Genomic DNA, 70984 nt, shown 5'->3' with positions numbered 1-70984 from the left:
CATTAAGTGGCTCACAATACCTCTACCTCTAGCTTTAGAGAATTTGACAGTTTTCCGATCTCTTCAGGCACTGAACTCACATGCACACACCGACACAGACACACACCAACTTAAAAAAAAAAATCTTTCTTAAAATAAAAGAAAACCCAGCATAGTGTCTCATGCCTTTAATCCCAGCACTTGGGAGGCAGAGGCAGGGGGGTCTCCCTGAGTTCGAAGCCAGCCTACTAGACACCCAAAACTACACAGAGAGACTCTATCTAAAAAAAGAGAGTGAGAGAAAGAAAGAGGAAATATCTGAGGCTTAAAGAGGCTAGTCTCTGACTCATCTCAGTAACAGTTTTTTTTTTGGGGGGGGTTGTGAGGGAGGGTGCAGGACAATTTACAGGAGTTGGTTCTGAATTTCACCATGTGGCTCCCGGGTCTTCAGGCTTGGCAGAAAGTGCCTTTCCCTACTGAGCCATCCTGCTGGCCCCTGTCTCAGGTACTTCAATCATCAACACCAAGTTGTTCATATGCCATAGTTTATGAAATCTCAAGAGAGACTTTTTATTAACCTTGTACCCAGTGAAGAGTCTACGCATTGCCGGCCAGGTGGTACACACCTTTAATCCCAGCACTGGGGAGGTAGAGGTAGGTGGGTCTTGTGAGTCCCAGAGTCTGAGCTCTGTCCAGTTACATGGTAAGACCCTGTCTCAAAAAACAAGCCGAGCGGTGGTGGCGCACACCTTTAATCCCAGCACTCGGGAGGCAGAGACAGGCTGTTCTTTGAGTTCGAGGCCAGCCTGGTCTATAAAGCAAGTTCTAGGACAGCCAGGGCTACACAGAGAAACCTTGTCTTGAAAAAAAAAAAAGAAAGAAAGACAAAACCAAAAGCCTCTTATGAGTTCATTTAATCACAACACTTCGAGAATATATAGGAATGTATGTAGAGTATGGAAGCAGAAACTCCGGCTGTACTATCTGGATCCAAGGCACTGTTTCCTTCATCTTATTTAAATTTGAAATCAGAATGCAGCTTAAGGTTGGCATGGACGCCCACATGCTTCTCATCTCCCTTGGGCACAGTCAGCACTCCTTGAATCGCAGAATAAACTCTGTCAAACAGAGCCTGTGTCTTTTCGCTTCTCCTTGGTCACAGAATATGATGACTCCAGTGATACATATGCTTCCTAACGCGAGGCTCGCATCCTGTTGCCTTCCAGGAACTTGCTGGCATTCTGCCCTGTGCATACATTTACAGAAGCCATCTGCAGAGTTAAGCGTTTTTTTATTTTGAATTCTTAAAGTGCTTAGAAACACTATCTTATATTCCACAGTGAACAGCAATATCTCTTATGTGTCAAATAAAAGGCCATGTATTTTCTGGGAAAAAGTCACGTTTTCTTCATATAAAAGCATATTCACTTAAGAGCTGTTGTTTTAAGAGCTCTTTATTAACGCCATCTTCAGGGTGTACATGAAGCAGGGCGAGACAATTCCAACAACTGTAGACATTGAGGAGCATATTTTACAATTGATAATAAAGATGAAGTCCTCTGAAAATAGGCCTAATGGCCTGGGATCCAGTAAAGAAATAGTTAAACTGCTCCAAAAAAATGAACAGGGGCTGGGTGGTGGTGGCACACGCCTTTAATCCCAGCACTCGGGAGGCAGAGGCAGGCGGATCTCTGTGAGTTCGAGGCCAGCCTGGTCTACAGAGTGAGTTGCAGGAAAGGCGCAAAGCTACACAGAGAAACCCTGTCCAAAAAAAAAAAAAAAAAAAAAAAAAAAAAAAAATGAACAAGGGCCGACAAGCTGGCTCAGCAGACTCACATGCCACTAACACTGATGACCACAGTTCAATCCCTGGGACCCACTCGGTGGAAGGAGAGAACTGACTCCTACAGCGGTCCTCTAACCTCCACATGTATGCTGTGGCACACACATGCATCAGTCAATCAATCAATAATGTAAGCAAACTTTTTTTTTTAAGCTGGGTGGCGGCAGCTTTAATCCCAGCACTCGGGAGACAGAGGCAGGTGGATCTCTGAGGCCAGCCTGGTCTACATAGCTAGGACATGCCCAGGACAGCCAGGGCAACACAGAGCAACTCTGTCTTGAAAAACAAAACAGAAAAGAAACAACAACAACAATTTAATATTTTAATTAAAAAAAAAGAACAAGCATTTGAGGATCTAAAGGTAAGAGGAGGTGGGAACTTGCCTGCTTTCTGCCTTCAAGCCTCCAAGTATGCAGCCCCCTGACACTGTGGTGCCTTTTTCAAAGTATGCCCAGCAGGGACCCTGAGAAGGACCCAGCCCGATGTCTAGAGGATGCAACATGAAAGGAGGAGGCAATACAGCATGAGGAAGAGTGTAGGTAGTTTTCCTGTCCCACAGCGCTCCCAAATAACTACTCATTGAGGCGGCTGGAGAGATGGCTCAGAGGTTAAGAGCACTGGCTGCTCTTCCAGAGGTCCTGAGTTCAATTCCCAGCACCCACATGGTGGCTCACAACCATCTGTAGTGAGATCTGGCGCCCTCTTCTGGCCTGCAGGCATACATGCAGGCAGAACACTGGGTAGATGAGGTTGGCCTCGAACTCACAGAGCTCCGCCTGGCTCTGCCTCCCGAGTGCTGGGTGGGATTAAAGGCGTGCGCCACTGCCGCCCGGCTTCAGCTATCTTTCTTAACCTCTCAGGACCACCTGTCCAGAGGTGACACCACCACCCATGATGGGCTGGCCCTCCCACAGCAATCATTAATCATGAAAATACCCCCCACAGACTTGCTCACAGGCCAAGCTGGTGGAGGCATTTTCTCAACTGAGGTTCCCTCTCCAGGGTGACCCTAGGTGTTAAGCTGACAGAGAACTAACCAGGACAAGAGACGAGTTAGGGAAAAGAAAGGAGAGTCACTGCAGGGTGGGATTCTGGTAAGACTTCAGGGTCAGAGGACGCCCCTTGTCCCCCGGCAAACTGGGAGCCGTTTATCTGTTTAAAGATGTGCTGGGGTTCAGTGGTTAAAAGTACTTGTTCTTTTTTTTTTTTTTTTTTTAAGATTTATTTATTTATACAGTGTTCTGTTTGCATGTATCCCTGCAGGCCAGAAGAAGGAGCCAGATCTCACTACAGATGGTTGTGAGCCACCAAGTGGTTGCTGGGAATTGAACTCAGGACCTCTGGAAGAACAGTCAGTGTTCTTAACCTCTGAGCCATCTCTCCAGCCCATACTTGTTCTTATGGAGGACCTGGGTTCAGTTCCTAGTACTCCCATGATGGCTCACAACCATCATTACCCCAGTTCCAGGGGATCCAACAGGCACACATGTGGTGTACATCTACACATGTAGGCAAACATTCATACACATAAAGTAAAATAAATAAATAGTATTTATATGTATGTAAGTATTTGCCTGCTTGTGTGTATGTGTACCACGTGTCTACCTGGTTCCTTCAAAGGCCAGAAAGGGTGACAACAGATCTGGAAGTGGGGTCATACATGGTATCCATGAGGACACTGAGAACCAAACCCAGATCCTCTGCAAGGCCAGCACATCCTCTCAACTGCTGAGCAGACTGTCCTGGCTAGCTTTACGTCAACTTGACACAAGCTAGAGTCATCAGAGAGGAGGGAGCCTCAGCTGAGAAAATGCCTTCTTAAGATCCAGTTGTAAAACATTTTCTTAATTCATGATTTGTCGGGGAGGGCCCAGCCCATGTGGGTAGTATCATCCCTGGGCTGGTGTGGTCTTAGGTTCTATAAGAAAGCAGGCTGAGCAAGCCATGGGAGCAAGCCAGTAAACTCACCCCTCCATGGCCTCTGCATCATCTCCTGCCTCCAGGTTCCTGCCCTGTTTGAGTTCCTGTCCTGGCTTCCTTCAGTGATGGGCTACAGTGTGGAAGTGTAAGCCAAATAAGCCCTTTCCTCCCCAAGTTGCTTTGGTCATGGTGTTTCATCACAGCAATAATCACCCTAACTAAGTAAGGTAGGGCCATTGATGGCATATGACTTCAATCAGGAGGCAGAGGTAGTCAGATCTCTGAGTTAGAAGCTAGCCTGGTCTACAGAGTGAGTTCCAGGATGGCCAGGGAGGGCCACACAGAGAAACCCTGCCTCAAAGAAACAAAACAAAGCAAAAGAAACCCTAACCAAGACACCATCCCGCCAGGTGGTGGTGGTGCCTGCCTTTAGTCTCAACACTGGGGAGGCAGAACCAGGCGGATCTCTGTGAGTTCGAGGCCAGCCTGGTCTACAGAGTGAGATCCAGGACAGGCACCAAAACAACACAGAGAAACCCTGGCTCGAAAACAAACAAAAAGACACCATCCCACTAGCCCCCAAAACTGAGAAAGATTTTAAACTACTGTTTGAACTTCAAAGGATTTGGGAAGATCTATGAAGTGATCTGTGCACTATACATTTGTAGATACCCTCTAAGATCACTGAGGAAGCCGTATCTATGAGGGTAGCTAACTTGTTCAGGGAAAGAGTCCTACACTTGAAATTGGAATGCTGCTCCGACTTCCCTTTTCTGAAGGTTAAGTGGCAGGAAGTAAATTTGTTAGAGCTTTCAATCTTTTTTTAAAGGAAAAAAAAAGCTTTGAAAGAACAGTATAGATGTTGTCTGCCAGTTGTCTTTGAAAGGTGGTAAAGGCTGGGCCTCAGCCTCCAGAGGGCTGGAATTACAGATGTGTGGCCACCACACCCAGCTGTCTTCAGGCTGAGAGGTAAAAGCCACTGAAAAGAAGTAGGTAGAGTTCAACAGATTTATTTTATTTCTGAAGATCTGAACTTCATCTCTAATGAGGAGTACTCTTTAATGACACAGGAATCTTTGCAAATTGAACTAAAGATAGCTTCCGTGAAAAAAGGGCATCGGAGAGAATTTGAGCTCCACACAGTTTAGAGTGCCACGTATATCACAACCGCTGTGGTTGTGCCAAATCTCTCTAAGCTTGGAACCGGGAGTGTTGCTCAGTCTGCCTGCCTGGCAGGGCCCGGGGGTGCTCTCTGGCACAGTGTGGTGTGGAACAGCCTGGAACCTCAGCACTGGAGGTCTGGAAGCAGAGGATCAAAAAGTGGAGATCCAGCTCACCTCTGTAGTGAGTCCCAGGCCAGCCTGGACTAACGGTGTGTGTGAAGGCAATGCAGACTCCATCTTAGGGAAGGGCCACCATCTTAGACTACTAGAAACAGTGGAGAGGCTGCCTGAACTGAACTGGCTCACCCCAGTGATCAGATCGGTGAATACTCTGTCATCACAGAGCTTTTCTCCAGTGACTGATGGAAGCAGATGCAGAGATCCACAGCCAAACACCAGGCTGAGCTCCAGGAGTCCAGTTAAAAAGAGAGAAGAGGGATTCCATGAGCAAGTGCATCAGGATCATGATGGGGAAACCTGCAGAGATGACCAAACCAAACTAGTGGGAACTCATGAAAGTGGATCAACGGCTGTGGAGCCTACACGGGACTGGACTAGGCCCTCTGCATGGCGAGACAGTTGTGTAGCTGGATCTGCTTGGGAGGACCCCTGGCAGTAGGATCAGACTCCGTCCCTGGTGCACTCCCTGTGATGGGACACCTTGTGCAGCCTTGAGGCAGGGGGAAGGGCTGCACTTGCCTCTACTGGATGTGCCTCCCCATGGGAGGCCTTGCCTTCCTGTAGGGGGGAGTTGGGTGGTTGGTTGGGAGGGGGAGGCTGGGGGGCAGGAGGAGGGAAGAGGGGGATCTTTGATTGGTGTGTAAAATGAATGAAAAAATTTTCTTAATTAAAAAAGTAGTAATATATACATACATACATACATACATACATACATACATACATACACACATAAATGTTAGTCAGAAATAAGTTAACGTGGCCATCTCTCAAGCCTTGGTAGCTGCAGCAGTAGAGGAAAGACTGCTGAAGGGAGGAGAGGCTTGGCTCTGAGCAGTGATGGAGCAGCCGGTGGGTGGGGCTCAGGGCTGCACACCAAAGTCCCGAGGGTGGAACCGGAGGTCCTGGCAACAGAGTCAAGTGACAGAGGGCAAAGGTTCAAAAGGTAGAATTAGAAGCAAGGACAGGAATTAGAGGCAAGGAGAGCAAGCTTTGCCTGGCAGGCAATTTTACATGTCACCTGGCGACAGGTGATGATGTAATTGCTTAGCGGAGGCTGGAGGAACATGGGGAGTTGGTGATGGGGAAGGAGCTGGGATTGAGTAGTGTGCATTTTCCCACAATGAGGTATAATGGCGCAAGATAGCCAATGGACCGTCATCACAGAGGCTATGGGGCCGTGGAGGGCATAGGTCCGAGGGGCTTAGAGCCAGAAAGACATGTGGTACCAGTGAGCGAAAGGAAAGGAGACTGACCTCCAGGGTCCCAGAGAGTCAGCGAGGACTAATGAACGGCTCAAGATAGCCAATGGACCGTCCTCACGAAGGCCATGGGCCGTGGAGGGCACAGGCTGCCTCCATATGCAATCACACAGGCGCTTAGAGCCTGAAAGACATGTGGTGCCAGCCCCACGATCGAGAGAGACAAATGAGCGAATCCTCATTTGTCTGTGGAAAAAATGGCCAAAAGAGAGGCTTACCAAAAGCGGGGGAGCGGGGAGGACTTACCGATTATGCTGGTATTGGATGTGTGAGTGTGGACGGTTCCAGGGCGCCGAGTGTCTCAGGCTGATGGCAGGCAAGAGATACGTGCCAGGAGGATCCCTGCGGAGTCACTGGCACCAATGTTACGATATATTACACGGGGATCCCGAGGGTGCAGGGACACATGCTGGCGTGCTGGGCAGATGCACCGGCGGGCTGGTGGGCAACCCACACCATGCAGGCAATGGCCGCAGGGTGTCGGGCGGACCGTCACAACCCAGATGGATGCTCCATCCGTGAGGAAATGGTTTATTATAATAGAGAGACAGAGAGAAGGTAGGAAAGAGGGAGAGGAGAGAGAAAGAGAGGGAAAGAGAGAGAGAGGGAGAGAGAAAGGGGAGGAGTTTTTCCTTAAAAAGAAGTTTTTATGTCAGGACTCAGGGCTGCACCTTCAAGGGGTGGGTCAGAAAATTAACATCTACAATCTGCAGACTTAATTGTCCTTTGCCATGAAAGGTAATATAGTCACCGTTGTTGGCAGTTAGAACATGGGGTAATAGACACATTATCTTGCCCACCGAGCCACATAAACTACGGGCATAGAACGTGTGCCACCACTATGGGCTAGCAAGCTGGTTCCGTGGGTAAAAGGTGACTGCCACCAAGCCTGAAAACCTGTGTGTGATCCCTGAAACCCACATGGTGGAAAAGAAACCAAGTCCCAGAAGTTGTCCTGTGCCCCCCCCCAATAAACAAGTAATAAACAAACAAATGTGAGAAGTGTGTCATTGCAACCACAGGAAGGACCACAGGAAATGGTTGGTTTCGGGGAAGGCAGGCGGTAGGCGGTTCTGCTGTAAAAAGCCCATCAGGATGTCCTGAGATCGGAAGGAAGACAGAAAGACAAGGCTTCATGAGAACTTTCAGGCTTTTTCTTGGCAGCACTCAAAGTTTAGCTTTTTTGTTTGTTTTTGCTTTTTCCTCTATTTTTCTTTTCATTAAAAATAGATTTTTTTTCCAGCTGGGTGTGGTGGCGCACACCTTTGATCCTAGCACTTTGGGAGGCAGAGGCAGAGGTGGATCTCTGTGAGTTCGAGGCCAGCTTGGTCTATAGAGTGAGATCCAGGACAGTCACCAAAACTACACATAGAAACCCTGTCTTGAAAAACAAAAAAAGCAAAAAACAAAACAAAAAAAATAAAAGGAGTTGCAGTGGTCATGGTGTCTCTTCACAGCAATGGAAACCCTAACTAAGACAAACACAGAGATACATGTTCAAAGATACAGGAACCCCATGAAAACACAAAACCAGAAGCCATAATATATACACAAAGAACCTCCTAGGTTCAAGGCCAGCCTGGTCTACAGAGTGAGTTCCAGGAAAGGCACAAAGCTACACAGAGAAACCCTGTCTCTAAAAACAAACAAACAAAAACAAAACAAAAACTGAGTGTTGCAAGGTCACCCACTGTCTGCCCGTTGTCCAGCACTGGGTCTCTGTAGTGTTCTCATCTACTGTGGCTTCTCCGATGATGACCGAGAAAGACACTGATTGACCTAGGTAGGTGTAGCAGAATTTGTGAGTCTTTTCATGGCTTGAGCAGAATATTAGTACTATTTCCCCTGGATCCCCGGCCTATCTGGTCTCAGGCACTTGGTCACTCTGTTTTTATTTGAGAAGGGGTCAAACATAGATAAGGCTCTCTATAGCCTTAGCCGTTCTAGAACTCACTCTGTAGACCAGGCTGGCCTTGAACTCACAGAGATCCACCTGCCTCTGCCTCCCAAGGGCTGGGACTAAAGTCATGGGCCACCACACTTAGCAGCAGCACTCAAATTTTAGGCCTGCTAGGACTGTATTGTTATTTTTTTGAGCCAGCTCTGGCTGGCCTAGAACTCACAGAGATACCGACCTTGGTCTCTTGAGTACTAGGATTAAAGGCGCGCACCACCACCCCTAGTTGGATTGCATTCTTTTTTTGAGACAAGGTCTCCAGCCCAAGCTGTTCTCAAAGTCCCCATGTAGCTAAGTACGGCCTTGAACTCCTGGTCCTCCGGCCTCTACTGCCCAAGTGCTGGGATGACGAGCATGTTCCACCCTGCCCTGGTTCAGTTACATGACCTTTTCATAGTAACAGAACAAAAGAAACTCTTAAATAAATGTATTTACCAAATGCACCAGTGAGGGCGGCAGGTGTATGTATGGGTTACAGCAAAGAGGACAGAATTCTGGAGGTTCCAGGCATCATCAGATGACGTTTTTAGCTTTAAGATTTGTGGGAACTATGGGTCGGCTAGATGAATATAATCCGAAGATTTCACTTGAGAGTCTATAGCAGCATTTCTCAACCTGTGGGTCTCCACCCCTCTGCGGTCCAATGACTCTTTCACAGAGGTCACATATTAGATATCCTGCATATCAGATATTTACATTACAATTCATAACAGTGGCAAAATTACAGCTGTGAAGTAGCAGCGAAATAATTTTATGGTTGGGGGTGACCATAACAGGAGGACCGAGTAAAGGGTCGCAGTGTTAGGAAGGTTGAGAACCATTGGTCTGAAGGACGTTCAGTCAGCTGCAGGAATGATAGTAAATGACCACTAAAGAGATGAAGGATAGCCCGAGACAATCTAGGCTCTGGGTCTGTTGCGTTCTGACCTATGCAACCCTTGAATACCAATCAGTTTGCAGTCTCCACACAGGTGTAGCTTTTACAGCCAATCTCAGTTGGCAGGACGTTCTTACAACTGGAAACTTTTTCTTTTTATCTGGTGTTCAGCTTTCTAGTCTCAAGACCAGTCTACCCAGTCAGCGGTGGCTCAGGTCAGTCATGTGACAGGTCTGGTGGCTCAGGTGTTTGTCATGTGGCAGGTCTGGCATTCCACCTCCAGTTCTGTCTTTACCTTTGGTCTGCTTACATCTGGTGCCCTTGGCCTCCCCTTCCTTCCAAACCCGTACCTTCAATCTGTCAGATGAGGACCAGCCGCTCCGCTGCAGTGAGACGCCCAGTCTCCGCTCGGGCTACAGTGTCCATTTTCCCAGCATCCTCCTCACTCACTGCCCTAACTCCTGTTTTATGGAAATCATATTTGTCAGGATTGATCCCACTGGGCGAGAATAAGACCACTACCACAATTTTAAGCCAAATCTGAAGCAAGCTTTAATTAAATGCTGGCCAGGATAATGGACTCTTTAATTAAATGCTGGCCAGGATAATGGACTCTGGCCAGGTCCACCTCAGGGTTCCCAGGAAATGACCACAAGTCACATTTTGCCGAGGCTTATAAAGGTACACCCATAAAGCTATGTATTTCTGATTAAGCTCAATCAGGGACATATCTCTTGTCCACATACCTCCCACGTGCATGTGATCAAGCACGTTGGTGCAGATGGATCAAACAACAGGACAAACGGAAACTTATTCTTAACTGTCTTCACTGCAAACAGAACCTTTGACCTGCAAGGTCTATTTTTCCTCTTTTGGTCTCCCATTAACTTACAAGGTGTATCATTCATGTTCCTGATTTGGTCTCTTATCAGGTCCCAAAGGCACTCAGGACAAATGGCTAACTGTGGTGCCTATCTGATCTACCTGTAGTGCTTGGCTCTCAGTATCGCAAGTACCTGTAATGGAGTCCTGGCTCCTCTCAGCACTTCTCATCTCTGCCCTCTACCCTGTGAAGGAACCTGCCTGATTCCACTTTAAAGGCAGGAGCCACCCGGCAGCCTTTAATCCCAGCACTGGGGAGGCAGAGCCAGGCGGATCTCTGTGAGTTCGAGGCCAGACTGGTCTACAGAGCGAGTTCCAGGACAGGCTCCAAAGCTACACAGAGAAACCCTGTCTGGAAAAAAAATCAAATCAGAGCAAGATCCAGGACAGGCACCAAAACTACAAGGTGAAACCCTATCTCGGAGGGAAAAAGATAAATAAATAAAAGCAAGAGCCATTATTCTGTATTTTTAAAAATAAGTTTCTACTATCTGTGAGAGTTGAATAGCAATCAGAGCTCTGTAAGTTTGAGGCCAGACTGGTCTACAGAGTGAGTTTCAGGATAGTCAGGGCTACACAGAGAAATCCTGTCTAAAAAGAGGAAAGAAAGAAAGAAAGAGAGAAAGAAAGAAAGAAAGAAAGAAAGAAAGGAAGGAAGGAAGGAAGGAAGGAAGGAAGGAAGAAAGAAAGAAAGAAAGAAAGAAAGAAAGAAAGAAAGAAAGAAAGAAAGAAAGAAAGAAAGAAAGAAAGAAAGAAAACCTCAGTCTTGCTGGACAGTGGTGGCGCATGCCTTTAATCCCAGCACTCATGAGGCAGAGCCAGGCGGATCTCTGTGAGTTTGAGGCCAGCCTGGTCTACAGAGCGAGTTCCAGGACAGGCTCCAAAGCTAGACAGAGAAACCCTGTCTGGAAAAACAAAAAACAAACAAAAAAAAGCAAACCTCAGTCTTAGGAAGGTATACTAATACATGCATGGAATCCCTGTGTTATGAATTATTGTGGGGGGGATGGGGGGCGGGGGCAGGGGAGAACACCCCCAAGGGTATCCTGGGCATGGGGGAAACATGCTGGGCAGGTGCGGTAAAGGGCTGGGCATACGCGTGCCATGTGGGCATGGCAGCGGTGGTGGCCAGTAATTCATAACCCAGGCGTTGCTTCCACTTGGAGAGTTTATTATAATAGAGAGATGAAGAGAAAGATAGGAAAGAGTGAGACAGAGAGAAAGGAGAGAAGGGAGAGAGAGACAGAGATTGAGGGTGCGCACCTTGGGGGAGGAAAAGCGGAAGAGAGAGAGGAAGGGGAGAATTTTTTTTCTTAGAATGAGGCTTTTATGTCAGGAGTGGGGCAGAGCCAAGGGGTGGGATTTCAAGGTGCAGATCAGAATATTAACATCTTGCACTTGGAAGACTGATGCAGGAAGAGCACCTTGAGTTCAAGGCCATCCTGGGCTGCATGGTGAGACATTGTCTCAATAAACAAAAACAAATCTCAGTGGTTACATCAGCCACTGCTTTCAGGTAAGCTACTATAAACTTTATTGGTTTCAAACCATTATCATTCAACCAGGCATGGTGGCTCATACCTGTAACCCTCGTGTCCAAGACACGAAGGCAGGATCATTGTCCCAAGTTGGAGGCCACATCACAAGTTCCAGGCCAGTCTGGGATACAGAGTGAGCTCAGGTCTCAGACAAACGGACACACCAGCTGGGTGGGTGTGGTAATGCCCAGCTGTGGAGGGGTGCAGCACTGGACCAGCACTGGAGGGGTAAAGGCAGGAGGGTGGGGAGTTCAAGGTCATCCTTGGGCACATAGTAAGTTTGAGGCCAGCCTGGGATAACTAGACCTTCCCCCTGGCCCCGCAAAGAGAACAGATGTGTGGGGTTCTGGGGCAGCGGAGTCTGGCTGACCTTGACTGGGCTGAAGACCAAGGTGGAGACAATGGAGGCACAGACAGTCTTAGGGCCCAGGAACCCAATCATTTCCACTGTGCTGTAAGCCTCCCGAAGGGTTAAACAAATAAGTTCTCTCCCAGCTTTTGGCTTCTTGCCTGAGGGGGCTGCGGATCAAGTCTCACTAGTAATATGCTGCTCTCTCCTTCCCTCCAGCCAATACTGTCCAGCCCCAGGCCACCACACTGGGGGGGCAGGCCAAAGAGCAGGTCACAAAAGCGTCAGAAGGAGTGGTAGACGTGGGGTTAACAGGTTTATTATGATTTAAAATGTTTGTGTGTGTGACTGTGTATTGTGGAGGTCAGAGGACAGCTGTGTGGACTCAGCTGTCTCCCTCACCTTTACAGAGGATTCAGAAGGGTTGGATTCTCCGACACCGGTTTATGCAGTGAGGTCTTTACCAAAGAGCCAAATCACTGGATTCTTTTTTTTTCCTTTTGAGATAGGGTCTCACTATGTGGCTTTGGCTGTCCTAAACTCACTATATAGACCAGGCTGGCCTCAAACTCAGAGAGATCCACCTGCCTCAGCCTCCAGAGTGCTGGGGTTAAAGGAATGGGCCACCACATCTGGCAGTCGCATTGGTTCTTAAGTTTTTGTTTTGTCGTAACATTTATTCATTTAGGGGAAGGGATGTTCGTGGGAGTCAAGTCATCAGAGTTGATTCTCTCCTTCTACCTCGTGGGTTCCAGAGATCACACTCAGGTTGTTAGGCTTGGTGACAAGTGACGAGCGCGTTTAACTGCTGAGCCATCTCACTGGTCCCCTTTTAAAATGTATTTTGTCTGTTTGTTTGTGGGTTTTTGTTTTGTTTTGTTTTGTTTTGTTTTTGAGACAAGGTCTCAGTGTATAGTTCTGGTTGGCCTTACTGAAATGAATGATAAGCGGAGCTGGTGGCGGCGATGGTTACCGCGTGGAAAGGTCGCGGTCACGACAGAACCCAGTATTAGTTTCAGAGCTTTATTAGGAGGGGGTGGGGAGAGAAGAGAACCAGGCCTGGGGGAGGGGATCATGTGCAGAGAGAGGGAAGATGCGGGGGAGAGAGCAGAGAGAGGGTGGGGCTTTTTAAGGGCTCGTGGTGAAGCGGGCTTACGGAGCTACACCACGCATGCGCTGATTGTGTGACCACGCTGTGCGCATTTAGTTACCAGCACACACTGACGACCCCTTGCTTAACTCCTGAACTGCGCATGTGCAGTCATGTAGCTGGAGTGAGGGCCGAATTCTAACACTTATCATTCACAAAGATCCTCCTGCCTCTGCCTCTGCGGCGCTGAGATTAAGGACATGTGCCACTGCCCCTCGCTAAAATGTTTTTGAGGTACAGTTTTACTTTCAGATTAGCCTGGCCAGGCACTCACTGTGCAGCCCAAGCTGCCTCAAACTCAGCAGTCCCCTGCCTCGGCCTCTTAAGTCCCGGGGTGTTAAGCGTGGACTGCCATGTCTGATTTCTGTTTTCTTTTAGGTCCACAGAGCTAGGGGTCCTACAGACCTTTGCAAAAAGCAAGATTAATGAACAACCCTGGTGTTCACTCACAGGAAACCCTCACCCTCTCCTTTTGCAGAATTTGCATAATAGGCTCATTTGAGGGCAAGGTGTGTAGCTCATCGGTCACAAAGCCCTGGATTTGCTCTCCAGTACCACAGAGAAACAACAAGAGAACACAATATGGTCAAAGGAAGCCGGGTGCGATGGTGTATATTAATTACCGCCAGGCGACAAGAGACTAGCTTGGTCCATAAATTAATCAAAACAGGGGATGATGGCCTGAGGAGGCACTTCTGCCTCAGGGACTTCCATTCGGGTAAAGCCAGACCCTTAATCATTGTCTCAGGAAACAATTCCAGGATGAGTCTGAGTGAAACACAGTGAGTGGGAATTTATTAAGATAAGGGAGACTACACACTTTAGATTTAAATGGAGGCTTTGGAAAATGGAGAGTACACAGCCTGAGTGCTTTGCAAGGAGGATAGTCACCCTTAGGGATGGATGGATGGATGGATATATATATATATATATATATATATATATATATATATATATATATTACATATGTGTGTGTGTAATTTGTGACTTTTTTCTTAGACTGGGTCTCATGTAGCATAAGCTGGCCTCAAAGCCAAGGATGAACCTGAACTTCTGACCCTCTTACCCCCACCTCCCATGTACTGGGAGGACAGCCATGCTACTAGAACTAGACTCGTGGCTATTTAAATTAGAGTGTTCATAGAATATAATTTACAACCAAGTTTAAAGATTAAGCAAAGTTTAAAAATAAAAGTTTAATAAGTAAGTAAAAACCCATTTTTTTTTCTCTGCGTAGCTTTGGAGCCTGTCCTGGATCTCCCTCTGGAGACCAGTGTGTGGGTGGTTGTCTGTGCTTTACCCTGAAGCACTGCCCCCAGTAGGTAGCAGGTAACTGCTAGGTACCTGTCCCCTCCAACGGGCAGGGCCATGGGGGACCCCTTAAGACCTGGGATGTATATGTGCTCGCTCTCTTGGCTACCTAGTGATTTTGGAGGCTGGTGCTACGGATCAAGGCAGAGTTCTCCAGAGAACCGAGTTGGACTGTGCCTCACCCCTCCTGGAACCCTGGACCAACTCCCTTATCCTTGTTGTGAGTTAACCCAAAATAAACCCCTTTGATTATCAGATAAACTCCGAGGAATTGCCGCTTTAGACCAGGCTGGCCTCGAACTCAGAGATCTGCTTACCTCTGTCTCTTGAGTGCTGGGATTAAAGGTGTGCTGTACCACCACCACCACCACAGCTCGGCTACTTATTTCTTTTATCTTAAAGAATTTCCTTTTGTAAATGAAACTGTAGTGTGGTATTATGAGGTTTAGATTTAAGTATTGCAGAGGCAAGCTAAAAAAGTAAAACTCAAGGTCACAAACATCCTGGCCCAGACTAAGCAAAGTTTGTTGTTGTTTTAAACAACCCCTGTGTGAGAAGTCTTTTGGAAAACACAGATTATCTCTGCAGGCCATCTAGGCATTATCAGTTGTGACAAGTTTCTTGACCTTTGGTCAGCAGGAAAGGTAAACTGGGTTCCAGGGTGAGTGTCTTTCTCTTCCTCTGCCTCTTACTTAGCTGCCCTAGTCTAGGGCTGCATGGCTATATCTTGTCTCCAAAAACCAAGCAACCCATTACCCAACAACAAAACAGAATAAACAACAAAGGAAGGCATGAGGGTCAAAAGGGAGCCAGCCACGGTGGTGCACGACTGTAAGCCCACATACAAAGGAAGCTGAGGCAGGAGGATTGTGAGTTTGAGGCCCAGCCTTGGAAACATACTGAAGCCCTATCTGGAAAACAAACAGGGCCCAGAAAGATGGATGAGCAGATAAAGGGTGTCTGCCTCTAACCCCGAGGACCTGAGTTCCATCCCCAGGACCCGAGTGAAGGGAAGAAAAATGTCTTCTGGAAGTTGTCCTCTGAGCTCCACATGCTCACTTCCCACCCCCCAAGTAATTCAGAAATGAATATGTAAACATTTTTTTTTTTTTGAAAAAAAAATGAAAAGTCAGAGCAGTAAGAACTAAGCAAGAGACAGAAGACTGGATACTTGGACTGACGCAAGGAAGGGTCATAAAGCCAAGGAATGTAGAAGGCAGAGAAGACGAGGACAGACGTGCATCTTCTGCAAGTCTCTAGAAGGCTCCAGCTCGGCCAGCCCCCGACTTTAGCCATGTGAGGACGTTTACTGGGGGTAGATGTGGGCACATCCTTTCCAGTCATGGTCTGTTGAAATCTCTTACACAGCTGCTCCTGTCTGTAAGAGTGAGGCCATGAGCAAAGAGATCTGGAGAACATCTAAGCTGCCTCCTCTATGGACTTGCTTTATTTTGTTTTGTTTGTTTTCCAGACAGGGTTTCTCTGTGTAGCTCTGGCTGTCCTGGATCTCCCTCTGTAGCCCAGGCTGGCCTTGAACTCACAGAGATCTGCTTGTCTCTGCCTCCTGAGTGCTGAGACTAAAGGCGTGTGCCACCACTGCCTGGCTCTCTACAGACTTTTATGGAAGCTTCTAGACATTGGGTACTGTAAGGATTCAGTCCTTAATTACATCATCAGCCTGCGATGGCGTCCGAGCCTAAAAAGCGGGTGGGCCTTCTGTGTGTCCTCCCCCTTCTTCTCTTTCTGCTCTCTCCTTCCGTCTGTCCCCCCTCTCTCTCCCAATAAAGCTCTAAAAACGTAACCATGGCTGTGATTCTTCCGATCAGCACTCTCCCCCACTGGCAGCGCGCCGTTTAACCAACAGGTACCACATATTAGATAAATGCCATTAGGCTCCACAAGAATGCCAAAATACCAAAAAAAAAAAAAAAAAAACACAAAGAAAGAAAAGAATGCACACCTTGGCATACCTTGACCACAGCATATGTTCATTCGTGACCTCTATAGTCTCATTGTCTTGGTGAATTCTGCACAGACAGGTTGATTTCCTTTGGAAGTTTTGTGTGCCACAGGTTAGGGATGGTACCTGCTTTGTTATATGTAAGAGGGGGAAAGAAATAATCTGGACAAGTTAGAATTCAGCGTATGATGCCAGTGCACTTTTAAAATGAGGACATGTGCCCGGCGGCAGCAGTGGTTCACGCCTTTAATCCCAGCACTCGGGAGGCAGAGCTAGGCGGATCTCTGTGAGTTCGAGGCCAGCCTGAGCTACAGAGCAAGATCCAGGACAGGCTCCAAAGCTACACAAGAAACCCTGTCTTGAAAAACCAAAAAAGGGGTTGGGGATTTAGCTCAGTGGTAGAGTGCAAGGCCCTGGGTTTGGTCTTCAGAAAAGAAAAGAAAAAAGAAAAACCTAAATAAATAAATTTTATTCATTTATTTGGTCCTCAGAAAAGAAAAGAAAATAAATTTAAAAAAATTAATAAATAAAATGAGGACATGCATGTTCTGTGTGACTTGCCTTTAGAAACTGCAAAACTAAGGGAATTATGTAAACAGCCAAGTCAAGGAAGTGATTGGCTAATCTGGTTGTGGAATCTGAGAGTAAATAATTCATTTCTGGACTCACAGAGCAGAACCGAACCCCCAGGAAGTCATGGGTACTGACTCTAGGCTCCTCAGGAGGCCAGGACTAAATGCAGCCTAGATGTGGTGAGGGGTGGGAGCAGACAAAGGGTAGAGACAGGAAGATGGGCTGAGCCAGGCATGGAGGCCATTGTATTAGAGGGCCTAGGCTTTCTTCACTTTTCTTCCCCTCCCTCCCTCCCTCTCCCTCCCTCTTACTTTCTTCCCTGCTCCCCCTTCTCCCCCCCTCCACTAACTCCTTCCTCACTCCTTCTTCCCCCTCGCCCTCCCCCTCCTATTTGAGACAGGTCTTGCTATGTAGCCTTGGCTGGCCTGGGACTTGCTATTAATATATAGACTGGGTTGCCCCTAAACCTGTGGCAATCCTCTTGCCTCAGCCTCCCAAATGCAAGATTCCAGGCATGTGCCCCCATGCCTGGCAGTAGAGGTTTCCAGAGTTTTGTCGGGGTACTCTGAAGACTTTTGTTTTTTGTTTTTTGAGACAGCGTTTCTCTGTGTAGCTTTGGAGCCTGTCCTGGAACTCACTCTGTAGACCAGGCTGGCCTCGAACTCAGAAATTCACCTACCTCTGCCTTCTGAGTGCTGGGATTAAAGGCGTGTACCACTCACTGGTGGTGGCTGCTTCTTAATATGTTCAAAATTCTCCCAAGCTCCAGAGCCAGCTTGAATCTACCTGGACAGGTCAGATCCACTTCAGATAAGTATAATTCAAACTTTCTGGTCCTGGGACAGCCCCCCTCCCCCTGAGACCCCTCAGGGAACCCCACAAGGTAAATTTTTTTCTAAACTCCCTTTTCTGCCTCACCAGCACCTTGTTAGACCCCAACAGCCACAGAGCCCAAAGCAGCAGAGGATGATGGACAATTCCCAAAGCAGCGGAGGACAATCCACTACCTCAGGACACCCAGCTACCCCCAAAGCCCCCTTCTGTACCCCCAAAAGTTAACTGACGCCCACCGAGTCAGCTGGAAGCAGTTCCGGGAGACAGGGCACCATTCACCCACCATTTTTATAATAAACAAAGAGTCTGGAATGTTAGAATTCCTAGCCCCTCCCCAGCTACATGCCCAGGATGGGGCAGAGGGGACACCTATAAAAAGCGGTTCCGGGCCGGGCGGTGGTGGCACATGCCTTTAATCCCAGCACTCGGGAGGCAGAGCCAGGCGGATCTCTGTGAGTTCAAGGCCAGCCTGGGCTACAGAGTGAGTTCCAGGAAAGGTGCAAAGCTACACAGAGAAACCTTGTCTTGAAAAACAGAAAAAAAAAAAAAAAGAAAGAAAGAAAGAAAAAAGAAAAAGCGGTTTCCATCTATCCCTCCCTCTGTCTTCCTGCACAATCATTTCCATAGGCCTATGTACATCTTTCTTATTCCCTTCCATTAATAAACTCTTATAGTGGGTTTTGTTGTACCTCATGGCTTTTCTTGCACAGTAAATAATGCCACTTAATGAATAGCATTGTGCCACTTAATAAATAACAATGGGTGCCTGTGGAGGCCAGAAGAGAACATCAAATCCCCAGGTTCTGAAGTTATAAGATATGGGTGCTTTGGAAGAGCAGCAAGTGCTTTTAACCACTGAACCATCTCTCCGGGCTTTTCTTAACATTTTAAACTTTTTTTTTTTTTTTTGAGACAGGATTTCTCTGTGTAGCTTTGGAGACTATCCTGGAACTCACTCTGTAGACCAGGCTGTCCTCGAACTCACAGAGATCCACCTGCTTTGGCCTCCCTAGTAGCATGCACCACACCGCCCAGCATAACTTTTATAACTAACTTTATTTTATGTGCATTGGTTTGAAAGTGTCAGGTCCCCTGGAACTGGAGTTACAGACAGTTGAAAGCTGCCGTGTGGTTGCTGGGAATTGAACTCAGGACCTCTGGAAGAGCAGTCAGTGCTCTTAACTGCTGAGCCATCTCTCCAGCTCCCCTTTTTCTTTTGTTTTTTTGCTTTTGTTTTTTGAAATAGAGTCTCTCTATGTAGCTCTGGCTTTCCTAGAATTAACTATGTAGATTAGGATGGCTTTGAACTTGAAGAGACCCACCTGCCTCTGGCTTCCAGTGCTAAGATTATAGGTGTGTACCTTTAAGCTCTACTGATAAATCTTTATATTGCTCACAGAATACTGCTTGTGACCTTTGCTTAGACAGGAAGGTTTAGGTAGTAGTTAACAACTTTATTATTTCAAGGATACGTTCTTTATGCATTGGAGTTTTCTGCTCTGGATTACAGTTGCAGTCATTTTAATTGTACTGCTTGTATTTTCAATCCTGTCCTGTGTGTGCTTCATAGGGAGGGATTTTAACTCTGGCATTTAAGGATTACAGAGTCTCTGGGCCTCATTAGAATGTTGACATTTAAGACCCTTTGACAACGACTGAGGCAGGACCAGTGAGGTGGTGCAGCAGGTAAAGGTGCTTAGCATGCAGGCAGGTCTGCCTGCTGGAGTTCAAGACTGAATACCTGGTGGGAGGAGAGGAACGGTTCTCGGAAGCTGTTCTCTGACCTCCACATGTACACCTCGGCATGTGCACACGTCAGTCACACCACACACACAGATATTAATAAATAAGAAATTTAAAAATAACTGAGGCATCTGAAGCGTTTGCATATGGCTCTTCTCGACCTTCACCCACATGGACAGAGACATGACTCTGCCGTGAGGGGTACACAAATCCCGCTCATCAATGGCAGCTCCACTCCTTGTTACACCCAGCCCCTTGTGCGCCACAAGGAAGGAGACAACCCTTACGGGTTCCAAAGACTTCAATAAACCACAACGTAAGCAGGTCACTGATGGATCAGGGCCGCAGGACAAGGACTTGGGAGCCTTGTTTCTCCTGGCAGCACGGGTGGTATCAGCACAAAAATCCCAACCATTTGTTGCCAAGTTACAGTTTCCAAAGCCAAAATGGCAGTACCTAGGACAAGGTGCTTTTGCCTGCCCCCTTCATTCTTTCTCAACCTACTCAACCAAAAACAAAATCGCATTTTTTGTCTGTTAAGTCATTTAAGAACTTTTTTAGATGTGTGTGTGTGTGTGTGTGTGTGTGTGTGTGTGTGTGTGTGTGTGTGAAAGAGAGAGAGAGAGAGAGAGAGAGAGAGAGAGAGAGAGAGAGAGAGAGAGAAGATCCTATGTAGCTCAGGTTAGTCTCAAATTCCCTGTGTAGCTAAGGATGACCTGCCTCTACCTGTTTGGGATTACAGTGTAATTTCTGAGACAGGTTTTCGCAGGTAGCCCAGGCTGTCCTAGAAGTCACTATGTACCTTGATCTGGCCTCTGACTCATGGCAATTCTCCTGCCTCAGCCTCCTAAGTCCTGGGATTACAGGTGTGAACCACTACACATGCCTGGCTCACTGAAACATTTATCCTCACTGGTGCTGCACAATCCCTCATGGTTTGAAGTTTAAAAGACCATTTTAGGGGTTACAGCGATGGCTCTGTCAGTAAACCCCATTCCCCAGAGCCGCCGGTGAGAAAAAAACGCTAGACGTGTGTTGCCTGTTTGTGATGCCAGAGCTTGAGGCAGAAGCCTTCCTAGCCAGCCAGTCTAGCCTAATTAGTGACCTTCAGCCAAATGAAAGACCCAGGTCATAAAAGTGAATAGCCTTCTTGAGGATGCCTGAGGTTGTCTTTTGACTTCCACACATGTACAGACATGTGCACATGCATACAAACATTTTTTATTTTGTTTGTTGAGGCAGGGTTTCTCTGTGTAGTCCTGGCTGTCCTGGAACTTGCTCTGCAGACCAGGCTGGCCTCAAACTCAGAGATCCACCTGCCTCTGTTTCCCAAGTTCTGGGAGCAAAGGCGTGTGCCGCCACCGCCCAGCTACACAAACATTTTTTTACCAGACCTCTTAAGTAGCCATTACAATGCTCTGGGGAAACAGAAAAAAAAAGACAAAATGTGAAGTCTTCCTTCACACCATTATGGGGAGTAATCGTCATTGAAGCAGGAACTAAAGCTGTCTTCTTCAGCTCCCCTTGAATACCAAATAATTGCTCGGAATTCTCAACAAATTTGCCTTCTTTTTTTTTTTTTTTTGGTTTTTCGAGACAGGGTTTCTCTGTGTAGCTTTACGCCTTTCCTGGAACTCACTTGGTAGCCCAGGCTGGCCTTGAACTCACAAAGATCCACCTGGCTGAGTGCTGGGATTAAAGATGTGCGCCACCACCGCCCGGCCAAAGGAAAACATTTAATTGGGGCTGGCTTACAGTTCAGAGTTTTAGTCCCTTGTCATCACAGTGGGAAGCAAGGCCTCTGTTAGGATCCTGCTCTCACTCCAGCACATGCACAGCTCCGGGTTCAGCTCCAGGTCTGGCGCCTTACATCATCTGTGTGCATGGGCAACTATGTATGACTAAGTACCGGCTTAAAAAGCTGGACAGGGACCCCACCCTCTCTTTCTGTTTCCTCTCTGTTCTCTGCTCTGCTCCCTGCTTCCCTCCCCCACCAGGCCTCCTGGCTCCTCCTCCTATCCCCTCTTCTTCCTAATAAAGCTCTTTCTAACTCTGGTAGTCGTGGCCGTGGACCTTGACTCTTCCGCTGGTAAGCAGCGCCACCCACCAGCGCCATTTTGCCATCACCAGCATACAGGCAGTCGTGGTTTTGGAGCTGAGAGTCCTTACATCTTGATCTACAGGCAACAGGAAGTGGTCTGAGACACTGGGTGTGGCTTGAGCATGTATGAGACCTCAAAGCCTGCCTCCACAGTGATGAGTTTCTCCAACAAGACCACACCTACTTGCCGGGCGGTGGTGGCGCACGCCTTTAATCCCAGCACTCGGGAGGCAGAGCCAGGCGGATCTCTGTGAGTTCGAGGCCAGCCTGGGCTACCAAGTGAGTCTCAGGAAAGGCGCAAAGCTACACAGAGAAACCCTGTCTCGAAAAACCAAAAAAAAAAAAAAAAAAAGACCATACCTACTTCAACAAGGTCATACCTAATAGTGCCACTCCCTTTGGGGGCCGTTTTCTTTCAACCACTGCACCCAGCAGTTACATTAAAAAAAAAAAAAAAGAACATGAACCTGTAATCCCAGGACTGAGGAGGCAGAGACAGGAAGATCACTGGGGTTCAGTGGCCATCCAGGTTCAGTTAGACACCCTGTCTCTGGAGATGAGTTGGAGAGTGATAGAGAAAGATAATATCTGACTTCAACCTCTGGCCTTCGCTTATGCACATAGGGCTGCACACACCTGTACACAGACATGCATACACATGCATACACCCACTGCTCAAACATACACATGATTGAGCAGAATCGCCTTGAAATCATCCACATCTGTGTTGTGTACTAGTAACAGTATGCAGGATAAGGGAGAGATATGGAGAATAAGAAAAAAAATAGGAGATATTCAGTAGTGATGGTACATGTTAGGGTCCAAGAGAAGTCCCATTAAAAAAAAAACACCAGTCACTTATGCAAACAACAAGTGTGTTTAATAAAAAAGCCCAGCATGAAGGGTCAACCATCTGATACTGTGGCAAATGGTGATCCTGAGAAGCTTGCAGTCTCCTTTTAAGCAGGATTAGGGGAATTCCAGCTGTGGTTAACTATACTTTGAAGTGATTGGGTATAGACCCTTAGTGGTACAGGAATCATTTTATGATTGGCTTGTGACATCTGGTAGCAACTATGGTTGCAGTGTCAGGGGTCAGTTTGCTGTGTCAGGGGTCTGTCTGTCTGCTGTGTCAGGGGTCTGTCTGTCTGCTGTGTCAGGGGTCTGTCAGTCTGCTGTGTCAGGGGTCAGTTTGCTGTGTCAGGGATCTGTCTGTCTGCTGTGTCAGGGGTCTGTCTGTCTGCTGTGTCAGGGGTCTGTCTGTCTGCTGTGTCAGGGGTCTGTTTGACTGAAAATAGCAAGAAGAGTTCCTGCTTGTGGCCAGGTGGGACCCTGATTAGTTACCAGACTGGATGTATTTCCTGAGAGTCTGATTGAAGCCAGACATGAGTCAACATAGGATGATGGGGTAATACAGGGCAGAGGTCTTAGCAAACTGGTCCCTGGGGGAAAAAAACAACAACTGGCCCTGTTAGGGTCGGTCCTTTTATAAGAGGGGGCAGCCACTTCAGTACACATCTATAATTCTAGCATTTAGGAAGCTGAGGCAGGAAGATCACAAATTTGAGGACAACCTGGGCTACACAGTATCCTGAAAAATCTTGGGAAAAGAATAATCTCAGCACTTGAAAGACTGATAATTGTAAATGGCCAGAGAAGAGACATGAATGGTAACTACTGTGGAAGTGGAGAAAGCAGGACCAATTCAAAAAATACTACAGGAATAAAGAAAGGAAAAACTTCACACACACACAAAGAAACATAACAAAAATAAGCCAGGTGTGGTGGTAGAATTTATAATCCTAGCATCTGGGGAAACAGAGGCAGGAGGATCTCTGCAAGTTTGAGGCCAGTCTGGTTGACACAGGTAGGCCATCCAGAGGTATATGTCTCAAAAACTATAAAGTGAGGCCATGACCGACCCAAGGAATGGTTTTTATTGTAGATATGAGGAAGGGTAGAGCCTGAGGCATCTGGAAGAGTCCAGAGCAGGGAAGAGAAAGTAGTAAACTAAACATGGCCAGCAGACTGGGCCAGCTATGAGTGGAGAGAGAGGGAAGGGGGAGAGTAAGAGAGGAAGGGAAGAGAGAATAAAGAGGAGAGAGAGCACGTGGCCAGAATGGCGGGGTTATATGAGAAGCTGGGGGAAGGGAATTCCGTGAGCTGGAGAAGTTTAGGGTAGGGAGCCAGGATGCCAACATGGACTCTGTAACAGGTACTTGCAATCCTGAGAGCCTGGGGGCCAGCCTGCACTTTGGTATCCTAATAGGCACCACAGTTAGCCATTTGTCTGCAGTTTTTTTGGATCTGACATTCCAGACATCTGTTGATGATTAGGGGTGATGTAATCTCTTCTGTAACTTCTTAGCTGAAATGAGGGTGTCATTGTCCGGGCCCAGGGAGGGTGGGATGCTGGTAAGGCGAGGAGTGGGAAGAGGATGGATATACGCGTCTGTGTGTAGGAAGGGAGGTGGGGAAAATGAATCAATCGTAGACATGGTGGTATTTAGATTTGACGAGTGAGGAGTGAGGAAGATAAAGGATTTGAATAGGATAGGTTTCTGGCTTGAACACTTGAAGGTGCTGATGTCATTAAGTGAATGGAGACATAAGGATTTCGTGAGTGTTCCTTTTGTAGAGGTGAAGTGCAGTACATTAGAATTTTTTCTTTTAAAATTACTTTTATTTATTGATCTTGTGTGTGTGCATGTATGTATGTTAAAGAACAACGTGCAGTGCCTTTCTACCTTGTGGATCAGTCCTGGGGATCGAACTCAGATCATAAGGCTTAGCAGTAAGTACCTTTCCTCACTGCTAAGTTATCATGCTGGCCCAAGAAATGATTTTCTTGTTCTGAAGTCCCTATGGATACTGGTTTGGTGCTATCCATCTGGACAGTTAGAGCAAGTCTGGGGATTATTTCTTAGTATAAAGGTAAGGAATGCTCTTGTAACCAGAACAGCTCGTTTTTTATAGTGCTCAGTCATTAGCACCCCAAACTGAGGTAGTTATTACTTCCCCAGCAGTAAAAGCTTGATTATAGCCCCTGTCTGCTTACTGTGTAAAGGCTCTCCGGTTCCTCAAACTTCTACGGGCAATGTGGTGTTAATGGTGATTAATCATCGCGTAGCCCAATACAAAGACAAGACTATTTACTGAGGCTTCCTGCGGGTGCTTGCAGTTTTTCTGGGCCCTCGGGGCAAGGGAACTGGACGGCTCTCCCGGTGGCCCTGGGGGCCTCCCCGAGCCTGAGCTAGCCAGCAGCAAGCGGCTACCACGACCCCGGCACGGGCAGACCCTCCCTCTCACCTGGCGCAAAGGACCGGGTGTCCTTTCTCCTGCACCGACACCCCCCCACCCATCCCTCCCGGTTCCTAAGGGCAGGGGGCGGGCCCGGCGCTAGGCCCCGCCCCCAGCCCCACCCGCGCGGCCGGCTCCTGGCGTGGCCTGGCGTGTGCGCCTGCGCGAGCCCCGGACTCGAAGCAGCCATGATGGTGGGTGTTCACGGCGGCGCCGAACCCGGGGCGCGCGGTGGGGGCGGCGGGCGCGGCGGGCGCGGCGGGCGCGGGGACGGCGCGGGCCGGGCGCTAATGTCTCTCTTTGTGTCTCCCCTTCCCCTTTCCTCCCGCTCGGTGCGCCGGGCCCGCGGGCTCAGCAGGAAGGCCTGGATGACGGCCCCGACTTCCTCTCGGAGGAAGACCGCGGAGTAAGTTGTGCTTTCCGTTCGCGCAGGGGCCTCGGTCCCTTTCCCCGCCCCGGGGCCTGAGGAGGGGGTCCCGGGCTGCGCTGCCGCCCGCCCTCCCCCGCGGCGTCGCCCCGCCGGCCTCCGCGGCGCGCGCCCCGCCCTTCTGCCCCGGGGTCGGGCGCTGCTTCTCGGTGCCGCGGGACCCCCGGCGGCTGCTTCCTCGCCCGGGGCGGGCGGTGCAGCCCGGTGCTGAGCCTGCGCTTCCCAGGCCCCGCGCGCTGCAGGTGGGGTGGCCGAGGTGGAGGCCGGGCTGGAACGCCCCCATCCGCAGATGTTCCCGGTGGTGGTTACCGTCAGAATCCTTCGGTGGCTTTCTGGAATCCCCGTTCCCCTTTTGCTTTGCTGAATGGTATGGATTTAGTCTAAATTTACCCCTTTGTAATGATTTTTTTTCTTCTTCTTGCAGTCAGCAAATCTTAGCTCTGCCCTCACAGATTTTTTTGCAAAGAAACGGTAGTCCTCAGTTATCTCTACTTTTTCTAGTATATCCCTCAGCCCCGATCCTTTTCGGGGTTCTCTGGATATTGTTTCCTTTCTCTGGCTTTATGGAGCTACAGCTTACAAAATCATAATTTATATATTTAAAATGCACAGCGTGATATTTTGATGCATGTAGAGGTTGTGAAATGATTACCATTGTCAAGTAGTGCACACCTCACCCCAGTACCGGTAGTCAGTTTCTTTTTGATGAGAACACTTGGTCTGCACTCAGCAAGTTTCAAGTACACATTTATTAATCACTGTACTGTACATTAAGTATCCAGAGCTTAAAACTGAGTTTGTGTTCTTTGACTACTCCCTCACCCTTTCCCCATCTTTTTACTCTTTACATTCCCCATTGAAGCTGCCCCTAGTTTAAAGCTCTGATTTCCGCCTTTGTCTTTGAAGGATAGCAATGCATGTAGCGCCTTGTACAAGTGCTGTATTGAAAACTACTGATACAGATGTACGATTGCCCCTAACTAAAGTTTCGATGCCACCATTTTACCATTTAGCAGCTCACACTTTATTTCTTAGGCTCCACCACCTCCCCCAAACAGGATTTCTTCATTGTCCTGGCTGTCCTAGAACTCACTTTTTAAACCAAGCTGGTCTCAAACTCGGATCCACCTGCCTCTGCCTCCGATGTAGTGGTGACTTGTGCAGCCACCACCCAGGGTTTTGTTTGTTGTGTTTTTTTTTTTTTTTTTTTTTTGAGACAAATGTCCATGTAGTCTGGTTTAGCCTGGAACTTAAAGCATTTTTTCCTGCCTCTGCCTCTGAAGTGTGGATTACGGGTACATGCCACCCAACCTAGTTTTTACTTCCATTTTCCATTTTGCTTTTACTTATCCATCCTAGATGATGTGAGATATAGGTGTTGGTTAATGTTGTATATGATAAAACATTGCAGGGTATTGCTAAGATTGCAGGATATTGATAAGAGGTTAGCTGGTCAAGGTGGCTCACGCTTTTCACCCGAGCACTCTAGAAGGCAGGGGTGGATGAATCTCTGAATTAGAGTGCAGGCTGTTTTGGGTAGTCAGTTCCAGGTAAGCAAGGACTCTCCCGGGGAAGAGAGGGGTGTCAGGATTTATTGTTAATTCTGTGGCTAGGTGCATCTGTGTGCAAGTGCTGTAGAGGCCGCAGGGGGTCAGGTCCTCTGAACCTGCAGGTCCTGGGGGTTGTGAGCAGTCTGATGTGGATGCTGGGAACCGAACTCAGGTACTCTGAAAGAGCAGTGTGCTCTGAACTACTGAAGTCATCTCAGCAGCTCCTGAAGCGCAGTCTTTAACATTTGTTGTCATGGAGGGGCATACACTACGGCTGATCCCTTTTCTTTCTCCAAATAGTCCCTTTCTGCGTTAATGTCATACTTGTATTCGGATACAGAGAACAGCTTTGTAGGGCCAGCCCTCCCCTCCCACCTTGACGTGGGCTCTGGGGTTGAACTAGGGCGTAAGGCTTGCACAGTGAGCACTTACTGAGCCATCTTGCAGGCCCAAGGTGGGGTTTTATAAAGATGTTTAGTTTAATATAGACTTAAGCATGAGGGTTGAGAAAGAGCCACTCTCTCAGAAAGACAGGCACACCCAAGAGCAGGGGTGTGAGCTCTGAGGAGTCTCGAAAGGACTCCTAGTGTAGGCATGCACTCATCGTGGGAGACTGCTTGAGAGTAGCAACCAGATGCTTTTGTGAATGATAGGTCAACTCCCTCCGTTTACATAGGAACATCATATGATTTCTGCTTTCTAAAACTTAACTCCTAGTTAACTACAAAACAATGTTTACGTATAATATATGTATATGTAATTCCTGGGTAAGGCAGAATTAGGATTTACTAATTGTATTTTGGGTTGTGTTTGTTTTGAGACAGGCTCTTACTTTGTAGCCCTGGCTGGCCTCTCTCCCCAGGACAGATTAAAGGCCTGTGCCCCTGCCTGGTGTGTTTTGGATTTTAAGGTAGGAAAGGGCCTGGATTTGTAAGTCAGTGATGAGTGTTATTGCCTGGCATGGGTCAGACCTCCGTCCTCAATCCTTGGTACTGGAAAATAAAAGACAATGGGAGGAACTAGCAGTTATTGATGAAATGAGATTAGTTTTAGTTCAGTTAAACTGCTTTTCTAAAAGCTTGTAACTTTGTTTAGATTAAAAACTGTCTTTTGTGGTCTGCCATAAAAAGCAAACAGGATTTGTTCATCAAAAGTGTCAACTTTCTAAAAAATTGTTTTACATCAATGACGTGGAATGTGTTTCTGATTTGTGTGGGTGGCTTTTTGCCTTTTTAAAATCTGTTTACAGAACTGAAAGTACTTAAGTGATGTGTCCCAGAACTTGTCACATGTCACACAGTTAGAGAGGAAGCAAAGAGCACAGCTGACCGGGCGGTCACTGTGGGACGGTTTTGGTGAAAAAATGTTGTTTTCAGTATAGCAAATGTCGATTTATTAAGGAAAAGGGAGAGAGACTCCAGAGAGCGAGCGGGGTTCCACGGGGGAGTACCCTAGATGAAAACTGTAGTATGAAAGTGGAAAACAAGTGCACAGACAGAACACAGGCTGGAGGTGTAGCTCTGTGGTGGCGCTTGCCCAGCATGGTCATGTGACTGGGTTTGATCTCCCCTCCCCTAAGAGGAAAGAGCCGTCATGAGTTAGAAATTTTGGACTGCAAGGTGGTTCAGTGGGTTAAGGTACTTTCTGCCAGGGCTGAAGATCTGAGCTCAGTGCCTTGGGTCCAGATGATGGGGGAGAGAAAACCAGTTCTAACGTGTTGTCCACTCTTGACCGCCACATGCATTCTGTGGCTATCTGCCCCTGTCTCATTCCACCACCGCCACCACCGCACCAGCCAGCAAAGTAAATGTTTAAAAGAAGAAAGCCTCAGTCTCTAGAAAGAAGTGTTTGAGGATGTAGTGATGGCTGTGTCCACCTGTCTAGTGCTTGCTTGCTCTTGGTGCTGTGGAACTGGAGAATCAGCCGTTACAGCCCGACTTTGTATGAAGTGCTGTGCAGACTGTTTGGTCAGTGTCTGAAGCCTCCTTTCCTCTTTACATTTATTTATTTATTTAGAGTCTGTATGGCTGGGTGATGGTGGCACACACCTTTTGTCCCAACACTTGGGAGGCAGAGGCAATTGGATCTCCTGAGTTCGAGGCCAGCCTGGTCTTTATAGTGAGTTCCAGGACAGCCAGAGCTACATAGAGAAACCCTGTCTCAAAAAAAAATAGAGTGTGTATGTGTGTGGACACACATGCCACGGCATATATATGGGGGCCAGAGGATAATGTGGTCCCTGGGAATCAGCCTCAGGTCATTAGGCTTGGTGGCAAGTACCTTAACCTGCTGAGCCATCATCCTGGCTCCTCTGAAGCCTTGACTCCTCCATAGTTGAGAAATTAAAACTTCTGAAGAACTTTGGGGCCACACAGCAGGGAGTAAAGTACTCTTGAAATTCTTCTAGAGCAGGTTAATTGTAGTGCGTGCCGGTAACCCCAGCATTTGACAGGATTGCCTGCAGTTCTAGGGTAGATAGACTGTGTTACCTAGAAAGTGCTAGGACACCTAGACTACAAATCAGGTCCTTATCTCAACCTCTGACCAAGAGTCGCCCGGTGTCCAGATGTAGTAGTGCCTTCCTGAGGCACTCCAGAAATAGGGGCAGGAGGAGAACCAGTTCAAAGCCAGCCTGGGCTACAAAGCAAGATCCTGTTTCAAAAACAGACTTTGTCTGCCCAGACCAGTATTACTTGGGGTGTTTGAAAAGCAAAACAGAAAATCTGGGGTCCTTGCTCTCCTAACTAAATTGGGATCTCTTGGTTGGAAGGGACAACTATTTTTAAAGTTTATTTTAGGATTTATCTTACTGTTTATGTATGCATAGGGGTGTGTGTGTGTGTGTGTGTGTGTGTGAGAGAGAGAGAGAGAGAGAGAGAGAGAGAGAGAGAGAGAGAGAGAGAGAGAGAGAGAGAGTGTGAGAGTGTTCTAGAGGAGGCCAGGAGAAAGCTTAGAATCCCCTGAAGCTGGAGTTAACAGGTGGTTGTGATTCGCCCATTTTCAGTGGTAGGAACCAAACTTGGGTCTTCTGGAAGAGCACCAAGCTCTCTGAACTCCTCGGCCACCCCTCCAGCCCAGCTCTGTCCTGGCTGTGGTCCTGGGGTTGGACTCAGGTCAGGAGCCTGTGCAGCACACCTGACTCCTGAGCCATCTCTCTGGCTCCCAGCATTGAAGAAGCGGGTGCTTTGAACTCTGTTCACTGAAGTTTGATGGCTGTTGCACATTTAGTTTGCTCTTTCCTCATTTTAGGGACAGAAATTGGCCTGTTTAAATGTCTCTGTCCTGATAGAAACAAATTCTAGTAGTCAGATCTTAAGGCCCTGCATTTTTTTCAGACTTTAGCTGTTCTCAGCCCCTGGGTCACAACCCCTTTGGGGGTGGAGTGACTCTTTCATAGGGGGTCTCCTCAGACCATCAGAAAATAGATATTTACATTACGATTCATAGCAGTAGCAAAATACAGTTATGAAGTAGCTACTAAATAATTTTATGGTTGGGGTCACCACAACATGAAGAGCTGTATTGAAGGGCCGCAGCATTAGAGAGGTTGAGAACCATTTAATGGGATAAATCCACAGAGTCTTTTTAATGATCAAAGGAATTTATTTGGGGGTAAACTCACAACCATGGGAGATTTATCGTAGGGTCTGGGGAAGCTGAACTGTGTCCCATGCTGAACGGCTGGGTCCAAGATTTCAGCATCCAGAACCACCAGGTAGCCAAGAGGGTCCAGCATACGCCAGGTCTTAAGTGTCCCTGGTGGCCACTCCCAGCCAGTACCTCAAGGTCATAGGCAGGTGTAACAGCCAGCTGCCTCACTAGGGGCGGTGCTTCAGGGCATGGCTCAAACCGCTGTCCACTACAACCATTGCTTTAGATTGTTTTGCTCAGCCTTTAAAAAAGGGCATCTCTCGTTTTCTTTCACACTTGTTTTTTGTTTGTTTGAGGGGCGCACATGTAGGGCGAAGGACAGACAGCCAGTGGAGTTGGTTCTCCCCTTCACCATGTGGGATCCGAGGTCGTCGGCTCCTTGACCCACTGACCCATTCACCAGCACTTCTTTATTTTATTTTATTTAAATTTTTTTTTGTTTTTTGCTTTTTGTTTTTTGAGATGGGGTTTCTCTGTATAACAGTCCTAGCAGTCCAGGAACTTGCTCTGTAGACCCTGCTGGGTTCGAAGTCAGAGATCCATTTGCCTCTGCCTCCCAAGTGCTGACATTAAAGGTGTGCACCTCCACTAACCTCCACTCCCGGCTCATCATGGTATTTTTATCGAGACAGGCTCTTATGACAGGAAGAACTAAAGAATAAAGTAGTATTAGCTGGATATGGTGATACACAGCCATAATCCATGCTCTTGGGAGAACTGAGGCAGAGGGATGGCCAATTTGAGGTCAACCTGGCCTAGATGGTGTTTCCCTATCCCCAAGAAGTTAAAGCCGAAACAAAGCTGACAGTATTGGAAGCTGCTGGCTGGGCTTTGTTTTCTTCAGAAGCCACATGCAGAGAAATGAGCAGTCAGTCCCATAGTAGTAAACAAACGAGTCCTTTGAACTGGATGCGCTCGCTTTTGATGTACAGTGCGTGTGTCGGAGTGAGTGATGGTCTGATTCTGTAGCATGTAGAGAATCCTCTTTCAATGCTAAATGGTATGCTGTCTTAAAAAATGACTTTAGGTGGGGTGGCTGCCTCTTCTGGACTCTTGGTCCAGCTGCTCCTCTGTTCTTATCTTAGTGGAATCATTTTCCAGTTGTGCAAAGAACCTCTGAATCATACATAGATTTCATCCTCGTATCAGAACAGTCACTAGGCCAATTTAATTTCACCTTGGAATACTTGCTCTTTCTTTGTAAAAATTTTACAACTTTTTTTTGAGGGGCGGGTGTTTCGAGACAGGGTTTCTCTGTGTAGTTTTGGAGCCTGTCCTGAATCTCACTCTGTAGACCAGGCTGGCCTGGAACTCAGAACTCATAGAGATCCGCCTGCCTCTGCCTCCTGAGTGCTGGGATTAAAGGCGTGCGCGACTGCCGCTGCCCAGCTAAAATATTACAACTTTTATCTGTTGTGACTGGAAGTGTGGAGGTCAGAGGACAGCATTATGAAGTTGCTTCTTTTTTGCACCTTTACATGGGCTCCAGGGATAGGTCATCAGGCTCACATGGTCAGTCATGTTCTGGTTTGCTTTCTGTTGTGATGAAACACAGGCCAGAACAGTGCTGGGGAGGAAAGGGTTTATTTGGTTTACAGGTTATATAATCCAGTGAGGGAAGGAAGCCGGGGCAGGAGCTCAAGGCAGGAGCTGACAGACAGACAGACACATGGAGGAATGCTGCTCCCTGGCTTGCTCAGCGACGACCCAGGCTCACCTGAGTCGGAATAGTGCTGAGCGGGTCTGAGTGTGTTAAGTGGCAGGTACCTCCTACCACTGAGGCAGCTCATTGGCCCTGCCCTGCTTTTTTTTTTTTTTTTCCCCAAGGCTTTGGTGTTTTTCTGGATTGTAGCAATATCCATTATTGGTCTTTTATCCTTCTGTTTGCTCTGTACCCTTTTTGTTTACTTAACACTTTATGATTAAAGTTATTAAATCATTTCTCTTCCCAGGAGTACTTCCTTGTGCTCCTTTTCTTTTCAAGTAAGGTCCGAACATCTTATGCTGTATTCATCACTGTGGACCACCCTTTGTGGCTGGCTGCTCCATGCCACTCCCACCCCACTGTGCTCGTGGGGTGCTCCTCACACACCTTGTCCTTGACTGTCGTTTTTTGTTTGTGTGCTTTTGAGACAGGGTTTCTCTGTGTAGTCCTGGCTGTCCTGGAACTTGTTCTGTAGACCAGGCTGGCCTTGAACTCAGAGATCCACCTGCCTCTGCCTCCCAGGTGCTAGTGGCCTGCACCACCATGCCTGGTGTGGAAATTGTACTTTTTAAAGATACTTGCATTATCTTTGTGCCTGTATGGTATTGACACATTTACACAGATTGAGAAGGATTAGACATCTATCTGGTTATGGTCTCGCACAGCCAGTAGGAGCTGTGGTCAGACACAGACTATTCAGCTCTGGACTCCTCTTTGTTGTCACCAAAGTGAGCTGACTCCTGAATGTTGATCTGGGACTTTGTAGGTACAGAGGAAGGGGAGGACTGCTGGCAGAAAGGATAGATAGTATGCACTCCTTTGGTTCTCCTTGGAGTGCCTGACCTGACTGAGGCAGAGGATGCAAAGGTAGCTGTGGCTGGAGACTGAATCTAAAGTCCATCATGACAAGAGCTGCAGGCGCTGGGAGTGCTGAGGCCCTAAGCTAGAAAGTGCATGTGTTCAGACACTAACAGCGTTGCATCGCACTCTTCACGTGGAGAGTGGAATGCTGCTTCCTTCCAGAAGAGCGAAGAAAGCAGTGAATAGGTAACTGGAGCACAGCAGCTGAGGTGTGAGAAGGCGGAGCTAAAGCTGTGAGAGAGTCCTGGGGTGGAGAAGCCAAGGAGTGCCAGGCAAGAGTTACTTTGGTTATCTTAGCTACATGCTTATATGTATGTCTGTGTATAGGTATGTGTGCATGAGTTCAGAGGTTATAAGAGGACACTAGATCCCCTGGAGCTAGAGGGGAGGCAGTTGTGAGCCCCTTGACCTGTGTGCTGAGAACTGGACTTGGGTCTTTTGCAAGAGCAGTTGAATGCTCTTAACTACTGAGAGTCTCTCCAGCCCTATTTTTATTTGTTTTAAAAGCACTTTATTTCTGTAAGAGTTAAACATACGTAACTGAAATTAGCATGCATTCTAGACTCTGTTCTATGCATGCATTTGGCTGAAACTCAACTTGGAATAATTATGATGCTCATTTATACCAACAAAATGCTGATAACTTGATCTGGTTAGTAAAAATTATAGATTCAGCTGTATGAACGTAATATACAGGAAAAAAATGGTCAGATTTATGCACAAAAATACATGAAAAAAATAAGATTTTTATTAGCATACATAATAGGTTTCATTATGGCATTGTTCTTTTTTATTTTATTTACTTAGTTTTTTGTTTTTTTTATGTGCATTGGGTGTCAGATTCCCTGGAACTAGAGTTACGGATAGTTGTGAGCTGCCATGTGGAGGCTGGGAATTGAACCTGGGCCCTCTGTAAGAGTAACCAGTGCTCTTAACCGCTGAGCTATCTCTCCAGACCCTTCTTTTGTTTATTTATCTATTTATTTCTTTACTTATCTTGTTTTTTGTTTTTTGTTTTTTGTTTTTTGTTTTTGAGACAGAGTTGCTCTGTGTAGCCCTGGCTGTCCTGGAACTCACTCTGTAGACCAGGCTGGCCTCAAACTCAGAAATCTGCCTCCTGAGTGCTGGGATTAAAAGTGTGTACCACCATGCCTGGCCCTTCTTTCTTTTTTAAAAAAGAGATTACATGTATTTATTTTCTGTGTAAGGGAAGAAAGCACACTCACACAATGGTGTACATGTAGAAATAGAGAACAACTTGAAGCAGCCAGTTTTCTCCATGTAGGTTCTGGGGACCAAACTCAGATCATCAGGCTTGGTGGCAAGTGCCCCACATTATAACATTTTGATACATATATGTAGTGTATTTTGAGCATATTTACCATCCATCACTCTCTCGTACCCCTACTCACTCCCATGATCCCCTTCCTCTACCCCACTAGCCCCTCCCCTCTACTTTTATGTACAAGGCGATTTCTATTTTATTTATTTATTTATTTTTAATTTTAATTTTATTTTTATATGCATTGGTCTGAAGGTGTCAGATCCTGGAGATCTGAACTTACAGACAGTTGTGAGCTGCCATGTGGGTGCTGGGAATTGAACCTGGGTTCTCTGGAAGAGCAGCCAGTGCTCTTAACCATTGAGCCATCTCTCCAGCCCCTATTTTGGGTTTTTTGAGACAGAGTCTGTCTTTGTAGCTTTGGCTGGCCTAGAACTTGCAATGTAGACCAGGCTGGCATCAGACTTACAGAGATCTACCTCCTGGTTACAGAGATCCACCTCCTGGTTGTAGAATTAAAGGCATGTACCACCACACCCCACTTAGTTTAATTTTTAAAGGATTTCACTTATTTATTTTTTTGTTTTCAAGACAGAGTTTCTTTGTATAGCCTTGGCTATCTTAGAATTAGCTCTGTAGTCCAGGCTGGCCTGGAATTCACAGAGATCCACCTGCCTCTGCCTCCCAAGTGCAGTGAGCCAGGGGGTAGTGGGTTAGAGTCAGGTGAGAGTTTAGAGGTGCTGGTGGGCCACTGTAAGGACGTGGGCTTCTCTGAGCTAGCGGGAACCCTTTTGAACACAGGAATGATGTCTAGTGTAAGGAGATTGTAGTGGTGGGTCTGTAAGGAAGAGATTGCAGGACAGCGCAGAAGCAAGAAGCGAGCAGGAGATGGCAGTAGTTGGTTATTTTCCCTTCTTTCTCATGCACCTCTATACGTTTGCTGTTCTTTTCTAGCAAAGAAAGTGGTTGAATTTTGTATGTTTATTTATCCTGTGTGTGCACACGTGTATGACAACCTGCTGAAGCCTCCTTCCACTCTGTGAGTTCCAGGGTCAGACTCAGGCCGTCGGGCTGAACAACTCTACGCACTGAGCCGTCTCAGGAGCCTGTGAATAGCTTTTTGTCTAAGCAGTTACAAGTGGAGAATTAACCAGCCAGCAACTGGTCAGCATCTTTTTCATGTTCTGGTGCTTTGAGGCAGGGTCTTACATAGCACAGGCTGGCCTCAGTTTCCTGTTTAAATAAGGATGACCTTGATCTTGTGATACTCAGGACTCTACCTTCCAAGAGCTGAGACTGCACCACCACACCTGGTTTAGGGTCTTTAAATGATTGATTAATCAGTATTGTAACGTGTGTGTGTGTGTGTGTGTGTGTGTGTGTGTGTGTGTGTGTGTGTGTGTGTGTAGCTGGAGTTATCAGTGGTTGTTAGCCAGTATGTGGGTGCTATAAATCAAATCCCTGTCCTGTCCTCTGGAAGAACAGCAGTTACTCTTAAGTGGCTGAACCACCTCTCCAGCCTAAGGTCTTTCAGTTCTTACTTATTTGTATGTACTTTCTGAGACAGAGCTGGCTCCATAGACCAGGCTGGAATTCCCAGAGACTGCCTGGTTCTGCCTCTAGTGCTCGAATTAAAGATGTGTGCCACCTCCCTGGACCTTAGATTATTTTTAACGATACTATATCTTTGTTGCTGAATACACATGTTGTGTCCTTGTCTTTCTTATGAACAACAACACAAATGTTTAACTTATTTAAGTCTCCAACTAAAAAAAGTACAAAGTTTATTGGTCCAAATAAAGATTAAACCAGTTAAAGTCTAATTAGAAAGTTCTTCAAACTGAACTCACTAGTTGTAAAAATTTAATTAAATGCTGGTGATCACAGGTTGCCTGCATTAAGTCTTTCCCTTAATAAAACCTTCTGAAGTTACTTTTTTTTTCCCAGAATGGAAAAGAGTCTACCTGGGAAATCTTTATAATTTATGCAATTGACATTAAATTTACAATATAATGTTTTACGAAATCTAAGTGAAGGTGATTGAAATTTTTTTCAGTGTAATACCAAAAAATGATAATATAGTTAAAATACAGTTTTGTCATTAATTGAAAGATTTATTTCAGTATATTAAAATATAAAAATATACACTGGGTAGTGATGGTACATGCCTTAATCCTAGCACTCAGGAGGCAGAGGGAAGTGGATCTCTGAGTTTGAGGCCAGCCTGGTCTACACAGAGAAACCCTATCTCAAAAACCAGGAAAAGAAAATCCATTGAAGCAGTTTAGCAAATTAGCTTTCAGTGAAACTTTGTGCTGATGTGGGAGTGATTTCTTTTTATAATACACTGCCACCTGAGATCAGGAAGCAGGGGGAGTTTTATTTTAGAGACTGGCTTTTCCATTATATATCTTGGTAATTATTTACAGGACTTGAAAAAAGTCTTATGTATGTGAAGTTCAACTTACTGTCAAGCGAAATAATCCTTTATATCTACTTTTCTATGTGCTCAGGTCCTGGGAAATAATTGTGGGGTGTGAAGTGGATGTAGAAACCGACTAGGGAGAATCATCAGAAGGAACTCTGGTTGATATTTTGTATTGATGATATCATAAATGAAAGAGTGTGAGGAGTGTTCCATTTGTATCATGAAGAGCTGAAAGGAGATTGGTTCGTTCTCCCCCCACCCCCTCTTTTGGTTTTTTGAGACAGGGTTTCTCTGTGTAGCCCTGGACCAGAGGCTGGCCCTGAACTCAGAGATTCACCTGCCTCTGTCTCCTAAGTGCTGGAATTAAAGGCGTACTCCACCCAATTGGTATATAGTTTCTTTTCCCTTTCTCTCTCTCTCTCTCTCTCTCTCTCTCTCTCTCTCTCTCTCTCTCTCTCTTTTTTTCTTTTTACAGTTTCTCTCTGTAGCTTTGCACCTTTCCTGGAACTCACTCTGTAACCCAGGTTGACCTCGAACTCACAAAGATCCGCCTGCCTTTGCCTCCCAAGTACTGGGATCAAAGGCGTGCGCCACCACTGCCTGGCGGTATGTACTTTCTACGATCAACTCTAGAACTAGGTTTTGTTTTTGGAACGGGTAGTGAACTCTGATTTTAAGATGAAAAAGACATGGTGGGTTGACTTAATCACTAGTAAGGCAATAGTAAGTGTAATATGCTTTAAGTAAGGGATACAAGAGAGAAGTCACATTACAGTTAGGGATTAAGAACTAGGGCTGGGAACGACTCACTGGATGAAATGCTTGCTGTATAAGCGTGAGGATCTCGATTCTGATCCCCAGAGCCTGCTGATGAAAACAGGTTGGATATGGCAGTATATGTTTGTGACTCAGCATTGGGGAGGTGGACACAGGCAGATCCCAGGAAGTGGTTGACCGTCCAGGCTAGCTGAAACTGCCAGCTTCAGGTTTGAGATGCTGTCGCAAAAAGTATGACGAGCTGGGCATGGTGTCATACTCCTTTAACCCTAGTCTTGGGAGGGAGAGGGCAGCCTGATCTACATTGTAAGTTCCAATGTAGCCAGGGCTATACAGTGATACCTTATCTCATGCAAAACAAAATATGGTGGAGAGTAACAGGATGACACTGGACATTTTTCCTTCACAACACAAGCATTACCGTACATCTGCATAAGCCACACTCAAGAACTAAAAGCAGGAAAGTTAAGTTTGTTAAAGGGGCACAAAGGGACTCTGGAAGTGATAGAAATGTCCATTATCTCAGTTTGGCATTTGCAACATGTGTGTTTGTTAAAACTTCAAATTAATTTTGACTTGCATATTATATGTAAATTGTATTTAAAAATTTGAGTCAGGTGGTGGTGGTGGTGGTGGTGGTGGTGGTGGTGATGGTGGTGGTGATGGTGTGGTGGTGGTGGTGGTGTGGTGGTGGTGGTGGTGGTGGTGGTGGTGGTGGTGGTGCACGCCTTTAATCCCAGCACTGGGAAGGCAGAGGCAGGCAGATCTCTGTGCGTTCGGGCCAGCTTGGTCTACAGAGTGAGTTCCAGGACAGCCAAAACTACACAGAGAAACCCAGTCTTAAAAGAAGAAAAAAAATGAATCATGGACTAAATCATCATTTATCAACCTGTGGTTTGCGACCCTTTGGGGGTCAAGTGACCCTTTCACAGGGGTGGCCTAGGACCATTGGAAAACACAGATATTTACATTATGATTCATAGCAGCAGCAAATTACAGTTATGAAGTAGCAACAGAATACTGTTATGGTTGGGGTCACAGCTAGAGGAGCTGTGTTAAAGGGTCGCAGCATTAGGAAGGTTGAGAACCTCTGCTCTAGATAAAAGTGCATTGTGTGATAAATGGGTATTTATAGAGATAGAATCAGAAACAACAAATGCTAGCTGAGCATGGTGGTGAATTGTATAATTCCATCATACCTGTAAATGCCAGCACTCAGGAGCCCTTGAATTCAAGGTCAGCCTGGACTGTAAAGTGAAACCTCGTCTCAGAGCAAACAAGGAAAACCCAAGAGTTGTGGGATAAAGGGGGAGGTCATTGTATTTGGTATAGAAAGAAGGGGAAGGGAAAGAAAAAAATTGCTTTAATAATCTAGAGTAATCTTTGTTTTCTGGGGCAGGGTCTGGCACGTAGCTCAGGCTGGCCCATTGCTCAGTGTGTAACCTAAGCTGGCCTCAAACTCACTGCTGTTGTACCTTCTGCTTGTGGGATTACAGATGTTTACCACCACATCTGGTCAGGTTGATTCTTATCAGTTGTGTTTGGGAAATGCTAATCTAGGCAGTGCATACATGACAGATGAGGAAATGTGAGCTGGGGTGTAGCTCAGCAGTCGAGCACATGCTTGCCATGTGCAAAGATCAACCCTAACACTACTCCACTCACCCCCAGCTTGTGCTTGCTTGTGCCAGTGTGTGCATGCCGAAAACAAAAAAAGGGCACAAAATAGAAAATGTAAAGTTATTCCAAAAACTGTATGATTGATGTACTGGTTTCTCTGGGTGTTGCAATGAATTAGCACAAATGGGTTAGAACAACAGCAATTAATTCTCATAATTCTGCAAGTTAGAAATCAGCATTAGGGCTGGAGAGATGGCTCAGTGGTTAAGAGCACTGACTGCCCTTCCAAAGGTCCTGAGTTCAATTCCCAGCAACCACGTGGTGACTCACAGCCACCTGTAAAGAGATCTGGTGCCCTCTTCTGGCCTGCAGTCATACATGCAAACAGAACACTGTATACATAATAAATAAATAAATCTTTAAAAAAAAGTCCTTAAAAAAAAGAATCTAAGCATTCCACTTAAAAAAGAAAAAGAAAGAAAAAGAAATCAGCATTAGGAGCTGAGAGATGACTCGGCAGCTAAGAGCAGTGGCTGCTCTTCCAGAGGTCCTGAGTTCAATTCCCAGCACCCACATGGTGGCTCACAACCATCTGTAATGAGATCTGGTGCAGGGATATGTGCAGAGCACTCATACATAAAACATATAAATAAAATAATCAGCATTAACCCAGGTATCATCCCTCCAGAGTCCTGTGGGGTCTTGTCCTTTCTCTTTCAGCTTGGAAGCAGCAGCAGCAGTCCTCACTGGTGGCTGTGGTGCTCCGATCTGTGCAGTTGTATACCTTCTCTCAGTTGAACTAGTTGGTCCTGTTTGGAGACAGTGTCTCAGTGTAGTCCTGGCTGGCTTGAAACTTGCTCTGTAGATCAGGCTGCCTCTAATTTACAGAGCTCCACCCGCTTCTGCCTCCAGGGTGCTGGGCCCACCCTGCCTGTTTTGGTCTTAAAGTTTTAAGGTATACCTAGTTGAGCTAGGATAATCGCATCTCAGAACTCTAAATTGAATCAAATATGCAAAGGCCTCTTGGCTACATAAGGCCCATTCACAGATTGCAGGTTTAGATGGAGATACTTTTAGGAGCCATTAGCCAGCCTGCCACAGTAATTATTTTAAAAGTGCCTTGTACATTAGTTAAAAAACAAAACTATAAAGTAAAAAGATTCCTTACTTTTTTTTGTCTGTTTGTTTTTGTTTTTCGACACAGGGTTTCTCTGTGTAGTTTTTGGTGCCTGTCCTGGATCTCACTCTGTAGACCAGGCTGGCCTCTAACTCATAGAGATCCGCCTGACTCTACCTCCCTAGTGCTGGGATTAAAGTCATGGGCCACCACCACCTGGCAATTCCTTATATTTTTGATGGTGGAGGTTAAGATGGGGTCTAACTGTGTAGTCCAAACTGGTCTTGTGTTTATCATTCTGCCTCAGCCTCCTGAGTGCTGGGACCATAGGAGAGAGAGTTCATACCCTGATCTCTCTGTTACGCTTTTGTGTTGTTTTGTTGTGAAGAAGAATGGAATTACATAAAAGTAGACAGGGCCAGGTTTCCTGATACATGCCTTTAATTCCCACCCTCAGAAGGCAGAGACAGGAGGGTCACAAGTTTGAGGCCAACCTATCTGTCTTAAAAAAGAAAAGGGGACTGTAAAGATGGCTCATCGGTTAAGACCACTGACTGCTCTTGTGCAGGACCCTAGTTCAGTTCCCAGCACCCACGTGGCAGTTCCAGGGGATCCTACACCCTCTTCTGACCCTCGGGCCCCTTCATGCACACGATGCACATACGCACGCTCAAGCACACACACACATGCACATAAACTAGAAACTTTCTTTACACTGTGCTTTTTCTTTTAGCTTAAAGCAATCAATGTAGATCTTCAGAGCGACGCCGCCCTGCAAGTGGACATTTCGGATGCTCTCAGTGAACGGGATAAAGTCAAATTCACTGTTCACACCAAGGTAAAGTGGGGCTTTGTATTTGGTGTTCTTTTAGAAATGCTGACACTTGTGTGACGTGTTGATTGGTTTTGATTTAGTTGTTGCCAAACTTAAATTTCGAATGTATTGGAAAGAGGCATAGGTTTTAATTGACTGATTCTTTAACAAACAAATTTAGGGAAGTTACTTTTTGTTTTTTTCTTTGTTTGGCCTTTCTTTTTTTTTTTAAATATGTAGTTCTTCCTGTCTGGGAACTGACTATGTAGATCAGGCTGGAGAAGTTAATTATGATTTTAGGAGTTAACACAGAACCTACATATAATTTTAATTTCTAGGTTCGTGTGTGAGTGAGTATGTGTGTATGTGTGTCTATGTCTGTCTGTCTATCTCACTACGTAGCTCTGGCTGGCCTGGAACTCACTTTGTAGACCAGGCTGGCCTCAGCTCCCAGAGATCTGCCTGTCTTCTGTGTGAGTGCCACTACACCAGCCAATAGTATAACCTTAAGTGACTTTTTTTTCAAAGATCCGAGGATAACTTTACTTTTATTCAGGAAAATTGCTGTCTTTGCAGAGTTCATTGCCAAATTTTAAACAAAATGAATTTTCAGTCGTTCGACAACATGAGGAATTTATCTGGCTACATGATTCCTTCGTTGAAAATGAAGACTATGCAGGTTACATTGTAAGTATTAGGTTTCCTTTTCTTGTTAAGAATTTTTTTCTTTTTTTAATGCGCATGCATCTAGGTGTGTGAGTGGAGTTGCTCACCCAGGCCAGAAGAGATACTGTGGAGTTGGACTAACAGGACGTTTATGAGCTGCCTGGCATGGGTGCTAGGAACCAAACTAGGGGTCTGTGGAAGAGCACCCAACTGCTGCGCCATCTCCAGCTCTTATTTAAATTATGTATGTATGTATGTGCCTGTGTGTGGGTGTGTGCATGTTAGTACAGGTGCCTGTGGAGGCCAGAGGCAGCAGATGTCCCTGGAGTTGGAGTTACAGGTGGTTGTGAGCCACCCAACAGTGTTAGGAACTGATCTTGGCTCCTCTGCAAGAACTCTGTGTGTCTTTACTGATAATCATCTTTCTAGCCTGGGGTTTCATTTTCTAAGAACATTTTAGAAACCCATGTGGTTTTGTTTAGCATTTTTAGTAACTGATGTGATTTGTAAAAACACCAATTGTGAGGCATTGGCCTACCACCTTTTTTTTTAATTTTTAAATTTATTTATTGTATTTCATGTGCATTGGTGTTTTGCCTGCATTGGAGTTACAGACAGTTGTGAGCTGCCATGTGGGTGCTGGGAATTGAACCCTGGTCCTCTGGAAGAACAATCAGTGCTCTTAACCGCTGAGCCATCTCTTCATCCCCGGCCTACCACCTTTCATCCCGAGTTGTCTTTTCTTACTTTGAAAATGTTAAACTTTTTTGCTTAACCTTGAATTCTTTTTGTTTATTCAAAATAGAGTCTAGCTGTATTGTCTAGCCCTTTCATGGTCTGGAACTCACTGTTTAGTGTGTAGTCCAGGCTGACCTTGAACCTGCAACAGTCTTGATTCTGCCTCTCAAGTGCTAGGGTTACAGGCCCGAGCCCTTCTAAACATGGATAATTAGTATTGGAGTAGGTGATTAATTGAGGAATGTTACAAACTGTACTGGTTTGGGATGCTTGAGTGGACAGAAACTGGAGTGTAGAAGGCTCCTTAAGATATTGTAATCAGTAGTAAGTGGTTATTCTTCTCAGCTGTTGAGCACGGCCAGAGTCCTGAAATTTATGATTTTCCTGAGGTCATCATGGCCTGACTGTGTCTTCATCTTGAGGCCAGCACCCCCTGAGTCATGTGTTTCCTTTCTGTAGCTCAGATTTTGGTGAATGACCAATAACATAGTCGTCTTTTTGCATTCTAATTCTGACTTTCCCCACTTTCTAGGATTAAAGTTGCACACCACTACGCCTGGCTAGAAGTGTCTTATAAACTTTTTTAAATTTTTAATATTTTTGTTTGTTTGTTTGTTTTGTTTTTCAAGACAGGTTTTCTCTGTCACTTTGGAGTCTGTTCTGGAACTCACTCTGTAGACCAGGCTGGCTTCAAACTCACAGAGATCCGCCTGCCTCTGCCTATGTCTACCAAGTGCCGGGATTAAAGGCGTGAGCCACCACCGCCTGACTTTTAGTACTTATTTTAATGTGTGTGTACCTATTTGTTTGTGGAGCATGTCCATGGGATTGCAGACATGTGCCACTGTGTCTGGCCTATGCGTAGGACAGAAATCCAGGTCATCAGGCTTTGTGCTGTGGTGCTTTTACCCCTGGGCATCTCTCCTCTCCTTAAGAACCATCCTAATGTCGTTGTCGTTGTCGGCCCCTCCGCCCCCCGCCCCCCCCCCAACAAACAGTATTGTGGGAGCTGGGCACTTGGAGGGGTGAGGCTTTGCTGCGGCCTCTGCCACAAGCTGATAAAATAATGTTATACTCTATTTCTTCATTGGTATGCAGGAACCCACAGATCTTAGTTTCTAAAACTAGTGAAGTTTTCTAATCACAGTTTTGGTATTTGAGTATTTGAGTATTTGGTATTTGAGTATCTGGTGCTCAATTCATTTGCTGTACTTTGGCATTATCCATTCACTGTTGTGTTTTGTTTAGTTTGAGTCAGGAGTTCACTTTGTAATTAAGGCTGTCCTCCAGTATTAGGTAGGCCAGGTTGGTCTCAAGTTAGCAGCCATGTACTTCCGCCTCCTGAGTACAGGAGCCACCGTCTTCAGATGGTGTGGTACAGTGCTGAAAACGTGAAGTAGGCTGGCAAAACGGCTTGCCAGGTACAACCGTGTCTGCCACCAGGCCCGAAGAGTTTGATTCCTGCGTCTCACGTGATGGAAGGGGGGATCCGAGGCCTGACCACTGTGCATGCTTGGGCGTGTGTGTGTGTGTGCCTAAAAACAAATGTTAAAAAAAGTGAGTTTTTGGTTTTATTATAGATCCCACCAGCACCACCGAGACCTGATTTTGATGCTTCCCGGGAAAAACTGCAGAAGCTTGGAGAAGGGGAAGGGTCGATGACAAAGGAGGAGTTCACGAAGATGAAGCAGGAGCTGGAGGCGTACGTGACGGGTCCTGTTAGTCCTGTTCACTGCTTGTTTGGTGCCTGTTTGAGCTCTCTGACACCATTCCTTAACCGTTTCACTGGAGTGACTGAAAAACCCAGGCTAAGTCCTCAAAGCCAGTGTAAATAAACAAAGGGAAAAGTAGCCAGGTGGTGGTGGTGGTGGCCACACACCTTTAATCCCAGCCTTTGGGAGGCAGAGGCAGGAGAATCTCTTGTGAGTTTGAAGCCAGCCTGGTCTATAGAGCGAGTTCCAGGACAGCCAGGACTGTTTCACAGAGAACCCTGTCTTGAAAAACAAACAAACAAAACAAAAAATAAAAGGAGGAAGTATAGATCAGAGATACACCGTCAGCATTGCTGGGAATGGGATTGCTCAGCAGGCAGAGCACTTGAGTTGAGTCCCCGGATCCCACATGAGGTGGGACGGGAGAGCGTGCGCGCGCGCGCGCGCGCGCGCACACACACACACACACACAGTTCAGAAAGCGGACAGAGACTGCAGGTCATGTAGGTGACAGCACCCGAGGGCCTCAGCAGTGTCGGGGACTTGTCCGAGGCGTCGCTCCTCTCGTCCCCTCGTTTCTCTTCTTCTGGCCCCTCTCCTTTTGTGCACTTCCCTCGCTCTTCTCTTTAGTTTTCAAGCATCTGTCCCCCGTTTTCAGAATTTCAGTAAGTTACTGGAAAGGTAAGTGAGCAGACTAGGTTTTTGTCAAAGTGTAAAGGGACACTCTGTCAGTTCTGGTGCAGCGGTCTCAGAGAAGACGGAGCTGGACGTTAGCAGAGTGCATGCCTGCTGAAAGCCCTGGTTTTCAGGTGGCCCTGATGATGGTTCTTTGTGGCCTGGCTAGAGAGAGCCTTGGCCTGGTCCTCCTGCTACCTCCACCCTCTGCACTGAATGATGACCCACGGAGATCAAACTCCTCCCAGCACCGAGCCGCTGATGTGTGCTGTGTAAAACGTTCACTTCTTGCATGAAGTCGAAGCCAGACTGCCAGGCTCTTTCCTTGAGTGCCCCACACACAGCTGTCCTGTGCTGCTGTATGGGAGTCATTGATAACATACTTCAACACATTTCTTCATTATAAGGTCATAAATAGTTGCTCTGTGGTTGGTCTTTCTCACATACTTTGGTTACTATATGAAAATAATGATTAACAAGATTAGGTATTATTTTGTGTTAGGTATGTAAAGGCTATAATTATATAAAAATTGAGTTATGGTTGTATCAAATAATTCTCTAGAGCTAAAAAACAAATACCCCAATAGTGACCCAACATCAAGTTTATAAGACTTGAGATATTAACATTTAGATACAATAAATACTAACATAGCATGAGGCTTTTTCAGAAATGAACTTTATATATATTTTATTTATTTATATATGTATGTATGTATGTATGTATGGTTTTTTTTGAGACAGGGTTTCTCTGTGTAGCTTTGGTGCCTGTCCTGGAACTCACTCTGTAGATCAGGCTGGCCTAGAACTCACAGAGATCCGCCTGCCTCTGCCTCCCGAGTGCTGGGATTAAAGGCGTGCGCCACCACCGCCCGGCGAACTTTATATTTTTACTAAACAGTTCAGCTAAAAGCTTTGTTGATATGAATTATGCCTTTGCCTTTCTGGTTTTTACATTTAGAATGTTTCAGAGAATAATTGCCGGGACAACTTCTAGTTGATGCCATTGTTCACTCAATTTTATGTTGTTTCTAGTGAATATCTGGCAATTTTCAAGAAGACGGTCGCAATGCATGAGGTGTTCCTGTGTCGTGTGGCAGCACATCCTATTTTGAGAAAAGATTTAAATTTCCACGTCTTCTTGGAGTATAATCAAGATGTAAGTATCAGACCACTGGTTTGCAGTGGTAGAAGCTGTTGTTGCTGTGCATTGTTTTCTCTGATGTCTGGAAGGGTGAGGAGATAGCACTCGATTAGCATGAGCAAGGCCCTGGGTTTTTGTAGCCTGAACCGAGAGTTTTATAATCGTAGAAAGGGCAGAGCCAGCTCACTGCTCCAAATGCTTTGATTTTTCAAGGCAGTCTAAAGTGTCACATTTTTAGTGGTAAAGCAAAGAACTTGAGTGGACCAGTTAAATTAAGCTATAAATTGAACTTTCATAATGCAAAAACCTGAAATACACAACTTTGTTTTGTATTTCTCTGAGACAGAGGCCCAGGTGTCCCAGATTCCTCAAACTCTGTGCAGCCCTGGATGACACAGGACTTCTGATCTCCTGCCCCCACCTCATGAATGCTGTGACTGTGGGCGTGTGCCACTGTGCCCAGTGTTCATGTCGATTTATTTAGCCTCTGGGAACTGAGCTACATCCCCAGGCCAGAAACTTTTTTCTTTTTAAGTCTGTATTTCAGGCTACCTTCAAACTCTTAATACTCCCTCTTAGTACTTAAGATTACACCAGGACTAGACTGAACTCTAAACCGCCTGGCTTTCTTTTTAAACTTTTTCATACTCAGTCAACTCAGGGACTGTGATATGGCTCCGAGAGGAGAGACACCTGCATGAGTCCTGTTCCCTATAACCTTTTCACGTGACCTTTCCCCTGAACACCCAACCCCAGCTGTCCAGGCCTGGGCCAGATTGTTTGATAATCAGGTATTTCGAAGTTTAGTGATATCAATGAATGGAAATCCAAATGCTTATTTTTGCAATGTAAGGACTTCCTTTTATAAATTCAGGGGTAGATAAGCTAATTATGATACTCGGTTTTAGTGGCTCTCATGTACTGTTTGTTTTTAAGTAAAGTATATAAATATTAAAAAATAAGGGGAGACAGAGGCAGGCAGATCTCTTGAGTTCAAGGTCAGCTTGATTTACTACTGTCCTGAGCTAGTTCCAGGACAGCCAAGGCTACACAGAAACCCTATTTACAAAATACGAAACAAAATAAAAAAATTAAAAAGATACATTATATATCAATTATATACAGTACATTAATTATATAATATATAATTTTCTATATATTATAAATACTTATAAGAATAAATAATTATAAGCTGGAGAGGTGACTCATCAGTTAAAAAGCACCAGCTGCTCTTCCAGAGGACCTGGCTTCAATTCCCAGCACCCATATGGCAACTCATAACTGTCTGTAGCTCCACTTTCAGAGGATCTAACACCCTCACACAGACATACATGCAGGCAAAACACTAATGAACATGAAATAAAAATAAATATTTTTTAAAGAAGTAAATAATTGATAGGGGCATGTTGGCACATGCCTTTAATCCCAGCACTCAGGAGGCAGAGGCAAGTGGATCTTTTGTGAGTTTGAGGCAGCCTGGTCTACAGAGGGCGTTCTAGGACAGCCAGGGAAACTAAAACAAAAAGTAAATAATTGTAAAAGAGATACAACTCAGTTATAGGCACTCACTTGGCATATGATGCCCTGGGTTCATGAGCTCCCAGGTCTTTTTTGGGGGTGAGGTGCGGGGGGAAGGGCAGGGTCTCCCTATGTATAGCTGGTCTAGAACTCTATACATAGAGACTTGACCAGATTGTCTCCTCAGTGCTGGGATAAAGGGGTGTACCATCATACCCAACTCCAGCATATTTTTTGTTTTGTTTTTTTTCAAGACAGGATATCTCTGTGTAGCTGTCCTGGATCTTGCTCTGTAGACCAGACAGGCTTCTAACTCACAGATCCTCCAGCCTCTGCCTCCCAGAGTGCTGAGCCTAAAAGTGTGCGCCATCAGGCCTGGCTGTAGTTTGTTGGACCCCAAAATTTAGGGTCTCAAGTGGGCGCCCCAAGAACCCAGACCCAGTCCAGTTGATGCAATAGCAAGAGGTTTTTATTTAAGCTTCTATATAGAAGGGCAAACTCTGCTCCTAAGAGCAAGAGCCGCATCTTACTGCAGCCCCATGGGGGCTTTTAAAGGAAAAACCCACAAAAGCCATAAGATTACAATTCCCATACAATTTTGTTTCACAAGATCATGGTCTGATCACAGAGTGATCACAGGGGGTACAGTTACGTCAACAGGTACATTCTTCCTGAAACCTCAAGGGGGGGGATATCAGGGCCGGAGTGGAGTTTACACAAAGGTCACAGTGGTCCTTCCTGGAACACCTGCAACTATCCCAGTCACAGTTGAGCACATCTCTTAACAGAAATCTCTTTACATTGTTATATGGCTGCAGGAGAGATTGAACAATGGCTAAGTCAGGTTGTCCTTGGAACTAGATTTTTAGTTTCTCACTTCCTGGTGCTTGAAGTTTCTCTTTTCCTGAGGCTTGGGGGTGTAAGCCTGAAGGGCTAGGGTCTTTCAAGTTCAGTTTTTATTTTTATTTTACTTTATTTTTTGAGATGGTTTCACTATGTAGCTCTTCAGTTCTGGAACCCATTATATAGACCAAGCTGGCCTCGAACTCACAGAGATCTTCTGCCTCTGCCTTCCAGTGCCACCACACCTGCCTCACTTCTGGGGTTTTTATTTGTTTTATTTTGGTTGTTTGCTATGTTTTTGGTTGTGAGCCTGCTAAGCCATCTCTTTAGCCCATTTTTTTTTTAAGATTTATTTATTATGTATACAGTGTTCTGTTTGTATGTATGTTGCACACCACAAGAGGGCACCAGATCTCATTACAGATGGTTGTAAGCCACCATATGGTTGCTGGGAATTGAACTTGGGTCCTCTGGAAGAGCAGTCAGTGCTCTTAACCTCTGAGCCATCTCTCCAGACCCTAGCCCATTTTTTTTTATTTAAAAAAAAAAAAAAACTACTATATTAGTTGATTTTGTTGTTGTTTTGCGGAGTGTTTCCCTGTGTAGCCCTGGCTATCCTGGAACTCACTCTGTAGCCCAGGCTAACCTTGAACTCAGAGATCTGCCTGCCTCTGCCTCCTGAGTGCTAGGATTAAAGGCTTGAACCACCATGACCTGGCTGTTTTGGTTTTTTGTTTGTCTGTTTTTGACATTATAATTTTTTTTTTTTTTTTTTTGGTTTTTCGAGACAGGGTTTCTCTGTGTAGCTTTGCGGCTTTCCTGGGACTCACTTGGTAGCCCAAGCTGGCCTCGAACTCACAGAGATCCGCCTGGCTCTGCCTCCCGAGTGCTGGGATTAAAGGCGTGCGCCACCACCGCCCGGCTGACATTATAATTTAATTACATTTCTCCCTTCCCTTTCTTCCCTCCAAGCCTTCCATATACCCCACTCCAGTCTCCTTCAAACTCATAGCCTCTTCTATCACTAATTGTTATTGCGTGTCTGTCTGTATTTGTATACACATACAGACTTGTAGATATAACCTGTTAATCCGTATACTGTTACTTGTAGGTATGTTTCCAGGGCTGTCCTTTTGGCGCTGGACAGCACTTGGTGTGCTCTTCGCTGGGGGGGACTGCCTCTCCCACTCCCAGCTTTACTCAGTTCCTGTCTTAGTCAGGGTTCTTTTGCTGTGAAGACACACCATGGCCGCAGCACCTCTTACAAAGGAAAACATTTAAATGGGGCTGGCTTACAGTTCAGAGGTTTATTCCATTATTGGCATGGTGAGAAGTATGGCAGTGTATAGGCAGACATGGTGCTGGAGAGGGAGCTGAGAGTTCTCCATCTGGAGCAGCAGGCAGCAGGAAGAAAGAGTGACACTTGGCCTGGCTTGAACTTCTGACACCTCAGAGTCCACCCCCGTGACACACTTCCTCCAGTAAGACCTCACCTCCCAGTACCACTCTCCAAGCACTCAATACAGGAGCCTGTGGGGACCACCTCGAACTCTGCCTCTGCAGTGCTGGGGTTAAAGGTGTGTGCCACCATGCCCAGCTCTGGATTAAATGCTTGGTTGCCACTTTAGTATATATACTCTCTGTCAGAGAAAGGTGAGAGAACTGTTTGCAACTGAATTATCAGATCATCTTGTGAAATTAAGTGGGTCCTTACCACATGAACCTTGGAGAGTGACCTTGAGCATTTGTATTTCTGCTCGTTTCCTCTTTCACTTTTAAAATGTAAAAGAAAAGGTTTCAGGGTTTCTGAGATAGTCTTGTGTAATCCAGGCTGTGCTCAAACTTGCTTTGTAGCTGATCTTGACCTTGAATCCCTGTTTGCTCTATGTCCCAGGTGTGTGTTACCATGGTTGGCACTCTTAGAGATATACACAGCAATGGTTACTTTCAATTTTAATCCCAGCACTCGGGAGGCAGAGGCAGGAGGATGTCTGTGAGTTCCAGGCCAGCCTGGTCCAGAGAATGAGTTCCAGGCTCTAAAGTTGCACAGAGAAACCGTGTCTCAACCCCCCCCCCAAAAAAAAAAATCCTATTTAAATGTCTTAAGAGTTAATAAGAGTTAAAGAGGTATTACTGTTTGTAGCTTCCAAAAATGCTAACTTAAATTGTCTTTTTATTTTTTTCAGTTGAGTGTTCGAGGAAAAAATAAAAAAGAAAAGCTCGAGGATTTTTTTAAAAACATGGTTAAATCAGCGGATGGAGTGATTGTTTCAGGAGTAAAGGTAAAGTGTATACTTGAGCTGTGTTAGTTGAAAATACATACTTTTTGTTTTGTAAATTAGGTGTTACTGTGTAGCCCTGGTTGGCCGGGAACTCAGAGAGAGGCACAGGCAGGGGCCTCAGATTCTAGGACTAAAGATGAGGGCCGCAGGGTGGGCTGCCTCTGAGTGCCTGGCCTTGCTTGCAAATGCTGGGGTAGGCCTGGGATTGGATCTAGTCAGATCGCAGCTGAGATGTTGCGAGTGTCTTTGGGTAAATGTATGATGTTGAGAAAAACTGTTTTTTCATCTTCAAAATGAAGTAATATCACTTGGTTCACAGGATTATGGGAAAAATGAAATGAAGTATGTGCGAAAAGATTTTTTTTTTTTCTTCATTTTTTTGTTTGAGACAATGTTTCTCTGTGTAACAGCTCTAGCTGTTTGTCCTGGAACTCGCTCTGTAGACCAGGCTGACCTCGAACTCACAGAGAGATCTCTCTGCCTCTGCTTTCCAAGTGCTGGACTAAAGGTGTGCGCCACCACCGCCTGGTGGATGAAAATATGAATAGTAACTTTTTTCCTTAATGGTGCTTTTTAAATGGTATGAGAGTTTACTCAGCTGGTGCCTTTCTTGGTCAGTGTTACAATATCAGCACCTGTTAAGAAAGGTGCATAGTGCTTCTGTTTCATTGTTACTGCTGCTCTGGATCTGCAGGAAAGCCTGTGTGTGCTATTTAACTTAAGCTTGTGTGGACAGTCCAGGTGCCAGCCGCTCTCCAGCGACAAGGAACTCGGTCTTCTCTCTGGTGTGGCTGCGCATGGATAGCTCACATTTCCGTAGCTAGTAAATGTAAACCACTATTGGGTGTGATTTTCATAATCAACGGACACTTTTAACATGTGCAATATATTCATTTGTAGATTTTGATTACAGTCTTCATTATAACCCTGCAAGTTAGCAGCATTTCCCCCATCTGTGGTTAAGAAGACTGACACGTTTAAAGCGATGTGAAATGGCACTTTTCTAGTGCAGACTTGCTGCGCAGTCTGTTGCTATAAAACATAAATTATATCAGCAACACTTTCAAAGAACAGTTGCTAGAAAGCACTATTAGTGTTTTTGTTGTTGTTGTTTGGTTTTCCGAGACAGGGTTTCTCTGTGTAGCTTTGTGCCTGTCCTGGAACTCAGTCTGTAGCCCAGGCTGGCCTCGATCTCACAGAGATCCGCCTGCCTCTGCCTCCCGAGTGCTGGGATTAAAGGCGTGCGCCACCAACGCCCATTTTTTTTTTTTTTTTTTTTTAAACGTAAGTCTAGCTTAATTTCAAGAAGAGATTGAGGGCTGGAGAAATGGTTCGTTCGGTGATTAAGATCACTGGCTGCTCTTCCAGAGGACCCAGGTTTGAGCCTCAATATCCATGTGGTCAGTTTCAGGGGATCTCACGACCCTCTTCTGTCCTGTAGACACTAGGTACACAGGTGGTGGGCAGACGTACATGCAAGCAAAACACCAATACATACAAAATTAAAATAAATACATGTTTAAAATTTTAAAAAGGATTGAAAATGGTGGTTACCGGCATCATTGCTCCCAAGAGGCTCATTTGGCTGAGTTCATCTGAGCAGTTAGTTAGGCTAGGTGGTCCCTGAAATGCAGAATGGGCCAGGAAAACAGGTTTTTCGTTTGTCGATACGCAAGCATTTCTCGCTTTTCCTCAGAAGCATTTGCTGCCTCCTGGCAGCTGTGTTTGTAGCAGCAGAGCACAGGCCAGTTCCTGTTTCAGGATAAACACACAGGGCACTCTAGCCTTCACCTGTAAACCACAGGCTTGTCTGCTAAAGTCTGACTGCGTGGGCGAGGTCAGTGTAAAGCCTGAGTGCTGGAAGGGAGTTGTACTCCTTTCCTGATGAAGTTTCTATAATGATGTCAAGGTTTCATGTCACATAGAGCATGTGTGTGTTCCTCATCCTGCAGGACGTAGACGACTTCTTTGAGCATGAACGAACATTCCTTTTAGAATATCATAACCGAGTCAAGGACGCGTCTGCGAAATCTGACAGGATGACAAGATCTCACAAAAGTAAGACTTCTGTGGTAAAACTGTTTTGAAGATTGTTTGTTTTGCTGGACATGGTGACAGGTCTTTAATCCCAGCACTCTGAAGGCAGGGGCAGGCAGATCCTCTGAGTTCGAGGCCAGCCTGGTCTACATAATGAGTTCCAGGACAGTCAGGGCTCTGGAGAGAGACCCTGTCTCGAAAAAACAGGAAAAGATTTGTTTTATGTGTATTTGTGTGCATGCCTCATCATATGTGTGTGTGCACCATGGAGGCCAGAAAGAGGCATCAGATCCTCTGGAGCTAGTTATAGGTGGTTGTGAGCCACCTGATGTGGGTGCAGGGAATCAAACCCAGGTCCTCTACCAGAACAGCAGATGCTCTTAACCACTGAGGTGAGTTACTCTGTTATCCACTGAGTAACATCTCTCTGCCTGAACCCCCAACTTACGTTTTAGTTGAGATAATTGTTAAGTTGACATGTTACTTACAGTTGATAAAAGTCTGAATTTTAGAATAGTGGTTCTTAAATTCTGGTCTGTGACACTCAGGCCCCCACAAGTGTCTTCTTTGGAACCAAATGTATTCCAAGCTGACATACCCAAGGTCCTAAGGATGGGTTCCATGTTGCACTATAGTCCTCCCTCATCAGGTGAGCTGCCTGTGGGTAAATCCTGAGAGTCGTGCTGAAGTGGAGTCTTTTGTCCTGTAGCATCTGAATAAAGGGGCTGTCATTTGTGAGTGTCCCCTGTGTCTGTCAAGTCTGTTGATATTCCCGCCTGTCGGGCCTCCTCAGTGACTGGCAGCTTTGCTAGTATCAGTTACCAGGTTATTGTAGCAGTTTCCTGGTCGGTCACTCTGCCTTCTCTGTCTTTCCGCTTTCAGACTGGAGATAGCAGATTTTGGGGGTGGAGGGGCGCTAGAATCCTTTTTAGGTTGATTTTTGCCACCATATGTCTTAAATAATTATTGATATCTGGGCCGGGGGTGGCGCACGCCTTTAATCCCAGCACTCGGAGGGAGAGCCAGGCGGGTCTCTGTAAATTTGAGGCCAGCCTGGTCTACAGAGCAAGATCCAGGACAGGCTCCAAAAACCACACAGAGAGAAACCCTGTCTCAGAAAAAAAAAAAGTATTTATTGATATCTGTCCCACAGACCCAAACTCTTTTGGTTTGCAAGACCTTGACCTCCAACATGTTTGCAGTTTTTCTGTCTTCATCCACTCCCCTTCGTTTCCAACAGTACCGAGTCCCACTGCTCTGAGTGCTGTTTTATGCCTGGGATCTTCTCTGCGCTGCTTCCTTTAGTCAGTCAGTGTGTGCACTCTTCGCTGGTGAAGATTTTCTCATCCTACACGCTTCAGTTCACTCTTCAATTTCCATAGTCTTCTCCAACTTAGGCAACATTGCAGGCTTCTAAAGCAGAGTTTTCACATGTCTGGTGTGTCCACTGCATTGCATTACAGCTGCCTGTACCATTTCCTTTACGGCGGGGTATCTCTTATTTTGTAGATAGGTAATCAGTAAATATTTTTAAATCAACAAGTAATATATTATTAAATCTTGATTTTTAATTCTTCAAACTTTCTCCATAGGTGCTGCTGATGATTACAATAGAATTGGGTCTTCATTATATGCTTTAGGAACTCAGGACTCTACAGATATATGCAAGTAAGAATTATAGTTAAGAATGTGAATATGAGGGAAGCAGCAAAGGAAACAGTGTTTGTATTTTATGTAGGCATTTTAGGATTTTTTTATCAACCCATTTATGAGAAACTGCATTTTTATTATAATGGTTGGTTTCTTTTTTTGCCTTCTCATTCTCAAATTATTATTTTAAAATATAAAACACTTCAGGCTAGGCATAGTAGTGCATACCTTTAATCCCAGCACCTAGGAAGCAAAGGCAGGCAGATATCTGTGAGTTTGAGACTAGCCTCGTCTACATAATTAGTTCTAGTTCAGCCATGGCTACATAGTGAGACCCTGACTATAAATAAATACTGAACATTTAACATATTGCTATATATTTCATTGGAAGTCAAACTGAACTTTTTTTCATTTAACGTAGTCGACCACTGAGCTAAATACCCAGTACCCCCCCACCTCCCCCCACAAGTTGTCACAAGTTCACACGTGGCCCTCACAGGCTTCAGACTTTCTATGTAGCCAAGAGGGACCTTGGTCTCTGGATTCTCCTGCCTCTGCTATCTGAATACTGGCTACTGGGACTTACAGGCACGGGACATCATTCCTAGTGCTCCAGTTGAACATTCAAGTTTTTATGTGTAGTGTGCGTGCATGGCGCGCGCATTAGGGATGTGTATCACAGCAGCTCATGGGACTGAAACTGAAGCCAGTCTGGTATACATGACCCTTTGCCTCAAAAAGAAAATGAGGCACCTTTAATCCCAGCACTCGGGAGGCAGAGCCAGGTGGATCTCTGTAAGTTCAAGGCCAGCTTGGTCTACCAAGTGAGCTCCAGGAAAGGCGCAAAGCTACACAGAGAAACCCTGTCTGGAAAAACCAAAAAAAGAAAAGAAAAGAAAACGAGGGCAGATGTGATACGCATCTGTCCCAGGACCTGGGAGGCTAAGGCAGAACAATGTTGAGTTAGGCCAGCCTGGACTACACATTAAGGCCTTGTCTCATAAAACCAAAAGAGCAGGAAGAAAATTAATCTTGGAACTGAAGAAATGGCTCGGTTTGGTTCCTAGCATGTATGTATGTGACTTATAGCCGTGTGTAATTGCAGTACTAGGCCATCCAACACCCTCTTCTGCACATATATGACATACTCCCACAGCTACCTACATAGAAATTAATTTATATGTGTATTTATGTCCACACATATAGACAGAATCAAGAATACATATATTTATATATATGTATGTATATGCTATCTACCCACATACATTTTTTTCACTTGTATGTGTGTGTGTTTGTGTGAGTATATAACATCTGTGTGCTAGTGTCCTGCAGGCCACAGACCATGTCAGATCCTCTGGAACTGGAGTTCAGGTTAACTGTGAGCCGTCTGTTCCAGACCCTTCCACTCCACCCTCTCTTGTTGAGATAAGGTCTTACTGTGTAACTCTTGCTGACCTCTTACCTCACAGAGGTCCACCTGCCTCTGCCTCCTGAGAGTTGGGATTAAAGGGGTGCGCCACCGGCCTGGCTGTTTGTTTATTTGGGGTGGGGCACACATGTAAGAGCATGAGTGTAGAGTCCAGAGAACAACTTGTGGGAGTCTGTTCTCTCCTTACACCATCTAGTTTCTGGGGAATCAAGATAGCAATATTCTGGGGATTTTAAATAAGCAGTTTATTGTAAGAGCAGGGAGGTGTTTATTAAACTGTTGACTCTTGAGTTAACAAGACCATTGGATACTTTATGTGATGAAACAAGAATGTCTTGGGGCTTTTGTTTGTTTTTGTTTTGTCTTGTTTTATTAATTAATTAATTTATTTATTTATTGGTTTTTCAAGACAGGGTTTTTCTGTGTACAGTTTGGGCTGACTAGGAGCTCACTTTGTAGACCTGGCTGGCCTCAAACTCACTGAGATCCTTCTGCCTCTGCCTCCCAAGTGCTGTAATTAAAGGCATGCGCAACCACTGCCTGGGAAGAATGTCCTTTATTAATATGGTTTGGGGATATTGTCTCTATACACTTAAAGTGAAAAATTAATCAAATGTTGCTTCTGATCAAAGTATTTTATTTTTCCCTTGAAGGTTTTTCCTCAAAGTTTCAGAACTGTTTGATAAAACAAGAGTAAGTATGAAGAGAACCGCTGCATATATAATTACACTTGTATTAATGGTATTTTATTGTGCCCCTGAAACAGAGAAACACAGAGGTGCCTCCTCAAGTTCTCAGACTTCTACACGTCTCATGACCCAGACTAAATAAAATTAATGTAAAAAATACGTCAGCTGTGGTGAATCACCCCAATAACCTTAGCACTCGGAGAGCTGAAGCAGAGGATACTGGTTCTGAGACGAGACTGAGCATGACCCATCACCGCCCCCCCAAAAAAATTTTTTTTAAATTAGGACCAGTGAGGTGGCTCAGTGGTTAAAGGCCCTGGCTGTCTTGACCTGAGTTCAATCCTTAGAACCCACGTGATAGAAAAAGAGAACCAACTTCTAAAGGCTGACCTCTGACCTTCAGCACCAGCACTGTGAGATGTGGTTCCATTTTACCACATTTTGCTTCTACTAAAATGAACTTGAACATTCGGGTTGCTCTGAGCTTACTCACACTTGATGTTTTTTACCTGTGTTTTAGCTACTCGGTAAGCATGCCTTTTAAGCAAAATAGGTGTTTTTTTAATTTTCCAGAGCTGAGGACCGAACCCAGGGCCTTGTGCATGCTAGGCAAGCGCTCCACCACTCAGTTAAATCCCCAACCCGACAGTTTTAACAGTAATTTCAGGAATTCATTTTTGAGTCGGGATCTATCTCAAGCTAGTCTTGAACTCTGTACAGCTGAGTTCTCCACCTCTCAAGTGCCTGGATTATAGGTGTGCACCACCATACCTGACCTGGTTTCAGATTACAGAAAAGAATATAAAGTAGTAGGAAAAGTTGTGTGCACATCGCCAAGGTTCCCTGAAACTGAACATTTCTGTGTGGTTTATAATTCTCTTATTCCAGATGTCCAAGTTCATCTGTGTTGTGTCTTTGTGTGCATCTCAGTTCTGTTTTTTAATACAGCCAGTACTAAAATGAAAAGGAAAAAAAGAAGGAAAAGACAGGCAGTGGTGGCACATGACTTTAATCCCAGCACTTGGGAGGCAGAGGCAGGCAAATCTCTTAAATTCAAGGCCAGCCTGGTCTACACAGCAAGTTTCAGTATAGCCAGGGCTACACAGAGAAACACTGTCTCAAATTATAGCCAGTAATACTGTTTTTCTCAGTGTGACCAAATAAGATCTCGCCATTCGACTTTTTGTGGTATAACAAGTTAGGAGACACATTAAGTTTCTTATTGTATTTAACTAATATAAAATATCTCTTAGGCCAAATGGGTTGGCACACAGGTTTAATCCTATCACTCAGGAATCTGAGGCGTTGACCATGAGATCAAGGCTAGCCAGGGCTACAGAGTGAGACATTTTCTCAAAAGCAACATTTACCCTTTGTCTTCATTTCTTTTTCTTTTTTGAAGTTTTGGTTTGGCTTTGGTTTTTGTTTCTTGAGACAGGGTTTCTCTGTGTAGCCCTGGCTGTCCTGGAACTCCATCTGTAGACCAGTCTGACCTTGAACTCACAGATCTACCTCTGCCTCCTGAGTGCTGGAATTAAAGGTGTGTGCCACCACCTGGCAAGGAGTTCTTTTTAACTTCCCTTTCCATCTCATCTTAAATTCCTTCATCTGTTGGTGAGCACATATCAGTTGCCATTGCAGTAGATTCTATAATAGTGAAGCCAAAAATGAGAGGAAAGCCAAGTTTCCAAATACAGAATTTTCCTATAAATTCATTAGTGTTACTTGATTTTCCTTTTCGTTTCTTGTTGGAATTTTGAAAGCCGCCCAGATAAAGCAGAGTAGGTTCTGTAGTTCTTCAACATTTCTACATATTAAAAATGTTTTTATTTAGAGCAGAATGTAACAGGTGATTTAATGCCATTTCCCCTTTTCAGAAAATAGAGGCCCGAGTGTCTGCTGACGAGGACCTCAAGCTTTCTGACCTGCTAAAGTACTACTTACGGGAGTCTCAAGCAGCAAAGGTAACTGGCCCGTTTTCCGTGGTTATTGGGTGGGAGGCTGTGCGGTTGATTATGGGCATATTGGTTTGCATTTTCAGGGTGTGTGTAGTGCTGTGTGATGGCTGGGATCCCAGCACTTGGTGGAGTAGGCAGGAGAAAGGAGGTGAGGCTAATTTGGGCTGTGTAGTGAGACCTTGTCTCAAAAACAAATACATTTTATATGAAATTACCTTTCTCAGGGCCAGCATGATGTCACACACCTTCCTCTAATCCCAGCCCTGAGGAGGCAGGTGCATCTCTGAGTTCAAGGCCAGCCTGCTCTGCAGATTGAGTTCTAGGACAGCCAAGGTGACAGAGGGAAACCCTATCTCAAAAAAAGGAAAAGGCCTAAATAAGATTTGTATACCTACTGGTTTCTCATTTGGTCTAAATAAGTCCTTATCTGAGGTGAGAACACTATTAAACACAAGTACCTCATATTTTAAATCGACTCACACTTCCTGCTGTGTATAAAAGACTAAGGAACCAAACAGCAAAGACCAAGAAAACAAAATAAGACAAATAAATTAACACAGATGTAGAAAAAGCACCAAGAACACTCTAGTTTCCAAATCATTTACCGAATGAGCAGGGGCAGTGGTTTGTGGGATTTGCCGGGATTAAGGATGTGCACCGTAGCTGGTGGGTGGCGGCGCTCGCCTTTAATCCCAGCCCTCCGGAGGCAGGGGCAGGCGGATCTCTGGTCTACAGAGAGAGTTTCAGGACAGCTTAGTATAAAATGTAGTTGAAATGGATAACTTTTTAGAACATGGCTTTCAATGTAAATCTAGCTGGTGTTCACTTCAGGAGCACATCTACTAAAATTGAAATATGCAGAGATTAGCCTAATGCAAATCCGTGAATCCTTTTGAGGGGTGTTGAGGTAGAGCGGCAGAATCTCACTGTATTGCCCTGGCTGCCCTCGAACTCACAGACATCTGTTTTCCTCTGCTCACCAATGCTTGGATTGAAGGCATGCACCACCACACCCAGCTCAGTATTTTTTAAGTCCATTTTGGAGATCAGCATTTACCTTTTAATAAATATTGTGGGATTTTAATGTTTTTGTTTTGCTTTTTTGTTTTGTTTTCAAAAGAAGGAAGAAATCAGCTGGGTATGGTAGGTCTTGCCTTTAATCCCAGCACTGGGAAGGCAGAGGCAGGTGGACCTCTGTTGAGTGCCAGGACAGTCTGGCTACAGAGTCAAAACACTGTCTCACAAAAAGAAAACAGGCAGCGGTGGAGTGGGGTGGGGTGTCAGTCAGGTCTGTTGTGGGGTATGCAGTGACCCTGGCCCTTAGGAAGTGGAAACTGAGGCTCTGGAGTTCAGAGTCACCTGCAGCCTTGTAATAAGTTTGAAGCCATCCTGACTACTTGAGAGCCTGTCCAGAGTGGGTAAGTACATGGAGGTGATAGTGAGCATGGGTTTTCTTATTCAACAGTGACTAGTGTCGAGAATTGGTTCGGATGATTATACAGCTCTGTGCACATAGTCCAAGCCCTGGGTTGGGTATTTTAAATGAGTGAGTTATAAAGTATGTGCATTCAGCTTCAATTAAGCTATTATTTATAAAACCAAACAAACATTTAGGGCCTGGTGTGTAATTAGTGGTGCACTAGGAGGCCCTGGTTCCCTCAGAACAAAGCATTTACAAGTTCCTTCTGTGTGAGTGTCCCTGCGGCTGGTGGTGGTGTCTAACGCAGGAGAGCGCAGCGCACACTGAGTGTGCTTCTGTTTTGCAGGACCTCCTCTATAGAAGGTCCAGGTCGCTGGTGGACTATGAAAATGCCAATAAAGCCCTGGACAAGGCAAGAGCAAAAAACAAAGATGTTCTACAGGCAGAAACTTCCCAACAGCTGTGCTGTCAGAAGTTTGAGAAAATCTCTGAATCTGCAAAACAAGGTACTACTGCTAACACGCCTTTAGTGCGAGGTGTGCCTTATGGTGGGGTCCTTCTAATTTTTATGTTTTTGTTTACAGAACTGATAGACTTTAAGACAAGAAGAGTTGCTGCATTCAGAAAAAATTTAGTGGAACTTGCAGAACTAGAACTAAAGCATGCAAAGGTAGTACCATTAAATATTGAATCATTTAAATTTTAAATTGAGTCCGTTATAAAATAGATGGTAATCCTTTGATCAACCTCCTATGGGAGATTGACACACTGTCCTTGATTTATTTGGATGTTTTACACTGTGTGTGTGTGTGTGTGTGTGTGTGTGTGTGTGTGTGTGTGTACGTACACTCAAAACACCTTTAGGGTTTTGCTTCTCCCCTTGTATAAATTTGCAGGTGGAACTCAGGGCCCATGCTCACACAGTAAAAGTGCTTTACGCGATTGGCCATCTCACTGGCCTCCTTTGGTTTGTGGTTTCAGTACTGTGGTTATGGGTGGGCTTCTTGCGTGCTGGCCAGCACTCTGCCCCTGAGCTCATTCTCATCCTGACAGGATGGGAATTAGGTTGTTCGTTTGCTGTGGTTGAGGCAGCTTCTCACTCTTGAGGCTGGGCTTAAGCTCATTAGGTAGACCAGGCTGGCCCTGGACTCAGTGATCTTCCTGCCTCAGCCTCTTCTTGGGAGGTCGTTCTGTGACCTCCAAACCACATACACCCATGCATACACACACAAAATAATGTTAAAAAAAATACTTATGGTGTTTGTCAGTTGTAGTAGTACATACCTGTAGGACACACTGAAGAGGTCACACGTTCAAAGCCAGCTTGGGCTACACCTTATAGGCTGGAGGGTGACACAGCAGTTAAGATCACTTGCTGCTCTTGAGGACTGGAGTTTGGTTCCCTGCATCAGGTACCTGCATCAGGTAGCTCATAACCATCCTAGGTCCGCACCCAGGAGATAGGACATTCTTTCTTGGCCTAAATAAGTTCTTGGATGTATGTGGTGGTCACTCCCCTCAGCTGTCACCCCAGCACTCCTGGGGCACAGCTGTAATCAACACTCCTAGGGCACAGCTGTAACCAGCACTCCTAGGGCACAGCTGTAATCAGCACTCCTAGGGCACAGCTGTAACCAGCACTCCTAGGGCACAGCTGTAACCAGCACTCCTAGGGCACAGCTGTAACCAGCACTCCTAGGGCACAGCTGTAACCAGCACTCCTAGGGCACAGCTGTAATCAGCACTCCTAGGGCACAGCTGTAACCAGCACTCCTAGGGCACAGCTGTCACCCCAGCACTCCTAGGGCACAGCTGTAACCCCAGCACTCCTAGCACAAGATGAAAGGCAGAGACAGAACTGTAGATGTAACATGAATTGCTAAACAGTCTTATTAATAAAAAAGACCCAGAGCCAGTTATTGGAGTGAACAACAAAAGATCAGAGAAACAGAACAGCCACAACCAACCTCACCTCATCAACTCCTCAGCCAATCCTGTTTCCTCAGACTGGAAGCCTCTGAGTCCTTACCCCTGAGGGTCTCAGTTGAACTGCTGCTAAAAAGCCTCTTTCCTGGTCCTCACGCCTTATATACCTTTCTGCTTCCTGCCGTCACTTCCTGGGATTAAGGATGTGTGTTTCCCAATAAAGGCATGAGAGCTCAAGTGCTGGGATTAAAGGTGTGTGCCAGCACGCCTGGTCTATGTCTAATTTAGTGGCTGGCTCTGATCTTAGATCCCCAGATAAGTTTATTAGGGTGTACAGTATATTGGGCGACAAAATACATCACCACACGGAACTGTGCAGAAGCTGTGGGCCGTCCAGACTGCGTGCAGCACAACAGCAGGAAGCAGGGACAGCGTGAGGGCGGACTCCTACAAGTTATCCTCGACCTCTGCAAGAGGGGGGGATACGGCGGAAGAGTACTTACATCTTCTTCCCCTCCCCTCCCCTCCCCTCCCCTCCCCTCCTCTCCCCTTTCACACACAGAGTAAATCACTTTTAAGTTAAAAAAGGTAGGAGAGACAAGACTCCTGCACATGTTTGTAATTGTACACATACACACACAATGCACAACAAAAAGTTACTTTTTGGAATTTAAAAATGGAAAAGATGGCGATGGAGAGGCGGCTTAGCAGTTAAGCACACTTACTGTGCTGGGTGTGGGGCCCCTGCTTGTAATCCCAGAACTCTGGAGGCCAAAGCAGGTAGATCTTTGGGAGTTTGAGGCCAACCTGGCCTACAAAGCTAGTTCCAGGGCCAGGGATGTTACAGGGGAAGCCTGTCTCGAAACCCCCGCCCACCCAAAAGAGAGCTCTTACTGGTCTTGCACTTGGGTTCGGTTCCCAGTTCTGTCCAAATCCAGTTCTAGGAGATCTGATGTCCTTCCTGACATCCTCAAGTACAGGGCACACACGGTGCACGGACGACAGAGGCAGGCAGAGTACTCCTCCACAGAAAGAAAGAAAGTCTGTGTGTGTGTGTGTGTGTAAATCCTAATTCATTCATAGGCATCTAGAATGGATTTGCGTCTGTTTGTTTTGGGAGGGTTTCTTATGGGTGTTCTGGTGCTGTAAGAGACACCCTGACACAGCAACACTGTAGAGGAAAACAGTTCATTGGGGCTGCTCTATAGAGGGTTATTCAGTCCATTATCATCATGGTGGACACCATGGCTGCGGGCAGGCAGACGTGGTGCTGGAGAGATGGCCGAGAGGTCTACATCTGCATCTGTAGGCAGCAGAGAGAGAACCACTGGGCCTAGCTGGGGCATTTCAAACCCAAAGCCCACCTACAATGACACACTTCCTGCAAATGTGTCAAGACCACACCTCCTGAAGCCATTCCTAAGCATTCAAACATGACTCCATGGGGCCATTCTTATTCAAGGCACCAAAGCTGGGTGTGGCGGAACTGAGAAGAGACTGGGTCTCTCTATGTAGTCCTGGCTGTCCTGGAACTCAGTAGATCCACCTGTGTCTGCCTCCCAAATGCTGGGATTAAAGGCGTGTGCCACCACACCTTTAGTCAGATCTCCTGTAAATTTTGAAGAAAGGTCAAATGTTCTACAAATGGCTAGATGCATGTCAATTTTGTAGAAAACTTTTGTATGTAGTGCTAGCTTTTTTTTTTTTTTTTTTTTTTTTTTTTGTTTTTCCAGACAGGGTTTCTCTGTGTAGCTTTGCGCTTTTCCTGGGACTCACTTGGTAGCCCAGGCTGGCCTCGAACTCACAGAGATCCGCCTGCCTCTGCCTCTCGAGTGCTGGGATTAAAGGCGTGTGCCACCACCGTCCGGCAATGCTAGCATTTTTATTAAAAAAAGAAAAAAGAAAAAGAAAAAACTAGCATAGGGCTGGAAAGATGGCTCAAAGTCAGACTGTGTAAACCATGAATACTGGTCTAGGTGGAAATTTGGTGAACAGGCTGGCACTTTGTGTCTTTAACTATGATAGAAGTGTTTCTAGAATTCTGGCACCAGAATACCATTTCTGTCTTTTATCCTGTCTGTCTTGGTTGCTCGGTGATACCTCTGAAGGCAGCGGGCACACCCATGGGGCTCAGACATACACGCAGCCAAAACACCCCTACACATCACAGACGGCAGAAAATATTTACATCACGACTCTCAAGCTGCTGGGACTAAAGAAATTGATGGTCGGTTTGTTCCTCCCTTCCAGGGCAACCTCCAGCTACTGCAGAACTGCCTTGCCGTTTTAAATGGAGACACATAGGCCACGCTCCGCCTTCTGTTGAAAAGGGCTGCCTTCAAATCTCGTTTGTTTTCTCGATGACTTCCGGCATCTAAGCTCACTGGGAACAACCGATCAGCTGGCACGGTGCATCGGCTCTTCTTCTGAGAGACAGTGGAGTGGCCGGGCTCACCGGCCGCAGGGCAGCGTCTGCCACCGCCCTTGACCTTCCGAGAAGCCCAAAGTCCAACTTCCTCTTTTCTTTAAGTAGCCTGTCTTAACTGTGTTTATTTCGTGCGTAGTGATCTGATGGCTGGCGCCTTATTTACCTCTCGCTCAATTGTCCAGTTTTAACATTCTCAAGAGTCCACTGTCCACACAGATAACGGTTGCCTTTCTGGATTTTTTTTTTTTTTTTAGCATCCTGTGCCCTGCGTTCTTTCATGTTATCCATGTATGTAAACATCTTAATGAGACTTACTTTGAATTAATGAAACGTAAAGTTTGGGGTCAGTTGTGTGGTCATTATCATTATGGTCGATCTCTGAAGAAAAGCTGATGTGTTCGTATGTTTGCCTTAAACTTGTGAACTAAACCAATATTGTAAACCGCCCAGCGATACCAGCGGCGCTTGGACTCCGTGCTCCTTGTATCGCTCTGGAATTTGGGGTAGCGATAATAAATCTACTCCAGCATTATGCTTTACAGTGCAGGTTTTCTGTTTTCCTCCCCTTCTTTCTTTTGAAAAGGCCGATTGAACCAAGTTCACCGACGCTTTACCGCAGAGCGACCTGGTTTTCTGGGTGCCCTCCACAGAAGGAGCAGCTGGACAGAGGCAGTTGTCTGCCTTTTCCGGAATGCAGGAGCATCTCACTTCTCTGGGCCGGTCCATAGCTCAGCCAACCGCGTCCCTCCCGGTTACCATGGCAACCATAGCAGCATATTGACTGGCACAGAGGAAAACCCTCTACTAGAAGGAAGAGCTCTTGAGTTGGTGAGGGAAGTAGATTCCCCGGGACCAAAGTTTGTGTGCGCATGGGGTGCCCCACCCGGGCTCTCTGACAAGGAGAGGACGAGACCCCGGTTCCCAGTGTAAAGTAGGTGGAATGGATTTCTCTGTCTTTTTCCAAGTCCTCTCCCATGTGGAAACCACGGGGATTCGGGCTGGTCATGCCTGGAACGGGTTCCTAGTTTGTTTACAATTTTCCAAACCGTCCCGAAGACTCCCGGGGCCGCCTCGCAGGCGGTGACCCTGACCCCACCCAGCCTTTCCCAGTGCATGTTCTCTGGCTGGCCGGTGTGCTGGTCGCTGTCCTCTCCGACTGACACGTGTCCCCGTGCTGTTCAGAGTCGGTGTTCCTGGTGTTGGCCGAGAGATCCTTTCTGTCCTTGTGTCTGTGACCTCCCGTGGTAGAAACACCCACACGGGGTCCACCAGTGGGTGAGTGCAGGACCAGGAGCCTTTGCTTCGGGACCTGTCCGACCCTCACCAGCTGCCCCTGTGGCCTCAATCCAGTTTGGGCAAGATTCTCTTGACTTCTGCCTCAGTTCTCTGCTCTAAAGGACATGTTGACCTACCTCACAGGGGTGTTGTGAGGATTAATAAATGTTGGAACCATGCTTTGGAAACGTGAAGGTGCTGTGTAAATGCTGAGGGATGGATGGTTGAGGGCCAAAGGGTTATTGTGTTTTTGATCAACGCGGTCTCTTGTGGGGAGGAAGTGGAATAGAGTGCACCCTTAGCCTCTGGTGTCTTTTGTTTTTTTTTTTACTTATTTACTGTTCAGGGATGCTTTTACCTGACCACTGTCTGTGTACCATATGTGTGCAGTACCAGAGAAGGGTGGGTGGAGAAGAGGGCATTGGGACCCCAAGAACTGGAGCCTCGCTGTAGGTAGGGGAAAAGAAGGAACCCAGGTCTGAGGGAAGAGCAAGTCAGGACCATCAATTGATGGATTTATATATATCCATCCATCCATCTAATCCATCCATCCATGCATTTAATTTATCTTGGTTTTTTGAGATAGGGTTCCTCTGTAACTTGTCTGTCCTGGAACTCGCTCCGTAGATCAGGCTGGCCTCGAACTCACAGAGATACCTCCAGAGTGCTGGTATTAAAGGCATGAACCACCACCGCCAGATCCTAACTTACATTTTTAAATGGGTATATACAGTGGTCGCGGGCAGGGATTCAGGAGATGGTCAGAGAACAACTCCAGTGAGTGTTACCCCAAGTGGAGTGGGGGGATCATATTCAGGCTCTCACTGTTGGTTTTCTTTGTCTCTTTGGGGGCCTCCACCCGGCGCCCAAATAAACCACACACAGAGGCTTTAATTCTTAGTTATGAATGTCTGCTTTGAGCTTGGCTTGTTTCTTGCCAGCTTTTCTTAACTTTAAATTACCCTGTGTGTCTTAACCTCTGGACTTTTACCTTTTCTACTTCTTAACCTTTTCTTTCACTCTGACTCCGTGACTTGCTGTGTAGCTGGGTGGCTGGACCCTGAGGCCCTCCTCTTTCTCTCGCTGCTAGACCTCTTTTTCTCCCAGATTTCTCCTCTTTATTCTCTCTGCCTGCCAGCCCCACCCATCCTTTTCCTGCTTCGCTGTTGGCCGTTCAGCTCTTTATTAGACCATCAGGTGTCTTTGACAGGCACAGTAACACAGCTTCACAGAGTTAAACAAATGCATCATAAACAAAAGTAACACACCTTAAAACAATATTCCCCAACAGTCAGCCATGACAGCAAGTGTGTTTTTCCCCTAAGCCGATTTGGCAGGCCCTGGATTCATCGTTAGAGTTTTTAAATTTTATTAAACTTGTGGGGTGGGGGTAGGTAGTAGCAGCTTTACAGACTAGCCAGGGGACTTTGGGTAGGGGTTCCAAACATACATAATGAGTGGACAGTGCCAGGCTTTCTCACTAAGACCTGGAAAAATAACATGTAGGGGGCTGGAGAGATGGCTCAGCTGTTAAGCACACCAGCTGGCCTTCTAAAGGTCCTGAGTTCAATTCCTAGCGACCAACCACATAGTGACTCACGGCCATCTATAGTGGGATCTGGGGTGCAGGCATACATGCAGATGGAGCACTCATATACATAAAATAAGTAAATTGGGTTCTTTTTAGATTTATTATGAATACAGTGTTCTCCCGGCATTTATGTGTGCATGTCAGAACAGGGCACCAGATCTCATTATAGATGGTTGTAAGATACCAACCATGTGATCACTAGGAATTGAACCCAGGACCACTGGAAGAGCAGCCAGTGCTCTTGTCCTTGGAATCTTCTCCCCAGGCTAATAAATAAATCTTTTAGAAAAACAAAAACATGTAGCTGGGCATTGTGGCATTTTCCTGTAATCTCTGCTCAGGGGTGGGGGTAACGAGGCAGGGGGATACTGCTGCTGCCCTAAGATTAAGGCCAGGCAAGACCACCAGTGAAAACCTGCCTCAAAAGAACAAGGAGACCAGGTGTGTGGTGCACACCTTTATTGCCAGCTGCAGCAGGTGTCATTTCTGGTCACACCTTGAACTCCAGCTGCAGCAGGTGTCATTTCTGGTCACACCCTGAACTCCAGCTGCAGCAGGTGTCATTTCTGGTCATACCCTGAACTCTAGCTGCAGCAGGTGTCATTTCTGGTCACACCCTGAACTCTAGCTGCAGCAGGCACCATCTCTGAGTTTGAGGCCGGCCTATTCTACTTAGTAAGTTCCAGGCCAGCCAGGGCTACATAGCTGCTGCTCCCCAACACATTCCCCACTGTTCCCCAAAATGGTTTGGGAGCAGCAAGGTGATTCATTGGCTGCCAAGCCTGACAACCTGAGTTCAATCCCCAGACCCCATGGGGTGGAAGGAGAGAACCAACTCCCAGAATCGGCCCTTGACCTGGACACGCTCGCTTGCTGTAGCACCCACACACGTACAACTAGATTTAATGAACAAAACCCAAAGGAAAAAGATCGTATGTGCATACTTAGGAGAGCCGCTCTGTGCCTGTGGAACAGGTCATTGACTAGCTGACTGCCGATCCCTGTAAACACATCCGCTCTGGATTCCCTGCTGTGGGTGGTGTACATTGAACATTTACCCATCATCCCGGGAATCTAGGGAGAGATGGCACTAGTGGTTGCCATAAGCATGTGGGGTTCTTAGCCCAGAAGCAGACTTTGCCTACCCAGTGGGAGGCCCGGGACCTAGAGCTGAGCAGACAATACAAGGTTTGGCAGCGAGTGTGAAGAAGGGTCGATCTGGAACCTTAAGAAGCCGATTGACTTGATGACTTATTCCTACAGTGAGGCTGGAAGGCTGAGTGACTCGGAGCACGGGGCAGAAAACGGATCGAGAGAACCTCGGGTAGTTGGATTTCAAAACCTGCTCCCGTGTGGTCGCAGATTCATCTATCGAGAGCGGGAGTGAGAGGCCGGAGAGATTGTTCATCTGTCAAGAGCCTGTCCTGCCCTTGCACAGGACCAGAGTGGGGGTCTCAGCACCCACTTTAGGCAGCTCATGACGTCCTCTAACTCCAGTTCCAGGGTCTCAGGCACCATCTTGGTCTCTGTGGGTACTTGCACACAACACACATGTACATGTATGTTGTGGTGTAGCACTTTCCTGGGAGGTTGAAACTTCTTAAGCCAGGAGGTACACAACTCAAAATAGCTTCAAGAAGTCCCTGAAACTGACCAGACCCACCAGGCCCCGTCCTCCCAGGAGGGTGAGAATCCCCCTCAGAGGAGCTAGCTGCAAAGGAACCTCTGAAAGCAGAGCAGAGGCCTGGAGGAGGTGGAGATCAGCCTAGACACTGGAGGGGACGCGCTCCAGCCCGCTTGAGCTGCCTGCAGGCTGTGCGCAGTGGACTGGGGTCCCGTGTGCTGGGGATGGCTGGGTGGTACAGCTGTCTTTGAGTCAGTTCTGCTCCCACGAGTGACTCCTCACCCACATCCTTGTAAATAACCCCCAGAAAACTCATTGGTTCACCAAGGGGGCCTTTACAGAATCCACACTCTTGTCTGCTGTGGGCTCCCCCTCTAGGGTGAGTAGCCGTGTGTGTATGCTGCAGCCCCCCGGGAAAGGGCTTGGCACAACACATAACAACAACAGTCACAAAAACAACAGCAAAAAAGGCTTTCGAACGGGAGTGAGATGAGACACTCCTTGAACTCTACGTTGTCGCGGGGAGCAAGTCCACCCACATCCATCTGTTTCCTTTGAAACAGCAAGCCAAATAGAAAGTTTTGGTAAAGCGCTCTGTTGGCATTTAACCTTGACTGAGGGTCACTAAGACTGAGCACCTCAGACAGACAGAGGAAGGACTTTTTCTCCCTCACCCAGAATGTCAGAAGAGCCTCTAGAAGGAGCTGTGTTCTGCCCTGCTATGAATCCACCCACCTGTGGTCTCTGCCCTACCTGCAGCTCCCCCTGCTCCAGGCCTCAGCCTGATTTCCAAACAGAGCGGTGGGGGAGGAGGAGGACTGGGAGCAGGGGCTTTGATTTGTATTTCCCGGCAGATGCTGTCCCGGGCTGCAGCTGCTTTAGCTGGGGTTTTAAAGAGGTGGATACTCGAGGCCAGAACGGTCACCCTGCAGATCCCACAAGATGACTCGGTAGCCTGGGGAAGGAAGGAGGGAAGGAAGGAGGAGGGAAGGAAGAGAAAGAAATCACTCCTTCAGTGTTTACCAAATGGTCAGTCAGAGGGTGAGAAGGTGAGCGCATGTGCCCATCGACCTGAGGTCTCCCCCGGTCCACCACCAGTCGTCCTGGCCTCCACCCTCTCCCCGGCGCCATAAATATGACGTCAAGCATCAGGACGACTAGGTCCCGACAACTCTCTCAGCTCTGCCTCGCAAGTGTTAGGATGACAGGTGTGAGCGCCACAGTCGGCTTAGTCATGGTTTCTGCTGAGACCTTGTAGCGAACTTCTGTGCTAAAGGAAAGTAGTTCATGGGCCGAGGGTGCAGCTCGGCCGGTGGATGGACTCGCTTGCCTGGCTCGCACAAACCCCGAACGTGTGACCCCAGCAGTGGACGATGGCACCCAGGCAGGATCAGAAGTTTAGGGTCCTCCTAGGCTACGGAGTACGTTCGGGGAGTCCCTGGGGCCATCGCGGTCGCACGGCAAGAAAAAAAAAAAAAAAAAAAAAAAGCACGCGGGGCGGGGCTATGCAAACGAGGCGGCGCGCAGTGGCTGCCGGTCCCGCGGGCTCGGAGAGCGACGTCCCGCGCGGTGACGATCCCGAGTGGGTGAGTGTGCTGTCCGCGGGGGCGAGAAGACCACGACGGGTGTGGAGGGCGTGGGCGCCGATTGGGCGTGGCGGTCGTGGTGACCGTGCGTTAAAGGTGCGCGCGTGTGTAGGGAGAGCGTGCGTGCGTGTTGAGCAACTCATACTTACCTGGCAGGGGAGATACCATGATCACGAAGGTGGTTTTCCCAGGGCGAGGCTTATCCATTGCACTCCGGATGTGCTGACCCCTGCGATTTCCCCAAATGCGGGAAACTCGACTGCATAATTTGTGGTAGTGGGGGACTGCGTTCGCGCTCTCCCCTGGTTTTGTGGTTTATAAGAAAAGACCCGTATTTTCTACTGACGTCTTTCAACGTGTGCTGATTGTCTCCAGTTCCTCATTGTTAACTCGATGTACAAATTGTTTGGAGAGAGTTGAGAAGCCACAACTACCATTCAGCTCTTTGCTCCAAGCATCAGCACCCACGTTGCCAGTCCATCCATCCATCCACTCTGCACAGTGGGCCTCTGCAGTCGGTTCAGGCAGCCCCAGAGAGGAGAGCAGAGAGTACTTTTTGCGAAACTTCCAGTCACCTTATATAGGAGTTCATGGAGGAGGAGGAGGCTTGCCAGGAGGGTTGAGGGATTTTTCATTTCTGTATTG

The 70984-nt window shown here is 46.4% G+C and overlaps 1 protein-coding gene and 1 non-coding gene across 5 annotated transcripts; both read left to right on the top strand.

Moving 5' to 3' along the window:
- Positions 1-25038: 25038 nt before the first annotated feature.
- Snx6 (sorting nexin 6) lies at positions 25039-65726 on the top strand. Of its 4 annotated transcripts, none has more exons than XM_028869705.2 (14): positions 25039-25113; positions 25275-25325; positions 41071-41175; positions 41728-41838; positions 44136-44257; positions 45975-46098; positions 50631-50726; positions 52679-52784; positions 54356-54431; positions 56496-56535; positions 58409-58495; positions 60256-60415; positions 60494-60579; positions 64086-65726. In XM_028869705.2, exons 1-14 carry the CDS (start codon positions 25108-25110, stop codon positions 64137-64139), a joined length of 1224 nt encoding a protein of 407 aa, XP_028725538.1. In that variant the 5' UTR covers positions 25039-25107; the 3' UTR covers positions 64140-65726. The 4 variants fall into 4 exon arrangements, with proteins under 4 accessions (XP_028725538.1, XP_037066443.1, XP_028725539.1 ...); XM_028869706.2 differs by having other exon boundaries at positions 25062-25113; positions 25278-25325; XM_028869707.2 differs by having other exon boundaries at positions 25082-25325.
- Positions 65727-70480: 4754 nt separating this feature from the next.
- Positions 70481-70644, top strand: LOC114693416. Its single transcript, XR_003734540.1, has one exon. It is a non-coding gene; the product is annotated as a U1 spliceosomal RNA (small nuclear RNA).
- Positions 70645-70984: the final 340 nt, after the last annotated feature.

This window comes from Peromyscus leucopus, chromosome 14, assembly GCF_004664715.2.
Source record: "Peromyscus leucopus breed LL Stock chromosome 14, UCI_PerLeu_2.1, whole genome shotgun sequence".
Classification (NCBI taxonomy): Eukaryota; Metazoa; Chordata; class Mammalia; order Rodentia; family Cricetidae; genus Peromyscus; species Peromyscus leucopus.
The sequence above is the reverse complement of the archived record's forward strand: the minus strand, read 5'-3'. Positions and strand labels throughout refer to the sequence as shown.

Coding starts and splice junctions, on each gene's coding strand:
- Snx6 (XM_028869705.2), top strand. Junction 52,785..54,355: donor GATGACAAGATCTCACAAAA/GTAAGACTTCTG, acceptor CTTTCTCCATAG/GTGCTGCTGATGATTACAAT. Junction 56,536..58,408: donor AACTGTTTGATAAAACAAGA/GTAAGTATGAAG, acceptor TCCCCTTTTCAG/AAAATAGAGGCCCGAGTGTC.